Here is a 72,089-nt window from a genome sequence, read left to right on the forward strand (position 1 = left end):
AATCAACTAAACACACATTCTATATCTATATGATATGCTAACTTAATGATTTAAAACCCGGAAACACGATAAACACCATAAAAATGGATATACGCCGTCGTAGTAAAACCGGGGGATGTTTTGGTTGGGATAATTAAAAGCTAAGAAGAACTTTGATTTAAAAGCTATACTTCTGGAAAAATTATTTTTCTTATGAACATGAAACTATATCCAAAAATCATGGTTAAACTCAAAGTGAAAGTATGTTTTTCAAAATGGTCATCAAGATGTCGTTCTTTCGACGGAAATGACTACCTCTTTCAAAAACGACTTGTAACTTATATTTCTGACTATAAACTTATACTTTTTCTGTTTAGATTCATAAATTTAAGTTCAATACGAAACCGTGGCCACTGGAATCACTCAAAACGGATTAGAAACGAAGAAATGGCGAGTAAAACAAGATTGATAAAAACTACTCATTTTACCTACATGAAAGTTAGTAATAAATCTATTCCAACCATAACCTAATCAGCTTATATTGTATATTATATAATCTTGAGATACCATAGACACATATACAATGTTTCGACCTATCATGTCGACCCATCTATATATATATTGCGGAACAACCATAGACACTCTATATGTGAATGTTGGAGTTAGCTATACAGGGTTGAGGTTGATTCCAAAATATATATATAGTTTGAGTTGTGATCAATACTGAGATACATATACACTGGGTCGTGGATTGATTCAAGATAATATTTATCGATTTATTTCTGTACATCTAACTGTGGACAACTAGTTGTAGGTTACTAACGAGGACAGCTGACTTAATAAACTTAAAACATCAAAATGTATTAAAAGTTTTGTAAATATATTTTGAACATACTTTGATATATATGTATATATTGTTATAGGTTTGTGAATCAACCAGTGGCCAAGTCTTACTTCCCGACGAAGTAAAAATCTGTGAAAGTGAGTTATAGTCCCACTTTTAAAATCTAATATTTTTAGGATGAGAATACATGCAGGTTTTATAAATGATTTACAAAATAGACACAAGTACGTGAAACTACATTCTATGGTTGAATTATCGAAATCGAATATGCCCCTTTTTATTAAGTCTGGTAATCTAAGAATTAGGGAATAGACATCCTAATTGACGCGATTCCTAAAGATAGATCTATTGGGCCTAACAAACCCCATCCAAAGTACCCGATGCTTTAGTACTTCGAAATTTATATCATATCTGAAGGGTGTCCCTGAATGATGGGGATATTCTTATATATGCATCTTGTTAATGTCGGTTACCAGGTGTTCACCATATGAATGATTTTTATCTCTATGTATGGGATGTATATTGAAATATGAAATCTTGTGGTCTATTGTTACGATTTGATATATATAGGTTAAACCTATAACTCACCAACATTTTTTGTTGACGTTTTAAGCATGTTTATTCTCAGGTGATTATTAAGAGCTTCCACTATTGCATACTAAAATAAGGACAAGATTTGGAGTCCATGTTTGTATGATATTGTGTAAAAACTGCATTCAAGAAACTGATTTCGATATAACATATTTGTATTGTAAACCATTATATAATGGTCGTGTGTAAACAGGATATTTTAGATTATCATTATTTGATAATCTACGTAAAGCTTTTTAAACCTTTATTTATGAAATAAAGGTTATGGTTTTTTTTAAAAAAATGAATGCAGTCTTTGAAAAACGTCTCATATAGAGGTCAAAACCTCGCAACGAAATCAATTAATATGGAACGTTTTTAATCAATAAGAACGGGACATTTCAGTTGGTATCCGAGCGTTGGTCTTAGAGAACCAGAATTTTGCATTAGTGTATCTTATCGAGTTTGTTAGGATGCATTAGTGAGTCTGGACTTCGACCGTGTTTACTTGAAAAATGATTGCTTAACAAATTTTGTTGGAAACTATATATTTTTAACATGTGAATATTATGTGATATATTAATCTCTTAACGTGTTTGATATTATGTGATAGATGTCTACCTCTAGAACAAGTCCCATTGACTCACCTAATAATAATGAAGAGTCAAATGTAAATTGGAATGATTCGTGGACTGATTCAGAAGTTCCCAAAGAGGATCCGGAAGAAGAGTCGGAACCGGAAGAAGAATCAGAACTGGAAGAAGAATCGGAACTGGAAGAAGAAATAGAACCAGTGGGGGAAATAATAAAACGGTTAAGTAGGAGAAAATCCTCAACCAACCGACCAAAGTTAATTATGGTCAATGGTGTTTTCACCAAGGAAGCAAAGTATTGGGAGGATTACAAATTCTCTGATGAATCGGATCCCGACAAGGATTCCGATGATTTAGAGAAATTACCCCAACATAATTTAATAAGGCAAAAGAGAACAATAAGGGAAAGGGCATAAAAATAGAGAAATTTGATTCCAAACCCGATGAACTTTATATGTATCGTCAACACCCGTATTTCTTAAGTTGTGACAATAATCCGGGAACCTCTAAACCACCAGGTTTTTCTAAACCAATGTGGAAAACGACGGCTCGTATTAGGGGAACATCATATATCCCTAGAAACTTGGCAAAACGAACCAAAACCGAAGAAGAAGAAACGAGCGAGTCGGAATAAGATAGTTGTATTCGTATGGTGTAATATATGTAATATAGTGTGCTTATGCTTTATGATATATGTAAAAATTTCTTGTATTAATAAGTATTTTTTTTATGAATCTAACTCTTGTCTATTTTACAGTATAAAAACACAAAATGGATAGACAACCCAATATTTTAAGAGACCTACCCGGAGACATGATTGATAAAATCTGGTCTAGAGTCGGTCAGAATTCCTCGGCACAACTATTTAAGGCAAGATCAGTTTGTAAGACATTCGAAGAACGTTTCAAGAATGCCTTGGTTTATAAACGGTTTTCGTTCGAAAGATGGGGGATATCACATTGGGAAATCCATAAGTTACGATGTGTTTACTTTGACGCATATATTGCGGGGAACCCAAATGCTATTTTACGCAACGGGTTAAGAAATTATTTTGACACAATATATCCGAATATAGGACTTCGTGATTTACAAAAAGGGGCTAACATGCAACATAAAGAAGCATGTTATGCTTACAGATTAGTAATGTTCGCTTCTCACCAAAGTGAGAATAAGAACATCGGGCTACAACAATTAAACAAAACCTTCCCACAGGTGACGGAGTCGGTAATTGGGGTAAGAAATGAGGTTTTTAGATTTTTACGGGACTGTTGGACATTACATAACCCTCGTCCCTTTGACGACGTTACAACATGCTGTCTTATCAACGGCCATAACGGTTATGTTCCACAAGATCAAGAATGGGAAGTAGTCCTAGTAAAACCAGAATGCATGACTTGTTTCTGGACTTATGAATTACGTGTCTTTATTGCCTTTGCTGAACGACTTGTGTACTAGCTAGAATTATCTTCACAACTATCTTGTATCAAAGTTATTGTGTGCTATATTTCATGCTATATGTAAAATAACCGGTATTGTAACTTTGTAAAATATTGTGTAAAAGTTTGAACGCGAAATATTATTATAATCAGTTTTTCATATAGAATTGTAGTAGTTGAATTGTATATTAGCTACTAAGTATGAACTTAACGGGTAGGTACTACCCGAATTTAAACTTATAAAATTCTAATAAGGAGAAAAAGCTTTTATAAATGAGTTCATATTATGCTACGAGATACTATCGACTACTCTTGATATTCTATATGATTAACTCGTTTCATTTGACTATTTTGAAGGAAATGGCACCGACTACTCGGCACACCTTGAATATGAGCGAAGAGGAATTTCGTGCCTTTCTTGCTTCAAACATAGCCGCAGTACAGGCTGCGCTACATACCAACAATAACCTTGGATCTAGCAGTACAGGAAATCATGTAGGATGCACCTACAAAGAATTCACTGCCTGCAAACCTTTGGAATTTGATGGAACCGAAGGACCGATCGGATTGAAACGGTGGACCGAGAAGGTCGAATCGGTGTTTTCCATAAGTAAGTGTACTGAAGAGGACAAAGTGAAGTACGCTACGCATACCTTCACAGGTTCTGCGTTAAAATGGTGGAATACCTATCTAGAGTAAGTGGGACAAGATGATGCTTACGTACTACCGGGGTCAGCATTCAAGCACTTGATGAACGAGAAGTACCGTCCCAGAACCGAGGTCAATAAGCTCAAGACAGAACTTAGAGGGTTACGAACCCAAGGATTTGATATTACCATGTACGAAAGACGATTCACAGAATTGTGCCTATTGTGTCCGGGAGCATTCGAAGATGAGGAAGAGAAGATCGACGCGTTTGTGAAAGGATTACCGAAAATAATCCAAGAAGATATAAGTTCACACGAGCCCGCCTCCATACAACAGGCATGTAGAATGGCTCACAAACTAGTGAACCAGATTGAAGAAAGAATTAAAGAACAGACTGCTGAAGAGGCCAATGTGAAGCAAGTCAAAAGAAAGTGGGAGGAAAACGGTGATAAGAATCACCAATACAACAACAACAGCAATTACAACAATAATCGCAACAACTATCCCAACAATCGCAACATCAATCGCAAGTACAACAAACGGCCCAACAACAACAACAACAACAACAACAACAGCAACTACAACAATCATCCCAACAACAATAATAACCGCAACAACAACAACAATCAGAAGCAGCTATGCCAAAGGTGTGAAAAGTATCACTCGGGGTTCTGCACCAAATTTTGCAACAAGTGTGAAAGAAATGGTCATAGCGCGGTGAAGTGTGAGGTCTACGGACCAGGGGTTAACAGAACGAAAGGAACAAATGGTGTCGGAACGAGTAATGGCGGAGCAAGTAGTGTCGGAGCAAGTTATGCCAATGTAGTTTGTTATAAATGTGGAAAACCGGGCCACATTATTAGAAATTGCCCAAACTAGGAGAACACGAATGGACAAGGCCGTGGAAGAGTTTTCAATATTAATGCGGCAGAGGCACAGGAAGACCCGGAGCTTGTTACGGGTACGTTTCTTATTGACAATAAATCTGCTTACGTTTTATTTGATTCGGGTGCGGATAGAAGCTATATGAGTAGAGATTTTTGTGCTAAATTAAGTTGTCCATTGACACCTTTGGATAGTAAATTTTTACTTGAATTAGCAAATGGTAAATTAATTTCAGCAGATAATATATGTCGGAATCGAGAAATTAAACTGGTTAGCGAAACATTTAAGATTGACTTGATACCAGTAGAGTTAGGGAGTTTTGATGTGATAATCGGTATGGACTGGTTGAAAGAAGTAAAAGCAGAGATCATTTGTTACAAAAATGCAATTCGCATTATACGAGAAAAAGGAAAACCCTTAATGGTGTACGGAGAAAAGGGCAACACGAAGCTACATCTTATTAGTAATTTGAAGGCACAAAAACTAATAAGAAAAGGTTTCTATGCTATTCTAGCACACGTCGAGAAAGTACAAACTGAAGAAAAGAGCATCAATGATGTTCCCGTCGCAAAAGAATTTCCCGATGTATTTCCGAAAGAATTACCGGGATTACCCCCACATCGATCCGTTGAATTTCAAATAGATCTTGTACCAGGAGCTGAACCAATAGCTCGTGCTCCTTACAGACTCGCACCCAGTGAGATGAAAGAACTGCAAAGCCAATTACAAGAACTTTTAGAGCGTGGTTTCATTCGACCAAGCACATCACCGTGGGGAGCTCCTGTTTTGTTTGTCAAGAAGAAAGATGGTACATTCAGGTTGTGTATCGACTACCGAGAGTTGAACAATCTTACCATCAAGAACCGCTACCCACTACCGAGAATCGATGACTTATTTGATCAACTACAAGGCTCGTCTGTTTATTCAAAGATTGACTTACGCTCCGGGTATCATCAAATGCGGGTGAAAGAAGATGATATTTCAAAGACTGCTTTCAGAACACGTTACGGTCATTACGAGTTTATGGTCATGCCGTTTGGTTTAACTAATGCACCAGCTGTGTTCATGGACCTTATGAACCGAGTGTGTGGACCATACCTTGACAAGTTTGTCATTGTTTTCATTGATGACATACTTATTTACTCAAAGAATGACCAAGAACATGGTGAATATTTGAGAAAGGTGTTATAAGTATTGAGGAAGGAAGAATTGTACGCTAAGTTTTCAAAGTGTGCATTTTGGTTGGAAGAAGTTCAATTCCTCGGTCACATAGTGAACAAAGAAGGTATTAAGGTGGATCCGGCAAAGATAGAAACTGTTAAAAAGTGGGAAACCTCGAAAACTCCGAAACACATACGCCAGTTTTTAGGACTAGCTGGTTACTACAGAAGGTTCATCCAAGACTTTTCCAGAATAGCAAAACACTTGATTGCATTAACGCATAAAGGGAAGAAATTTGAATGGAAGGATGAACAAGAGAAAGCGTTCCAGTTATTGAAGAAAAAGCTAACTACTGCACCTATATTGTCATTACCTTAAGGGAATGATGATTTTTTGATTTATTGTGACGCATCAAAGCAAGGTCTCGGTTGTGTATTAATGCAATGAACGAAGGTGATTGCTTATGCGTCTAGACAATTGAAGATTCACGAACAAAATTATACGACGCATGATTTGGAATTAGGCGCGGTTGTTTTTGCATTAAAGACTTGGAGGCACTATTTATATGAGGTCAAAAGTATTATATATACCGACCACAAAAGTCTTCAACACATATTTAATCAGAAACAACTGAATATGAGGCAGCGTAGGTGGATTGAATTGTTGAATGATTACGACTTTGAGATTCGTTACCACCCGGGGAAGGCAAATGTGGTAGCCGACGCCTTGAGCAGGAAGGACAGAGAACCCATTCGAGTAAAATCTATGAATATAATGATTCACAATAACCTTACTACTCAGATAAAGGAGGCGCAACAAGAAGTTTTAAAAGAGGGAAATTTAAAGGATGAAATACCCAAAGGATCGGAGAAGCATCTTAATATTCGAGAAGACGGAACCCGGTATAGGGCTGAAAGGATTTGGGTACCAAAATTTGGAGATATGAGAGAAATGGTACTTAGAGAAGCTCATAAAACCAGATACTCAATACATCCTGGAATGGGGAAGATGTACAAGGATCTCAAGAAACATTTTTGGTGGCCGGGTATGAAAGCCGATGTTACTAAATACGTAGAAGAATGTTTGACATGTTCTAAGGTCAAAGCTGAGCATCAGAAACCATCAGGTCTACTTCAACAACCCGAAATCCCGGAATGGAAATGGGAAAACATTACCATGGATTTCATCACTAAATTGCCGAGGACTGCAAGTGGTTTTGATACTATTTGGGTAATAGTTGATCGTCTCACCAAATCAGCACACTTCCTGCCAATAAGAGAAGATGACAAGATGGAGAAGTTAGCACGACTGTATTTGAAGGAAGTCGTCTCCAGACATGGAATACCAATCTCTATTATCTCTGATAGGGATGGCAGATTTATTTCAAGATTCTGGCAGACATTACAGCAGGCATTAGGAACTCGTCTAGACAAGAGTACTGCCTATCATCCACAAACTGATGGGCAGAGTGAAAGGACGATATAAACGCTTGAAGACATGCTACGAGCATATGTTATTGATTTCGGAAACAGTTGGGATCGACATCTACCGTTAGCAGAATTTTCCTACAGCAACAGCTACCATTCAAGCATTGAGATGGTGCCATTTGAAGCACTTTATGGTAGAAAGTGTAGGTCTCCAATTTGTTGGAGTGAAGTGGGGGATAGACAGATTACGGGTCCGGAGATAATACAAGAAACTACAGAGAAGATCATCCAAATTCAAGAACGGTTGAAAACCGCCCAAAGTCGACAAAAGAGCTACGCTGACATTAAAAGAAAAGATATAGAATTTGAAATTGGAGAGATGGTCATGCTTAAAGTTGCACCTTGGAAAGGCGTTGTTCGATTTGGTAAACGAGGGAAATTAAATCCAAGGTATATTGGACTATTCAAGATTATTGATCATGTCGGACCAGTAGCTTACTGACTTGAGTTACCTCAACAACTAGCGGCTGTACATAACACTTTCCACGTCTCAAATTTGAAGAAATGTTTTGCTAAAGAAGATCTCACTATTCCGTTAGATGAAATCCAAATCAACGAAAAACTTCAATTTATCGAAGAACCCGTCGAAATAATGGATCGTGAGGTTAAAAGACTTAAGCAAAACAAGATACCAATTGTTAAGGTTCGATGGAATGCTCGTAGAGGACCCGAGTTCACCTGGCAACGAGAAGATCAGATGAAGAAGAAATACCCGCATTTATTTCCAGAAGATACGTTAACACCTCCAACTGCTTAAAATTTCGGGACGAAATATATTTAACGGGTAGGTACTGTAGTGACCCGAACTTTTTCATGTTTATATATATATTAAATGAAATTGTTATTTTACATGATTAAGTGTTTCCAACATATTAAGCAATCAAACTTGTTAAGACTTGATTAATTGAAATAGGTTTCATATAGACAATTGACCACCCAAGTTGACCGGTGATTCACGAACGTTAAAACTTGTAAAAACTATATGATGACATATATATGGATATATATATATAGTTAACATGATATTATGATAAGTAAACATATCATTAAGTATATTAACAATGAACTACATATGTAAAAGCAAGACTACTAACTTAATGATTTTGAAACGAGACATATATGTAACGATTATAGTTGTAACGACATTTAATGTATATATATCATATTAAGAGATATTCATACATCATATTATCATGATAATATAATAATTTAAAATCTCATTTGATATTATAAACATTGGGTTAACAACATTTAACAAGATCGTTAACCTAAAGGTTTCAAAAAAACACGTACATGTAACGACTAACGATGACTTAACGACTCAGTTAAAATGTATATACATGTAGTGTTTTAATATGTGTTCATACACTTTTGAAAGACTTAAATACATTTATCAAAATACTTCTACTTAACAAAAATGCTTACAATTACATCCTCGTTCAGTTTCATCAACAATTCTACTCGTATGTACCCGTATTCATACTCGTACAATACACAGCTTTTAGATGTATGTACTATTGATATATACACTCCAATGATCAGCTCTTAGCAGCCCATGTGAGTCACCTAACACATGTGGGAACCATCATTTGGCAACTAGCATGAAATATCTCATAAAATTACAAAAATATGAGTAATCATTCATGACTTATTTACATGAAAACAAAATTACATATCCTTTATATCTAATCCATACACCAACGACCAAAAACACCTACAAACACTTTTATTCTTCAAATTTCTTCATCTAATTGATCTCTCTCAAGTTCTATCTTCAAGTTCTAAGTGTTCTTCATAAATTCCAAAAGTTCTAGTTTCATAAAATCAAGAATATTTCCAAGATTGCAAGTTTACTTCCAAGTTTTCTAAATCCATTCCAAGTAATTATCCAAGATCAAGAAACCTTTGTTACTTACAGTAGGTTATCTTTCTAATACAAGGTAATAATCATATTCAAACTTTAATTCAATTTCTATAACTATAACAATCTTATTTCGAGTGGAAATCTTACTTGAAATTGTTTTCGTGTCATGATTCTGCTTCAAGAACTTTCAAGCCATCCAAGGATCCTTTGAAGCTAGATCCATTTTTCTAATTTCCAGTAGGTTTATCCAAGGAACTTGAGGTAGTAATGATGTTCATAACATCATTAAATTCATACATAAAAAGCTGTCTTATTCAACGTTATAAACTTGTAATCACTAGAACATAGTTTAGTTAATTCTAAACTTGTTCGCAAATAAAGTTAATCCTTCTAACTAGACTTTTAAAATCAACTAAACACATGTTCTATATCTATATGATATGCTAACTTAATGATTTAAAACCCGGAAACACGATAAACACCATAAAACTGGATATACGCCGTCGTAGTAAAACCGGGGGCTGTTTTGGTTGGGATAATTAAAAGCTAAGAAGAACTTTGATTTAAAAGCGATACTTCTGAAAAAATGATTTTTCTTATGAACATGAAACTATATCCAAAAATCATGGTTAAACTCAAAGTGAAAGTATGTTTTTCAAAATGGTCATCAAGATGTCGTTCATTCGACGGAAATGACTACCTCTTTCAAAAACAACTTGTAATTTGTATTTCTGACTATAAACTTATACTTTTTCTCTTTGGATTCATAAAGTTAAGTTCAATACGAAACCGTGGCCACTGGAATCACTCAAAACGGATTAGAAACGAAGAAATGGCGAGTAAAACAAGATTGATAAAAACTACTCATTTTACCTACGTGAAAGTTAGTAATAAATCTATTCCAACCATAACTTAATCAACTTATATTGTATATTATGTAATCTTGAGATACCATAGACACGTATACAATGTTTCGACCTATCATGTCGACCCATCTATATATATATATTGCGGAACAACCATAGACACTCTATATGTGAATGTTGGAGTTAGCTATACATGGTTGAGGTTGATTCCAAAATATATATATATAGTTTGAGTTGTGATCAATACTGAGATACGTATACACTGGGTCATGGATTGATTCAAGATAATATTTATCGATTTATTTCTGTACATCTAACTGTGGACAACTAGTTGTAGGTTACTAACGAGGACAGCCGACTTAATAAACTTAAAACATCAAAATGTATTAAAAGTTTTATAAATATATTTTGAACATACTTTGATATATATGTATATATTGTTATAGGTTTGTGAATCAACTAGTGGCCAAGTCTTACTTCCCGACGAAGTAAAAATCTGTGAAAGTGAGTTATAGTCCTACTTTTAAAATCTAATATTTTTGGGATGAGAATACATGCAGGTTTTATAAATGATTTACAAAATAGACACAAGTACGTGAAACTACATTCTATGGTTGAATTATCGAAATCGAATATGCCCCTTTTTATTAAGTCTGGTAATCTAAGAATTAGGGAACAGACACCCTAATTGACGCGAATCCTAAAGATAGATCTATTGGGCCTAACAAACCCCATCCAAAGTACCGAATGCTTTAGTACTTCAAAATTTATATCATATCCGAAGGGTGTCCCGGAATGATGGGGATATTCTTATATATGCATCTTGTTAATGTCGGTTACCAGGTGTTCACCATATGAATGATTTTTATCTCTATGTATGGGATGTATATGAAAGGACCCGTCCTAATCCATCTGGACGAAGTCACCAACAACTGGTTCTATTGCGATGATCGACTCCAAATACTGTCTTTAAAATGAGCAAAGGCAAAGCGGAATGTTTCTTTCATACATGAGAATAAACATGCTTTCAAGTGTCAACCAAAAGGTTGGTGAGTTCATAAGTTTATCATAAAACAATAAAATTCATCATTTTGATAGACCACAAGATTTAAATCCGGCATGGTACAAATGGGCCCGAATCCTATACCCACCTATAATGTACATGCGATATCTTTTAAATACAGTACACTTTTCTCGTGTACGAAATCATCTTTCATAAATCTTAGTAACCGTACACATATCTCGTGCACAAAAATAACATACACATAACCTGTGTATAAAAATCATTCTCTCGATACATAACATTCATATCAATTGGTGGCAATTATCATGTCCACATAATTCAATGGTGGCAATTATCATGTCCACATAATTCAATGGTGACAATTATCATAACCACATAATTCAACGGTGGCAATTATCATGTCCACATAATTCAATAATAATCTGCAGAACTTCTGTCTGCATAATAATTCATTCGAGGAATGTTTTACTTGTGTCTATCTCGTCAAACATTTATAAAAGCATTTCATGTATTCGCAGTTCAAAATATATTTCAAAAACATTTAATAAAGCAGTTATAAAAAAACGCATGTATTCTCAGTCCCAAAAATGTAAAGAGTAAAAGGGAGCAAATGAACTCACCATAATGTATTTTGTAATAAAAATACATATGACGACATTGAATAATGCAGGGTTGACCTCGGATTCACGAACCTATAACAAGTATGTATATTAACACATATAATATTCAATTAAATATATATTTTGATATTAGTAATATACTTATGATTTAATATTAATAATAATATATTTATTTTATATGTTTTATTAATTTATCATTATAATATATTATATACTTTATTAAAATATTTTGAATAAATACTTAGTATTAATATTTTTAAGTACTCATACTTTTTAATATGATAATACTTTTAATAAATTTGAGTTATATTAAAACGTAAATGAACAAAAAATATTTTATTAGTAAAAGTAGTATACTTATTATATATAGTTCTATATATTTAATGTTTGTATCTAACTTATAATATTTATCTTTTTAGTTTAAGATCATAAAAATATAGTTATATTTTACCTACAAAAATACATTTAAAATTAAAGTTATAATTAGTAATGTTAATGTTAATAATAATAATAATAATAATAATAATGATATTAGTAGTAAAAATAATGATAATGATAATAATATTGATATTAGTAATAATAATACTTATTTTAATAATAATAATAATAATAATAATAATAATAATAATAATAATAATAATAATAATAATAATAATAATAATAATAATAATAATAATAATAATAATAATAATAATAATAATAATAATAATGAGAATAATGAGTATACTACCTTAAAGCTTTTCCCCAAAAATAAATGCCTTAGACAAGGCTCGAACCCACGACCTCCCATTTGCACAAAACACCTCCAACCATTCGACCATTTATGTTTTTCAGTAATTGTATCTATCGAATAACTATTTAACTCGTTCCTAATCTGGCTCAGACTTGATTCGGCCCAACAGGGAACAGGAATATTCGGCCCAGCTTCTTCTGATTGAAGAAAAAAAAGAACCGTAGTAGCCTGGGTTCGAACCCAGGACCTGTCGGTTAACACAAGGCTCCTAATCCATTGCTCTATCTGTTTCTTCTTGAATTATTTGGTACTAATTTTCCATTAATTCATGTAACTGTCTTTTTCAAACTCAATTAACAATATCATACTAAATTCTTTTACAGGATCATCAACATCATTATCCTTAACGTTATCATCATCATACCATTAAACATCATTCATCATTATGGATTTAACTCATCATCTTAATTACACATTCACGTTCATCATCATCATTCTCGATCTAGTTCACTGTACCATCTCATAACCTAATCATCATCTAAAATCGTAACCATCTTATTACCTAACCTCATCATAACTATCATTGGAATCATCTTTGATCATAATCATTTTTGTTACGATAACTCATCACCATGATTGTGTTTCATCATCATTCTTGTATAATCATGATTACAATCGTGATCATCATAATCTTTATCATAATATAATCATGATCATAACATAATCATAATCGATATATTCTTATTCAATTAATAACGATGACTAGATCATTCACCTGTTAATATGTTCCATCTTCTTCATTCGTTGATTACAGTCCAGCGAATTAATGAATAAATGACCCAAATCATGCAATGAAGTTCATGACCCAATTATATTTAGAATTACAGCCCAACACAAATAATAGAGTTCGGCCCAACGTGAGGAAAGATGTCGGCTAAATCACACAGCCCGTTTCCTAGGTATTTTCTAATCGTAAAGGTGGTAGGGTTATTGGGTAGGTAGCCATTGTAACAGCAATTAAAGTATGCGCAATAAAAAAATAGCACAAGTGGGTGTTTGCTTTTGAAGAATGTCGGCCACAGGAATAAAGAAAAGAGAACGTAATATCCTTTATTTATTATCAATCTTCACCACTTTACCAACTCTTATACTATCTATCATTGGTTACTACTGTGTACTAGTTTCATTCACGTTTTTAATTTTCATAGAAACATCACCTAGTTGTTAGTCATGAAGGAGAAAAGAAAAGAAAAAAAAAATTGGGGTGTTGTACAGCTGCTACAGCAGCAACTTTCGGTGGTGGTGATGAGTTTCCATGGTGATTATTGAGGCTCGGTTTTACCAGAAAAACAAATGCAGAAACTTGTAACTTTTATGGTAATTATTGGTTTATTGAAATGGTAGAAGTGGGTTTCACGATATAGTAAAGCAAGAAGGAAGGTGGCGGTGTAGGGTGGTGAAGATGGTTGTTTTCAAGATGTTGATGGTAAACGAATTAAGGTGATGACCGGTTTAAGATGGTTACGGTCTACATTAAAGAATTGTAGAGAAAGAGAGATGAAGGTGTTCTTGGGTGGTGATCGAAACCAAGAAACAAGTGGGTTTTGATTTAGCGAGTGTGATGACTGATTACCATGAAGGTGGTGGTTGTTTTTAAATTCCATTTGTAATTGAAGATAACCTCATATGTAGTTGGTTATCGAATATTTGCTGTCCATAAAGGTGATTTGATAAATTTTGGTTTGTAATGTGAGTTGATATGGACTGGTAACAAAACTTAGACAAATGACAAAAATAACTACAGCCAGATGTTGAATTTAAATCAGAAATTGATTTGTACTATCAATTATCAATAAAGTTGATGAAATAATTTAACAGACATTTTAAAAAGCCAGATAACGATGTAAAACTGATTTTGTATTTATTAGTGTTTTAATTTGTATATAATAAATTTTAATATTAAATACGTTAATTAATAATATTAATAATAATAACTGATAATAGTAATTATAATAATAATAGATAATAATAATAATGATATTAACTATAAAAATGATAATAATACAAATCATGATATTAATAATAATAACTAACATAACAATAATAACAATAATTAATAATACTTATACTAATAATTAATAGTGATAATAAAAATGATAATAATAATAATATTATTAACAATAGTAATACTAAATATAATAATATTAATGTTATAAATGATAATAAAAATCATAATAATATAACAATTTATACATATCGAATTTCATATATATATATATATATATATATATATATATATATATATATATATATATATATATATACTATATATTAAACTAATCTATTAATAATACAGATATCAAAATTGATAATGAAAGTAATATAATAACATTAATATAACAATTATATTCAACTTGTAATTAAATTTAATATAATAATATTACATATGTCCTCTTTAAGATATATATATATATACACATATATACATAACAACATATTCTGAGCATTTAATTTATATCTTACAACAATATAATAATAATTATCCATAGAATTTATATTTGATTTGTCAATATTAATATATTTTATATTTATTACTATATACATACAATATCAGCTATGTATAAAAAGTCCTATATACATATATAGAATTTGTTTAATTATTTTATATCTTATTTTACATATTTAACTTTAATGTTTATATTATATTTTATTCTTTCCAATTATTATTATATATATACTTACATTTATATTTACATATTTATTTACACACAATTGTTCGTGAATCGTCAGGAATCGACAAAGGTTTAAATAATTACATGAACAAAGTTCAAAAGTTTTTTTTTTTTTTGAGACTCAACATTACAAACTTTGCTTATCGTATCGAAACCATATAAGATTCAAGTTTAAAGTTGGTCAGAAATTCCCGGGTCATCATAGTACCTACCCGTTAAAGAAATTTCATCCCGAAATTTGAGTGAGGTCGTCATGGCTAACAATAAATATGTTTTTCTGACGAATGTGAGTTGATAAATAGAGTGTTATCATTATTGACTAATATAGATAAAACAATTCGATTATTAGAAGTGTACGAGTGAAGCTATCATAAAAGAGTGAAATGAGTAAATGTAAATTCGTCTTTACCGGTGACGTAGTCATGGTTGAATTCCGGAATTCAAGGGATTTTAAAAGAAAATCTTGGAAATCTATAAGATCTGATTCTTCGGGATTTATGAAAATTAATATCTCTTTAATTAAATGCGATCATCTGTCTCGATTGCTTTGTCTGGTATCTCCACTATAAATGAACTTCTTCCGTTCCATTATTTTCACCACTTCAATACTTTCTTTCTCGATCCATACTTTTAATGATTGTGAATATGCTTGATCCAACTCTGGTTCTTAACCTCATTCTGACTATCGCAACAATCATTCTTCTATTCCAACTCCCACCAGAGGAATCTGTTTACTTCTACTTCGCTCTTGGGGTGATTGTGTTTATCATACTCCCGTGTCTTTATGTTGCTATTCGTATTAATGTACACGGTTGGTAATCTCCGTGTTGTTATTGGGCTTTATATTTTCTCTTATATTTTGGAGTTTCATACTTTTATTTTCTCTTCCCGACTTTAAGTCAAGCGATTAATGGTCCAGAATTCGTAGATATAGAGTTTTGAATAATTATAATGTTCTCAGCAGGAAGGAACGTGATAGCACGATTTGATTTTCAAATTTATCAACATCACGGAAGATAGAACCATCAAGAATACATTTTCTTGATATGTTCAGAAGTTAAGTAGAATGAAAGAGTTATGTAACATTCCACGTGATAACGTTATAATCTGTGAATCATCACGTTCCATTAGAAACTCAGCATGACTTACTGTAATATAATTACGTTGGCCAAGCGTCATTATATTATACTAACTCATGCTTCAATTCCCTACACTTCTCCAGAATTCATTCATAATCATACTTAGATTTTACAAAAGTTTCCAATATAATGGAATACAGAAAACACGAAGAGATAGATAATTTCGGACAAGATTATTTATGAGAATATCATCAGAAATATCGAAGATATTTATGATGATATTTTAGAATTTCTAAGTTCGAAAGTTGATAAGGAAAAATTTTCCGAAAGATTTTAACATGACTTAGGAGCAGGATATTCTCTAAAGATTTCATCGGATCTAGAATTACCAGGATTCTTTGAATATAGGGTTTGGTCCTTGTATTTATCCTTGGTCTCCTTCATGGTTAGCTCAATCCGTTTTTCAGTACCAAATTTTCTATAGAGTGTTCCCAACACTCCTTTCATTATTATCAAACTTTTGGCCGTTTAGACCATCTACCATTTTTCTGTTTCCTCTGCATTTAATGCTACGATATCTGAATCATTGGTTATCAATCAGAGGTGATTTCAGCAGAATTGTGTTTTTAGATGATTAAACGCTGATGGTAGTATGGTGGAATATAAAAAGTTCTCTGGTAACAATAAATGAGCACGCATATATATCAAGGTTATGATATGGTTGTTTCGAAGGAAAGGTCGAAATTGTCTCGCTGAAGCTGTGACAAAATTGGCTATTTTGAAGAAGAACTGCAAAGTGATTTTGGGTAATAATAATACTAATGGAATTAGCACAACTATGTGTTAAACGTTTACTCAGTTTCTGAGAGTTTTTTTTTTTTAGGTGTATAACTATATGTATCAACCTTTTCTTTCGTAGATAAAGTGCGGTTGGTTCATCCTACCGATTGAGGTGTTTTCAAGAATCATGAAAGATTTGAACGCAGACTGGAATTGTCAAGATACAAATGAAGTTTAAGATGGGATCAAGTTATAAAGGATGTTTAAGATTAAATCAAGTGGCAACTCGAGGAAATATTTAACTGTAGTAGATGTAATTTATTTAAGATCTTTTAAATCAAAATGTGTTGTAATTAAAATTTCCTACTCTTTTAATACTTTTTAATTGTCCATGATAGTAGTCCAATAGTCCAATAGTTCAACCAAAACTAGTATATTATAAGGATATAGTCATATAGGAACAGTTAGCTAGGAACAGTCAGCTAGGATTTGATTAGCATAGGTTTAAAATTTTACGTAGTTAATTAATTGGTTACTAATAAATTTTATTTTGTTCATTATTTTCTTCATTATGCCACTTGTCAAATCTTGACTTGGATTTTTGATTGGCAGAAACTCGTACATGAAATTGAATTGGAATGAAATTGGTTATTCTTTGGTGAACGGATACGTATATGTGTGGATTTGAGTAGTATTATTAATGACTGCTGATTCTAAATTGAAGAATGTACAGTGTAAGTTATTAATGTGAAATATAAATATTCCTCGGGTATTACCTACCCGTTAAAATATTTTCACCATTAACAGTTTGTACAAGAGAATCTTTTAATTACAATCTTTATGAAAATATACATACATATATATTTTCTTCAGATGAAATCATGAATTTAATGAGTTAATATGACATTAAGCTCATTTGATTTTCGGTTAGAACTAGAATACATAATCTTTAAAACGTTTAGAAACCACATATTCTTCATAGAATATTTCTTCAATGAAGTTATGGATTAATACTTCATCGTTCAATGTTGTTGGTACTCCTTGGTATCTATGGTGCGTATGATGTTGATGTTCGTGGGACAGATTGTGAAATTTAGGCTTGGGATGTGGACGTTGAGGCTTGTGTTGTTGGTGGTATTGGTGCTGATGCTGGTGGCGCTGTTGATGTCGGTGATGTTGCTGAAGCTGGTAATTTTTGCACCATAATTTCCAAAGCCACTACTCGAGCGCGAAGTTCGTTGACTTCTTCTACTAACCCTGGCTGGTTATCAGTGTGAGGTGGAGGTTGGATATCTTCTCTAGTTCCGTTAATGGTAGTCTCAAGACGAAAAATTCTCGCAAAGAGGATATAAACAGTGTTGCGAACAGGTTCACCAGTAAGCGGGTCGAGTACTCCGATGTTAGGCGGTAGATTTGGCTCATGATATGGAGTACCTTCTTCCCTTCTCCATAGGGTGAGTATGTCGTGAACCCACCCCCATTTTCTCCAGTAATCACGGTAGTTGATCGGTTGGTGTGCTCCCGTCATGCTGTCTTCGGAGCTGGAGGAACTTGGTCTATTCGAAGAGGCCATCTTACGCGATCACAGAAAAGATTTTTGGTATGAAACGTTTAGTGACAGCAAATGATAGTTGGATGGTACTCTCAATGCATAATATGCATAGATATATATAGTACCAGGATCCCTTAAATTACGGAGAAATTTACGGGAGATATCAGACAAAGTTTACCGTAATAGATACGCTAAGATATAAATTAGCAGATACGCTAAGATATGAATTTGTCTATGCACTGTCTATGCAATAGAGGCAATAAGACGTGTCTAGACTTTAAGGATGATAAGCAAATAATTTTCGACACTAAATGATAAACAAAACTTTTGACATGCAGACACGGTCGAAGTCCAGACTCACTAATGCATCTAAACAACTATCAGTTAGTCACACTAATGCAAGACCTGGTTCGCTAAGACCACCACTCTGATACCAACTGAAAGGACCCGTCCTAATCCATCTGGACGAAGTCACCAACAACTGGTTCTATTGTGATGATCGAATCCAAATACTGTCTTTAAAATGAGCAAATGCAAAGCGGAATGTTTCTTTCATACCTGAGAAAAAACATGCTTTCAAGTGTCAACCAAAAGGTTGGTGAGTTCATAAGTTTATCATAAAACAATAAAATTCATCATTTTGATAGACCACAAGATTTAAATCCAGCATGGTACAAATGGGCCCGAATCCTATACCCACCTGTAATGTACATGCGATATCTTTTAAATACAGTACACTTTTCTCGTATACGAAATCATCTTTCATAAATCTTAGTAACCGTACACATATCTTGTACACAAAAATAACATACACATAACCTGTGTATAAAAATCATTCTCTCGATACATAACATTCATATCAATTGGTGGCAATTATCATGTCCACATAATTCAATGGTGGCAATTATCATGTCCACATAATTCAATGGTGGCAATTATCATAACCACATAATTCAACGGTGGCAATTATCATGTCCACATAATTCAATAATAATCCGCAGAACTTCTGTCTGCATAATAATTCATTCGAGGAATGTTTTACTTGTGTCTATCTCGTCAAACATTTATAAAAGCATTTCATGTATTCGCAGTTCAAAATATATTTCAAAAACATTTAATAAAGCAGTTATAAAAAAAACGCATGTATTCTCAGTCCCAAAAATGTAAAGAGTAAAAGGGAGCAAATGAACTCACCATAATGTATTTTGTAGTAAAAATACATATGACGACATTGAACAATGCAGGGTTGACCTCGGATTCACGAATCTATAACAAGTATGTATATTAACACATATAATATTCAATTAAATATATATTTTAATATTAGTAATATACTTATGATTTAATATTAATAATTATTTAAATATATTTATTTTATATGTTTTATTAATTTATCATTATAATATATTATATACTTTATTAAAATATTTTGAATAAATACTTAGTATTAATATTTTTAAGTAAAAAAGTATGATAATACTTTTAATAAATTTGAGTTATATTAAAACGTAAATGAACAAAAAATATTTTATTAGTAAAAGTAGTATACTTATTATATATAGTTCTATATATTTAATGTTTGTATCTAACTTATAATATTTATCTTTTTAGTTTAAGATCATAAAAATATAGTTATATTTTACCTACAAAAATACATTTAAAATTAAAGTTATAATTAGTAATGTTAATGTTAATAATAATAATAATAATAATGATATTAGTAGTAAAAATAATGATAATGATAATAATATTGATATTAGTAATATTAATACTTATTTTAATAATAATAATAATAATAATAATAATAATAATAATAATAATAATAATAATAATAATAATAATAATAATAATAATAATAATAATAATAATAATAATAATAATAATATTGAGAATAATGAGTATACTACCTTAAAGCTTTTCCCCAAAAACAAATGCCTTAGACAAGGCTCGAACCCACGACCTCCCATTTGCACAAAACACCTCCAACCATTCGACCATTTATGTTTTTCAGTAATTGTATCTATCGAATAACTATTTAACTCGTTCCTAATCTGGCTCAGACTTGATTCGGCCCAACAGGGAACAGGAGTATTCGGCCCAGCTTCTTCTGATTGAAGAAAAAAAAGAACCGTAGTAGCCTGGGTTCGAACCCAGGACCTGTCGGTTAACACAAGGCTCCTAATCCATTGCTCTATCTGTTTCTTCTTGAATTATTTGGTACTAATTTTCCATTAATTCATGTAACTGTCTTTTTCAAACTCAATTAACAATATCATACTAAATTCTTTTACAGGATCATCAACATCATTATCCTTAACGTTATCATCATCATACTATTAAACATCATTCATCATTATGGATTTAACTCATCATCTTAATTACACATTCACGTTCATCATCATCATTCTCGATCTAGTTCACTGTACCATCTCATAACCTAATCATCATCTAAAATCGTAACCATCTTATTACCTAACCTCATCATAACTATCATTGGAATCATCTTTGATCATAATCATTTTTGTTACGATAACTCATCACCATGATCGTGTTCCATCATCATTCTTGTATAATCATGATTACAATCGTGATCATCATAATCTTTATCATAATATAATCATGATCATAACATAATCATAATCGATATATTCTTATTCAATTAATAACGATGACTAGATCATTCACCTGTTAATATGTTCCATCTTCTTCATTCGTTGATTACAGTCCAGCGAATTAATGAATAAATGACCCAAATCATGCAATGAAGTTCATGACCCAATTATATTCAGAATTACAGCCCAACAAAAATAATAGAGTTCGGCCCAACGTGAGGAAAGATGTCGGCCAAATCATACGGCCCATTTCCTAGGTGTTTTCTAATCGTAAAGGTGGTAGGGTTATTGGGTAGCTAGCCATTGTAACAGCAATTAAAGTATGCGCAATAAAAAAAAATAGCACAAGTGGGTGTTTGCTTTTGAAGAATGTCGACCACAGGAACAAAGAAAAGAGAACGTGATATCCTTTATTTATTATCAATCTTCACCACTTTACCAACTCTTATACTATCTATCATTGGTTACTACTGTGTACTAGTTTCATTCACGTTTTTAATTTTCATAGAAACAGCACCTAGTTGTTAGTCACGAAGGAGAAAAGAAAAGAAAAAAAAATTGGGGTGTTGTACAGCTGCTACAGCAGCAACTTTCGATAGTGGTGATGAGTTTCCATGGTGATTATTGAGGCTCGGTTTTACCAGAAAAACAAATACAGAAACTTGTAACTTTTATGGTAATTATTGGTTTATCGAAATGGTGGAAGTGGGTTTCACGATATAGTAAAGCAAGAAGGAAGGTGGCGGTGTAGGGTGGTGAAGATGGTTGTTTTCAAGATGTTGATGGTAAACGAATTAAGGTGATGACCGGTTTAAGATGGTTACGGTCTACATTAAAGGATTGTAGAGAAAGAGAGATGAAGGTGTTCTTGGGTGGTGATCGAAACCAAGAAACAAGTGGGTTTTGATTTAGCGAGTGTGATGACTGATTACCATGAAGGTGGTGGTTGTTTTTAAATTCCATTTGTAATTGAAGATAACCTCATATGTAGTTGGTTATCGAATATTTGCTGTCCATAAAGGTGATTTGATAAATTTTGGTTTGTAATGTGAGTTGATATGGACTGGTAACAAAACTTAGACAAATGACAAAAATAACTACAGCCAGATGTTGAATTTAAATTAGAAATTGATTTGTACTATCAATTATCAATAAAGTTGATGAAATAATTTAACAGACATTTTAAAAAGTCAGATAACGATGTAAAACTGATTTTGTATTTATTAGTATTTTAATTCGTATATAATAAATTTTAATATTAAATACGTTAATTAATAATATTAATAATAATAACTGATAATAGTAATTATAATAATAATAGATAATAATAATAATAATGATATTAACTATAAAAATGATAATAATACAAATCATGATATTAATAATAATAACTAACATAACAATAATAACAATAATTAATAATACTTATACTAATAATTAATAGTGATAATAAAAATGATAATAATAATAATATTATTATTAATAATAGTAATACTAATTATAATAATATTAATGTTATAAATGATAATAAAAATCATAATAATATAACAATTTATACATATCGAATTTCATATATATATATACTATATATTAAACTAATCTATTAATAATACGCATATCAAAATTGATAATGAAAGTAATATAATAACATTAATATAACAATTATATTCAACTTGTAATTAAATTTAATATAATAATATTACATATGTCCTCTTTAAGATATATATATATATATATATATATATATATATATATATATATATATATATATATATATATATATATATACACACACACATATATACATAACAACATATTCTGAGCATTTAATTTATATCTTACAACAATATAATAATAATTATCCATAGAATTTATATTTGATTTGTCAATATTAATATATTTTATATTTATTACTATATACATACAATATCAGCTATGTATAAAAAGTCCTATATACATATATAGAATTTGTTTAATTATTTTATATCTTATTTTACATATTTAACTTTAATGTTTATATTATATTTTATTCTTTCCAATTATTATTATATATATACTTACATTTATATTTACATATTTATTTACACACAATTGTTCGTGAATCGTCAGTAATCGACAAAGGTTTAAATAATTACATGAACAAAGTTCAAAATTTTTTTTTTTTTTTTGAGACTCAACATTACAGACTTTGCTTATCGTATCGAAACCATATAAGATTCAATTTTAAATTTGGTCGGAAATTCCCGGGTCATCACAGTATATTGAAATATGAAATCTTGTGGTCTATTGTTACGATTTGATATATATAGGTTAAACCTTAACTCACCAACATTTTTTGTTGACGTTTTAAGCATGTTTATTCTCAGGTGATTATTAAGAGCTTCCGCTATTGCATACTAAAATAAGGACAATATGAAACCGTGGCCACTGGAATCACTCAAAACGGATTAGAAACGAAGAAATGGCGAGTAAAACAAGATTGATAAAAACTACTCATTTTACCTACATAAAAGTTAGTAATAAATCTATTCCAACCATAACCTAATCAGCTTATATTGTATATTATATAATCTTGAGATACCATAGACACGTATACAATGTTTCGACCTATCATGTCGACCCATCTATATATATATTGCGGAACAACCATAGACACTCTATATGTGAATGTTGGAGTTAGCTATACAGGGTTGAGGTTGATTCCAAAATATATATATAGTTTGAGTTGTGATCAATACTGAGATACGTATACACTGGGTCGTGGATTGATTCAAGATAATATTTATCGATTTATTTCTGTACATCTAACTGTGGACAACTAGTTGTAGGTTACTAACGAGGACAGCTGACTTAATAAACTTAAAACATCAAAATGTATTAAAAGTTTTGTAAATATATTTTGAACATACTTTGATATATATGTATATATTGTTATAGGTTTGTGAATCAACCAGTGGCCAAGTCTTACTTCCCGACGAAGTAAAAATCTGTGAAAGTGAGTTATAGTCCCACTTTTAAAATCTAATATTTTTGGGATGAGAATACATGTAGGTTTTATAAATGATTTACAAAATAGACACAAGTACATGAAACTACATTCTATGGTTGAATTATTGAAATCAAATATGTCCCTTTTTATTAAGTCTGGTAATCTAAGAATTAGGGAATAGACATCCTAATTGACGCGAATCCTAAAGATAGATCTATTGGGCCTAACAAACCCCATCCAAAGTACCGGATGCTTTAGTACTTCGAAATTTATATCATATCTGAAGGGTGTCCCTGAATGATGGGGATATTCTTATATATGCATCTTGTTAATGTCGGTTACCAGGTGTTCACCATATGAATGATTTTTATCTCTATGTATGGGATGTATATTGAAATATGAAATCTTGTGGTCTATTGTTACGATTTGATATATATAGGTTAAACCTATAACTCACCAACATTTTTTGTTGACGTTTAAAGCATGTTTATTCTCAGGTGATTATTAAGAGCTTCCGCTATTGCATACTAAAATAAGGACAAGATTTGGAGTCCATGTTTGTATGATATTGTGTAAAAACTGCATTCAAGAAACTGATTTCGATGTAACATATTTGTATTGTAAACCATTATGTAATGGTCGTGTGTAAACAGGATATTTTAGATTATCATTATTTGATAATCTACGTAGAGCTTTTTAAACCTTTATTTATGAAATAAAGGTTATGATTTTTTTTTTAAAATGAATGCAGTCTTTGAAAAACGTCTCATATAGAGGTCAAAACCTCGCAACAAAATCAATTAATATGGAACGTTTTTAATCATAAGAACGGGACATTTCATAAACTCTATAAATTCCATGTTTTTGTGATAATTACCAATATTTTACCTAATGCAATTTTGTTGATTTCTAGTGTAATTAGTGTTAAACTGTTAGTATTTTATGCATGTATAACTTAGATTGATGCTATTTAACATGATTTGAAGCCAAAAACTTCAAAAATTTTAGAAATCTAGGGTTTGTGTTCTTGAGCAATTTGGGGCTTTTTGATATAAACAGGTTATGGCCGATTTTTATCATGAATTATTGCTTAATTGAGTAGTGTAACATGTTTAGGTAGTTAAATGATCCAAACATTGATCCTAAACATGATTTTTGAAGATTAAAGTGGACTTTTTAAGTCCAAAATTCATGAACTTGATTAATTTGATATATTTGCCATTTGAGACTTGTTTAATTGCTAGTAATGACTATTTTGACATGTTATTTGAGTTAAATGCTTATGAACTTTGTCTACATTTTCATATATGCTTATTTGAAAAAGTGTAGAATTGTAAAAATTATGAAAATGCGTATAAGTTTAAGTTTGATTTAACATGTTATTGTGATTGTTTTAAATTGTTATTTTGCTAACACTAATGCATATTTGGATGCACAAATTTTGTGTTTAATGTGTTTTACAGAAAGCCGATACTGGAGGTTCAGGATCATCATCATCTAGACAGCCTGCTCCAGCTCCAGAACCAGAACCAGAAATGCAATATGCACCTGAACAACAACCACAACAGGAACCACAACATCAGCCTGATTAGCACGTACCTTATTATGATTTGCTACAGTTACCTAATGAATTCATAGTATTTCCGCCACATCCACCTGTAGAATACCCAACGATTCCTGAACACACATTGCATCCTAATCTGAGATTCGATAGATGATGGAGAGATTACCCGGCATATCAAAGTAATAAATTTAAATTGGTAACAAAAGAGGTAGAGGTGCCGAGAGTAATTGATTGGAATCCTTTGGAAACGGTCCATCTAGCTGACCGTGTTAGACATCATTTGATTCAAAGGTATGGCAGTTCTTCTTTTACAGATTGGGAACGTCTTTTCACCATTCGTAGACCTGTTTATAAGGAATGGTGTGTTGAGCTAATGAGTACTATAGCGTTAAATGTAGATGTAGATAGGTTAGATGATAGAAGTTTTCTTAGATTTATCCTTGGCGGTAGGATGTACAGAATGTCCATGATGGACATGGCCAGGGCATTACAGATTTACACTCCTAGTGAATTACTACTACCCGATTGTATGAGTTTGATTTATCGTGGTGAAAGGGTAGATAGGAACTTTGACGCGAACGCCGTTTGGAGGCGTATGTCAAACTATAATGTTTTTACACTGGGAGGAAAACACTCCTACTTACATATTAACAAATCCAAGCTTCGTGTAATTCATAGATTTTTGGCTAACTCGATTACACAGAGAGGTCACAATAAGGAAAAAATGACCTTACATGATTTATTTTACCTAAAGTGTATTCGAGACCCGAGAAGCTTTGTTAATATCCCTTACTGTGTTGGTTTTTATTTATCTAAAATGGTAGAAGGAATGCAGGATGGGAGTATAATAGGAGGAGGTATTTTTGTTACTCTCATTGGAGAGTATTTAGGTGTTGATAGGAACCAAGGGGGTCCATTACAGGTTTGTAGAGAACAGGATGAGACCATAGGATTGCGAGTTTATACGGGTGCTAAGGTATTGAAGAGTAGACGCAACCAGGCAATTCCCTATGAAGGTAATCATTCTCAGGTAGAGAGAGGCTCAGACGAGGAAATGGAGGAAGCGGAAGACATTAGGGATGTCTTTCGAGATGCTATTCTTGACGTCCACGTTCGTATAGATGAGGAAGCAATGACGAGCGCGACCAGACATAGTATGTACGAGCAGTGGAACTCCGAGCGAGTATACGAGGACTATAGGTGATGCCAACACAATAGCTGGTTAGTTCATCAGCACCAAATCATGAGCCAACTATCATATCAGGTACCAAATAATTACGTGCCTACTCGATCTGCTCATTTTCCGCCACACAACCCCGATATCCGACCACCCTTTAACCGGTATGACTATAACCAAGCCTATCAGAACACCTATAACCAACAATGGAACCCACCTGACGAGATGAACTGGAACCCCTATCCAGACTGATTTGGTTCCATTGGTTATTTTTATGATTTTTATGTTTTTATCTTTTTACTTATTCATGTTTAAACTTATGTTATTGGATATATTTATGTAATTTTTATCATTTTTATTATTATTGTGTGCTAATATTTCACATTTAGGATTTGAAAGTGGGATATTAAGTCTCATTTCAAATTGCCATGCATGTTTATATTTGTATGTATGTATATTGTCGATTGTACAAAACAGGGTAAAACAGCGCATTTTCAAAGACTGGCATTAAGTTCAGCAAAATCTACTAATTTTGACGACAAGATGAAAAATAAATGTGATGTAACAACAAGACGGAATGAACAAATGATGTGCACCATTTATCATTCAGCAAACAAACGTCAATATGTTTAGAAACTTTGGTAAAATTTAATCATTTTTCTACGCTAATCACCCTCAATAATTTAAATTGTTACTGATTTCTTGCAAATGAGGGCATTGCAAGATCTTAAGTGTGGGAAGGGGTTAAATTCTTTCGGATTTTAAAATTTTTAACTTAAACACTTGGTTACCATTAAAAATACTAGTAACGCAGTAGTTGTATTAGAATCTAGTGCTCTCTGATAATAAAGAACAGCCCTAGTCTTATATACTGACTACCCAATTCTAGTAAAAATTTTCAAAATTTTCAATTAAATGAATTCAAAATCATGTTTATACATATTTATGAACGATAAAACTAGGTGTTAACACCGAAATTATTGTTACCTCGGAAAGGACATAAATTGAGAAACAAACCAAAATGTTAGAATTCATTTAAAATGGAATAGAGGACAATAAAAAGGCAAATAAAAGAAAATAAAAGCCAAGTGTGGAAAAATTTACCAAGTTATTTAAAACATATATCACATATTTTTGTACAAATAATTAAAGATACTTTTGCTTTGGACTAATCTAATCAGTTTTACCCGATTTACTGTAATATATTTGAAAGAAAGATGGATCTACACGATGAATCAATTCCATCGTTAAAAGGAAGTAAAGTCTTCCGAAAAAGAAACGCGCTTCTTGATTTAGGTCATGAAGTTGTCATCCAGACCAGCTGTAGGTTGACGAAAAATCTAGAAAAAGTCATCTCTAAAATCAGCAGGAAATCCACGGACCTCAGCATAAAACAGGGTCGCCAAGTGGTCAGACTTATCCTAGCCATGAGAGGATCTGTCTTGTAAAATGGGGAGGACGACGTGCAAATTAGCTGGATAAGACGAATGAATCAGATCCCCAGAAAGGATAATCTCCTTTAAAGATCAAAAATCAGCTTTTAAGACTGATATTACTCAATCCTTGAGATTGACCTTAAAGATTGAGAATTACAAACTCATGGAATTCGATGATATCTAAACTCGAGCTTGAACGAGAAAATATTTTGATCAAAATTACAAACTGATTTATTTTCTGAAAACCTATTTTCAATGCGTTCATTACCATTGAACGTAAAATCTTAGGAATTCACCTAGAATTCATTAGGTCACCTGAACCAAATCGGGTGTCAACCGTAAGAACGGTGGTTGCATAGCATGGTCAAAGACAAGACCTTGTGCCATTCCGAAAAATTATAAGGGTAAGTTTTACTATTGCTCCTACAAAGGATAGTAATTGCGTCCGACACGTTATAGACCATAATTAAAAGTATGTCAGGGGACATTGCCTTAACAGTTGCTTGTTCAACGCTTTCCTTTACAACCGGACGGTAGTTTACCGAAAGGTAATATACGGAACAAGTATACTGGACGTGTTGCTTTCCCAATACAAGGTTAGCAAGTGGGTGACACAAAACCCCAAGTTTTGAGCTAAAATTTTCAAATCTGAAACCCACCAAACCCACAAAAATATTTTGCAAACATCGGTGAAGGGTTATTCCGGAAAACTTATCTAGGGTAAAAAAAAAAAAACTAGATTGAATTTTCCAAAAAGATCAAATGTTTTCATAAAGATCCAATTTTCTTAAAGGATCTAAATTTTATAGTCATGTGGGACTGTAAACCACATCGTTACTACCATTGTTTATACCGCCGTATAGAAATCACTGATGTACAAAGTGTGAAGAATAAAGAAGTGATTCTAGTATATTTCAAGACTATATTGCTTGAGGACAAGCAACGCTCAAGTGTGGGAATATTTGATAATGCTAAAAACGAACATATATTTCATCGCATTATCCCTCAAGAAAGACAAGCTTTTAGTTGCAATTGTCCTATTTACAAGTGATATTCGTTTAAATAATAAAAGGTGAAGACAAAAGACAGATTCGACGAATTGAAGACGCAAACGACCAAAAAGCTCAAAAGTACAAAGTACAATCAAAGAGGTTTCAATTATTGATAAGAAACGTCTCAAAATTACAAGAGTACAAGACACGAAACGCAAAGTACAAGATATTAAATTGTACGCAAGGACGTTCGAAAATCCGAAACCGGGACCAGAGTCAACTCTCAACGCTCGACGCAACGGACTAAAAATTACAAGTCAACTATGCACATGAATATAATATAATATATAATTTATTCTTAAAATTAATATATATATTATATTATATTATAAAACCGTCGGCAGAAGAAAACAACCACATGTGAGCCTCCCCAGCTGGCCATGCGATCGCATAGCCTTGAAGGGCAAAGCTCATGCGATCGCATGAGCCCCTTTTTCTGGCCACAGCCCTATAAATTCACGTGTTTGGTTCAGTGTAAAACATATATCAATCCATCTCTCTATCTCACATACGATATATTTATATTTATATTATAATTTTAATTTTAATTTTAATTTTAATTTCTAATAATAAGGGTATGTTAGCGAATGTTGTAAGGGTGTAAGTCGAAATTCTGTCCGTGTAACGCTACGCTATTTTTAATCATTATAAGTTATGTTCAACCTTTTTAATTTAGTGTCTCGTAGCTAAGTTATTATTATGCTTATTTAAAACGAAGTAATCATGATGTTGGGCTAAATACTAAAATTGGGTAATTGGGCTTTGTACCATAATTGGGGTTTGGACAAAAGAACGACACTTATAGAAATTAGACTATGGGCTATTAATGGGCTTTATATTTGTTTAACTAAATGATAGTTTGTTAATTTTAATATAAAGATTTATAATTGGACGTACCTATAAATAACCATATACACTCAATCGGACACGATGGGCGGGGTATTTATATGTCCGAATAATCGTTCATTTAACGGACACGGGAATGGATTAATAGTCTATGGAATTATTAAAATAGGTGTGAAATTATGTACAAGGACACTTGGCATAATTGATAACAAAGTATTAAAACCTTGTTACAGTTTAAGTCCCCAATTAGTTGGAATATTTAACTTCGGATATAAGGATAATTTGACGAGGACACTCGCACTTTAAATTTATGACCGATGGACTGTTATGGACAAAAACCAGACGGACAAATTGAATAATCCAGGACAAAGAACAATTAACCCATGGGCATAAAATAAAATCAACACATCAAACATCATGATTATGGAAGTTTAAATAAGCATAATTCCTTTATTTTCATATTTAATTGCACTTCTAATTATCACATTTTTATTTATTGTCATTGTATTTAATTGCACTTTTAATTATCGTACTCTTTAATTATCGCAATTTTATTTTATCGCACTTTTATTTATTGCAATTTCATTATCGTTATTTACTTTACGCTTTAAATTAAGTCTTTTATTTATTTAATATTTTACATTAGGTTTTAACTGCGACTAAAGTTTTAAAAATCGACAAACCGGTCATTAAACGGTAAAAACCCCCCTTTATAATAATAATATTACTTATATATATTTGTATTTTTATAAATTAAAACTAATATAGCGTTAAGTTTTGTTTAAAAGATTTCCCTGTGGAACGAACCGGACTTACTAAAAACTACACTACTGTACGATTAGATACACTGCCTATAAGTGTTGTAGCAAGGTTTAGGTATATCCATTCTATAAATAAATAAATATCTTGTGTAAAATTGTATCATATTTAATAGTATTTCCTAGTAAAATATAAGCTATTTCATATACACCTCGCATAACATCAGTCACCAGTACAACAACAATAACAATTACAACCACAATCGCAACAACTATCCCAACAACCGCAACAACAATCGCAACAATAACCACAATCCTAACAATAACTACAACAAACATCCCAACAACTACAACAACCGTTTCAACAATAATAACAATCCCAACAACAACCTCAATAACAACAACGGCAACAAAAACCAAAAACAGCCATGTCATAGGTGTGAAGAAAATCACCAGGGGTTTTGCACGACATTTTACAACAGGTGTAAAAGAAATAGTCATAGCGCGACAAAGTGTGAGGTCTACAGACCAAAGTTTAACAGAACTAAGGGAGCAAATAATGCCGGAACAAGTAATGCCGAAACGAATAGTGTCGGAGCAAGTAATACCAATGCTGTTTGTTATAAATGTGGAAAACCGGGCCACATTATTAGAAATTTCCCGAATCAGGGGAATACTATTGGGCAGGGCCGTGGAAGAATTTTCAATATTAATGCGGCAGAAGCACAGGAAGACCCGGAGCTTGTTACGGGTACGTTTCTTATTGACGATAAATCTTCTTATGTTTTATTTGATTCGGGTGCGGATAGAAGCTATATGAGTAGAGAATTTTGTGCTAATTTAAGTTGCCCATTGACGCCTTTGGATAGTAAATTTTTACTCAAATTAGCAAATGGTAAATTAATTTCAGCAGATAATATATGTCGGAATCGAGAAATTAAACTGGTTAGTGAAACATTTAAGATTGACTTGATACCAGTAGAGTTAGGGAGTTTTGATGTGATAATCGGTATGGACTGGTTGAAAGAAGTGAAAGCAGAGATCATTTGTTACAAAAATGCAATTCGCATTATACGAGATAAAGGAAAACCCTTAATGGTGTACGAAGAAAAGAGCAACGCAAAGTTAAATCTTATTAGTAACCTGAAGACACAAAAACTAATAAGAAAAGGTTGCTATGTTGTGCTAGCACACGTCGAGAAAGTCAATTTCGAAGAAAAGAACATCAATGATATTCCCGTCGCAAAAGAATTTTCCGATGTATTTCCGAAAGAATTACCGGGACTACCTCCACACCGATCCGTTGAATTTCAAATAGACCTTGTACCGGGAGCTACACCAATAGCTCGTGCTCCATACAGACTCGCACCTAGCGAAATGAAGAAACTTCAGAGCCAATTACAAGAACTTTTAGAGCATGGTTTCATTCGACCAAGCACATCACCGTGGGGAGCTCCTGTTTTGTTTGTCAAGAAGAAAGATGGTACATTCAGGTTGTGTATCGACTACCGATGTAACGACCCGGAAATTTCCGACCGAATTTAAACTCTAATCTCCGTATGTTTCCGACACGATAAGCAAAATCTGTAATGTAGAGTCTAGAAAGTTTGAAAATCTATATTCGGATAATCAATTACCCTTTGTCCATGCCAGACGATTCACGAACCTCTAATTGTAAACAGAAATATATGTATAGATAATTATACATGTAAATAATTATAAATAATAAATTAATTATAAAACTATTATGGGATTTAATTTGAATATTTAGAGTATATTGAGCGTAAGTGATTTCGAACATGATACGTCAACATTAACTATGCATTAAATGTATAATGTTGTACTTTAGGTTTATTTGCTTCAATAGATAAATATATAAAGTTTGTTATTTAAAACATAATTATATATAGTATATATATTTAAGAAATCTATACTTAATTATTAATATATGTATATTAATATATAAAAATTTAATACCCAATATAAAATATTATAGAATGTGTTATATGATATAATTAATAAAATATAATATAAGTTGTTATATTGTTAGTATTACTTTTATTATTATTAAAATAAGTATTAATGTCAATATTAATATTAATGAATATCATTATTTTTAAATAAACTTATTATTACTTTTATTAGTTTTTATATTAAAAATTAGTTTTATTTTGATTAATATTATTATTATTATTAGTATTATTCTTTTTCTTTACTATTTATTAATGAAATTATCCATATAATTATTATTAATATAATTATTAGTTAATAATATAAAAAAAAAATAATAAATAAATAAATAAACGAGCCAGCTGTTACCTGTCCTAATCTTCTATATTTTTTTATTATTTCATTTGTTTGTATACCTTTTAATCGACTCATCTTATTGTTAAATTCTCAATACGAACAAAAATCAATCACTTCGACATATTGGATCAATTATTCGAATACCCTTCTTTTATAACAGCAATCCACACCTGCAACTGTGGAATCAAAACAGAAACCAGATAAAATAATATCAAAACCTCGACCTCTGTTTCTTCATAATTTTTTTTTAAAACTTCGAACTCGGAATCTATTCCAAAAAGTAATAATGGGGTCTTGTTAGGAATCCATAGGTTAATCTTTCTGCAAACTTTCAGTTTCCAATTCTTAATATTGTGTTTTAATTTCGAAGTCACAGTTAAGTTTCAAAAACTCAAAACTTTGTGTTCATCATTAGATTCGAATCTGTTTTGAGCCTTTTAAGATCGATTAATGAATCCATTAGTTTTTATATATGATTAGAAAAACTTTTCGTGTTATAACCTTTTTCTAAAACGCTACAAAAAAATCGAATTTTGATATTTTTCTTTGTTTTTTTTTTTCTGCGACAGCAGCTTTGTTGCTGAATAATTTTTATATTTTTTTTTTGTGTTTTCAAGTAACATAAACATTTAATATTAGCTTGTTACTATTTTGAAGTAGTTAAGATCCCTGTTTGAGAAGCCTAAAAACCGTTTAGTTAATTGTGGTGTGATGAGTGGATCTTTTGGGTCGATATGTGAAAGAGATGAAGGAATTATAGACAGAATGATAACAGATATATAAATATAGACTGGGTAAATCTCAGAAAAACAGAAACGGTTGAATGGTTAGGAGTTGCGTTGAGGAACGGGTGGTCTTAGGTTCAATTCCAGGCAGAGACATATTTTTTTTAAAAAAGGCTGCTAAGGTAGTTTTATAATTCCTTTATTATTATTATTATTATTATTATTATTATTATTATTATTATTATTATTATTATTATTATTATTATTATTATTATTATCATTATTATTATGATTTTAATTACAATTAGGATTACTACTACTATTATTGTTAAGATTATTTATTATTATCACTATCATCATGCAAATTAAACATTAATATTATTATTATTATTATTATTATTAAAACTATTATGATTAGTAGTAATAAAATTATAGTTATTATTATTATTATTATCCTCATTAACAAAGGTATTATTATCAAGATTGCCGATAGTAATAAGGTTGTTAAAATAATTATTATTATTAAGTATTATGTAATATTCTCAAAATTATTATTTTCATTATCATTAATATTAAACTTTTCAATCTATTTAAAACTACTGTTATTATTATTATTAAAAGACTTATCATTAAAATTAACATTAATATTATTATCATTTTTTTTATTAATACTAGTATTATCATTATCATCCCTACTAATATTATCTTACTATTAATATAATTACTAATTTTAACAAACAAATGATATATATATATACATAAAAATACATTTAATACCCATAACATAACGAAAAGTAATATTTTATATAGCAAGTGAATATATGAAATATATATATATATATTATTGATATAAAACGTATATAATTAATAAATTTATACATATATTATTCGGTTACAACTATAAATATTAATAAATATACGAATGATATAGGTTCGTGAATTCGAGGCCAACCCTACACTTGTTCAATGATGTTATATGTATTTTTACTACAAAATACAGTATGGTGAGTATATAGTCCCTTTTAAACTCTAAATATTTTTGGGCTGAGAATACATGCGCTATTTTTTTTATAAATGATTTACGGTATGGACACAAGTGACTAAAATTACGTTCTACATGGGTTTGAATCAAAAATCCCCTAGCTTGGTAACTTTAACTATTGGTTTATGAACTGGTAGGCGCGAATCCTAAAGATAGATCTATCGGGTTTTACACCCCCACCCAGATGTTGTTCTAGTCACTACTAAACTAGAAGAACGGGTGTTTAGTACTTCGAGGTTAACGGAACGCACTTGATTCGGTGCACATATTATTATAACTCAGGGGTACACACTCTTGTTAAGGCTAGTTACCGGGTGCCCACTACTTAGAATGCTTTTCATACACTTGCGAGTGTATTATGTTTATAAACTTTAAATCTTGTGGTCCATAGTTATAACGCTGCTAGCATCAAACCTATATATCTCACCAACTTTATGTTGACTTTTTAAAGCATGTTATTCTCAGGTACAAATTAAGTCTTCCGCTGTGCATTAGCTCATATTAAGGACATTACTTGGAGTCGATCATCGCAATGGGACCAACTGTTGAAGACTTCGTCCGGGAGGATTAGGACCAGGTCTTTACAGGTGGTATCAGAGCGTTGGTCTTAGCGAACCAGGTCTTGCATTAGTGTGTCTGACTAGTAGATGTTAGGATACATTAGTGAGTCTGGACTTTGACCGTGTCTACATGTCAAAAAGTTTTGCTTATCATTTCTAGTCGGAAACCATCTGCTTATCATCCTTAGGGAATTGCCTGCTTATCATTCAAAAGTCTAGACACGTCTTACTGCATTTACTGCATTGATAGTGTATAGACAAAATTCATATCTTAGCGTATCTGATAATTCATATTTTAGCGCATCTGTAGACATGCCTGTCATATGCCGTAGGTTCCTCTGTAGTCTACGAAATCTTTAGTATTATATATATAGATATTCTATATAGCTAGAATATCATCAGATATCTGAAAATCTTTTCACATCAAAGATTCCTTCCATCCACCAAATTGCCCTCCTGGTGATGAACCTGAAGCATTTACCGGCGAACCTGTTCGAGAAACCATTTTCTATCTCATTTCCAGAGTGTCTCGTCACGATTATATACTATTCCATATTTCGAATCTTGTTCATTTGCTCGCTCCAACCGTCAATCATCCCGGTGTACTAGCAGAAGTTAACGAACTCCGCGCTCGCGTGACGGCTTTAGAAAACATGGTGCGAAGGTTACAAACACCAGCAGCAGCACCAGCAGCATAATTAGCATCACCATCATCAACGCCGACAGTACCCTTATCACCCCAACCACAACCGCGTCATAAACCTCAACATCATAATCTGTGCCTCGGATATCAACATCACACGCCTCAATAACCCCATCTGTACCTCGAGTATGAATTTCGTTCTACCTATCGTTTTACATCGATTATCTTCGCTTTACGTATCATTCAACCTCATTTACCTTCGCTCGACATGGAGATTACGTAATTTCTAAAGTTTTAGAAATTATGTAATCTAGTATTACCAATAAATCAAATGAGTTTAATATCCTATTGACTCATTAAATCCATAATTACATCCGATGAAAATATATATGCAAGTATATTTTCATAAAGATTGTAATTAAAAATTCTTTTGTACAAACTGTTAATGATGAAAATATTTTAACAGGTGGGTAGTACCCGAGGAATATTTAGAATTCACATTAATAAGTTACATTGTACATTCTTCGAATCTGATTAAACGATCATTTACTATCCTACTTACAACTACCGATATACGTATCCGTTCACCACAGAATAACCATTTCTATTCAAATTTCATATTTGGATTTTGACCTATCAGAATCCAACAAGTGGCATAACGAAGAAAACATTGGACAAAAATAAAAAGTGTTAGAAACAAACGAATTAATTAATTGAAATTGGGATAGGATTTCACGCTAACTGTTCCGGCTAACTGTTCCCAGCTAACTGATTAACATTTAATTTATCGCAATTTACCTTCTCGCAATTTTAATTTCTGCACTGTACATACTGTCGGGACACATGTACAACAATACGTCGGATTAATTCTGAGACAACACGTTGTATAATGGGTCATGATATATATTTATTTATTTTATGCATTTTAAATAACGGGACACGTATGCAAGGTTTCAACTTATCATATTGACCCATCTATATATATATTTTGGAACAACCATAGACACTCTATATGTGAAGGTGGGAGTTGGCTATACAGGGTCGGAGTTGATTCCAAAATATATATATACTTTGAGTTATGATTGACACTGAGACCGGTACACGGGTCACGATACGTATTAATTATGTATATTAAATTATATATGAATATATTGAACTGTTGAACTATTGGACTATCGGACTATTGAATTGCTAACTTTGGACAATTAAAATAAATTAAAATATTGATTATAACATATGAAACTAAATAATTCTTCAAGTTTGCCACTTGATTCCATCCTAAACCTCATTTGTACTTCGACAGTTACAATTCGCGTTCAAATCTTTCATGATTCTTGAAAATATCTCGATCGGGAAGGTGAACCAGCCGCACTTCATCTACGGAAGAAAAGATTTATGCACCTGAAAAACTCTCGAACCCAAATTCATAGATTAACACTTACGTGTGTCGAATCCTTTACCATTTATTAGCAAAAACAACCTTACGATTCCTTTTCAAAGTAGCCAATTTTATCACAGCTCCAGCAAGTTAACTTCGACTTCTCAGAAAACCTAGTCTTATTATAACCTCGATATATACATTATCCTTCGGCCGTCATTACCGAAGAACCTTTTATATTCCACCATATTACCATCAATATTTAATCATCTAAAAACACAATTCTCCTGAAATCACCTCAGATTGATAACCGATTACCCAGATCCATTAACTTTGAAAATGCTGACGAAGCAGCATGTTGTAGATGGTCTTAATGGCCAAGAGTTTGATGAGAAAGAATGGAGTGATGGAAACATTCAGTAGAAAATGAATTATGTGAAACTGGGAAAGAAGCCGTGGATAGATCACAAAGAATAAGTTTGACTTCAAAGGATCCAAATGATTCAGTGTCTACTGAGATCGTCAGCAAACACCTTATTCCTCATTCTAAACCTTCACAGACAAATCTTTCTCGATAATAGAAAATCTAAGATATCATCGTGCCTTTCATTATAAATATCCTCAATATTCTAAGGATATTTTCATAGGTATTCTTATCTGAGAATATTTATCCCTCCGTAATATCTGCGTTATAAAATAAAAGAAAACTGTGTTAGTTTCTAAGTTCTAAAACCTTCGAGTTTAAAATAGGAATGTTTTGAAGTAGTGTTGGGAACTGATGTATGAATTAGTATAATATAATGAAACTTGATCAACTTCATTATATTACAGTAAGTCATGTTGAGTTTCTAATGGAATGTGATGATTCACAGTACCATCATCATGTGCCATGTTACACGGCTCTTACATTCTATCCAATCTCCAAACATATCAAGAACATATCATCTTGATAGTTCTATCTTCCTGGATATTCTGGTAATTTGACAAATCAAAATCGTGCTATTACCATTTCTTTCTAAGAGCATTAGCTATGTTCATTCCAAATTTCATACCTACGAATTCTAGACCATTGCTCGCTTAACTCGGGGACGGGAAGATATAAAACTCAACAACCACCCAGAAACTACAAACCGTGTATATCAATACATATTGCAATGTAAAGACACGGGAGAATTAGAAACATTATAATTCCAAGGAAATCATAAAAGTGAATAGATTCTTCTGGCGGCAAATGAAAAAGAAAAATGAAAGATATGGAAGTTAGAAGTATAATGAGAATCAGGATTGGATGGAGCATATTAAGAATGAGTAGAGGAAGAAAGAAAGGTGTGGAGAATAAGGAAACGAAGGGGATGGATTTATAGCAATATATCTGACAGAGAAATCAGAACAGATTATTGCATAAATCAAAGAAGATTTTGATTTCTTAAATCACCGCAGAACTAGATTCTATTACCAAGATTTTTTTTCCTTCCGTAAATTTCAGAAATCAATCATAACTACGTCATCGGTTAAAACAATTTCATATTAACCCATTTCACTCTTTTGTGATAGCTTCACTCGTACGCTTCACATGATCGAATCGTTTTATCTATATCCTCCAATAATGATAAAACTCTATTATTACCTCATATTCGTCATGAAAACATTCCTATTGTTATTTATGACAACCTCTACCAAATTTCGGGGACGAAATTTCTTTAACATGTGGGTACTGTAACGACCCGGAAATTTCCGACCGAATTTAAACTCTAATCTCCGTATGTTTCAGACACGATAAGCAAAATCTGTAATGTAGAGTCTAGAAAGTTTGAAAATCTATATTCGGATAATCAATTACCCTTTGTCCATGCCAGACGATTCACGAACCTCTAATTGTAAACAGAAATAAATGTATAGATAATTATACCTGTAAATAATTATAAATAATAAATTAATTATAAAACTATTATGGGATTTAATTTGAATATTTAGAGTATATTGAGCGTAAGTGATTTCGAACATGATACGTCAACATTAACTATGCATTAAATGTATAATGTTGTACTTTAGGTTTATTTGCTTCAATAGATAAATATATAAAGTTTGTTATTTAAAACATAATTATATATAGTATATATATTTAAGAAATCTATACTTAATTATTAATATATGTATATTAATATATAAAAATTTAATACCCAATATAAAATATTATAGAATGTGTTATATGATATAATTAATAAAATATAATATAAGTTGTTATATTGTTAGTATTACTTTTATTATTATTAAAATAAGTATTAATGTCAATATTAATATTAATGAATATCATTATTTTTAAATAAACTTATTATTACTTTTATTAGTTTTTATATTAAAAATTAGTTTTATTTTGATTAATATTATTATTATTATTAGTATTATTCTTTTTCTTTACTATTTATTAATGAAATTATCCATATAATTATTATTAATATAATTATTAGTTAATAATATAAAAAAAAAATAATAATAAATAAATAAATAAACGAGCCAGCTGTTACCTGTCCTAATCTTCTATATTTTTTTATTATTTCATTTGTTTGTATACCTTTTAATCGACTCATCTTATTGTTAAATTCTCAATACGAACAAAAATCAATCACTTCGACATATTGGATCAATTATTCGAATACCCTTCTTTTATAACAGCAATCCACACCTGCAACTGTGGAATCAAAACAGAAACCAGATAAAATAATATCAAAACCTCGACCTCTGTTTCTTCATAATTTTTTTTTAAAACTTCGAACTCGGAAATTATTCCAAAAAGTAATAATGGGGTCTTGTTAGGAATCCATAGGTTAATCTTTCTGCAAACTTTCAGTTTCCAATTCTTAATATTGTGTTTTAATTTCGAAGTCACAGTTAAGTTTCAAAAACTCAAAACTTTGTGTTCATCATTAGATTCGAATCTGTTTTGAGCCTTTTAAGATCGATTAATGAATCCATTAGTTTTTATATATGATTAGAAAAACTTTTCGTGTTATAACCTTTTTCTAAAACGCTACAAAAAAATCGAATTTTGATATTTTTCTTTGTTTTTTTTTTTTCTGCGACAGCAGCTTTGTTGCTGAATAATTTTTATATTTTTTTTTGTGTTTTCAAGTAACATAAACATTTAATATTAGCTTGTTACTATTTTGAAGTAGTTAAGATCCCTGTTTGAGAAGCCTAAAAACCGTTTAGTTAATTGTGGTGTGATGAGTGGATCTTTTGGGTCGATATGTGAAAGAGATGAAGGAATTATAGACAGAATGATAACAGATATATAAATATAGACTGGGTAAATCTCAGAAAAACAGAAACGCTTGAATGGTTAGGAGTTGCGTTGAGGAACGGGTGGTCTTAGGTTCAATTCCAGGCAGAGACATATTTTTTTAAAAAAAGGCTGCTAAGGTAGTTTTATAATTCCTTTATTATTATTATTATTATTATTATTATTATTATTATTATTATTATTATTATTATTATTATCATTATTATTATGATTTTAATTACAATTAGGATTACTACTACTATTATTGTTAAGATTATTTATTATTATCACTATCATCATGCAAATTAAACATTAATATTATTATTATTATTATTATTATTAAAACTATTATGATTAGTAGTAATAAAATTATAGTTATTATTATTATTATTATCCTCATTAACAAAGGTATTATTATCAAGATTGCCGATAGTAATAAGGTTGTTAAAATAATTATTATTATTAAGTATTATGTAATATTCTCAAAATTATTATTTTCATTATCATTAATATTAAACTTTTCAATCTATTTAAAACTACTGTTATTATTATTATTAAAAGACTTATCATTAAAATTAACATTAATATTATTATCATTTTTTTTATTAATACTAGTATTATCATTATCATCCCTACTAATATTATCTTACTATTAATATAATTACTAATTTTAACAAACAAATGATATATATATACATAAAAATACATTTAATACCCATAACATAACGAAAAGTAATATTTTATATAGCAAGTGAATATATGAAATATATATATATATTATTGATATAAAACGTATATAATTAATAAATTTATACATATATTATTCGGTTACAACTATAAATATTAATAAATATACGAATGATATAGGTTCGTGAATTCGAGGCCAACCCTACACTTGTTCAATGATGTTATATGTATTTTTACTACAAAATACAGTATGGTGAGTATATAGTCCCTTTTAAACTCTAAATATTTTTGGGCTGAGAATACATGGCTATTTTTTTTATAAATGATTTACGGTATGGACACAAGTGACTAAAATTACGTTCTACATGGGTTTGAATCAAAAATCCCCTAGCTTGGTAACTTTAACTATTGGTTTATGAACTGGTAGGCGCGAATCCTAAAGATAGATCTATCGGGTTTTACACCCCCACCCAGATGTTGTTCTAGTCACTACTAAACTAGAAGAACGGGTGTTTAGTACTTCGAGGTTAACGGAACGCACTTGATTCGGTGCACATATTATTATAACTCAGGGGTACACACTCTTGTTAAGGCTAGTTACCGGGTGCCCACTACTTAGAATGCTTTTCATACACTTGCGAGTGTATTATGTTTATAAACTTTAAATCTTGTGGTCCATAGTTATAACGCTGCTAGCATCAAACCTATATATCTCACCAACTTTATGTTGACTTTTTAAAGCATGTTATTCTCAGGTACAAATTAAGTCTTCCGCTGTGCATTAGCTCATATTAAGGACATTACTTGGAGTCGATCATCGCAATGGGACCAACTGTTGAAGACTTCGTCCGGGAGGATTAGGACCAGGTCTTTACAACCGAGAGTTGAAAAAACTTACCATTAAGAACCGCTACCCACTACCGAGAATCGACGACTTATTTGATCAACTACAAGGCTCGTCTGTTTATTCAAAGATTGACTTACGTTCCGGGTAACATCAAATACGGGTGAAAGAAGATGATATTCCAAAGACTGCTTTCAGAACACGTTACGGTCATTATGAGTTTATGGTCATGCCGTTTGGTTTAACTAATGCACCAGCTGTGTTCATGGACCTTATGAACCGAGTGTGTGGACCATACCTTGACAAGTTTGTTATTGTTTTCATTGATGACATACTTATTTACTCAAAGAATGACCAAGAACACGGTGAACATTTGAGAAAGGTGTTAGAAGTATTGAGGAAGGAAGAATTGTCCGCTAAGTTTTCAAAGTGTGCATTTTGGTTGGAAGAAGTTTAATTCCTCGGTCACATAGTGAACAAAGAAGGTATTAAGGTGGATCCGGCAAAGATAGAAACTGTTGAAAAGTGGGAAACCCTGAAAACTCTAAAACACGTACGCCAGTTTTTAGGACTAGCTGGTTACTACAGAAGGTTCATCCAAGACTTTTCCAGAATAGCAAAATCCTTGACTGCATTAACGCATAAAGGGAAGAAATTTGAATGGAAGGATGAACAAGAGAAAGCATTTCAGTTATTGAAGAAAAAGTTCACCTAGACTAAGATTTAGGTGCTTTAGAATTTTGCGACGCTGTATTTTATATTTTAGTACCTTTTTAAGTTATTGTCGTTTTGAGATATAGAATTCCTTGTAAGCTTTAATATTTTTAGACGCAACTTTTAATTCTTAGTTTTTAGTTCCTTTTTAAGTTTTGATGCGCTACTTTCTTATTTTTATTTTTCGACGTTTTTCGACTCGCTCTTTTTCTTTCTTATTTCTCGACATTCTAGTTTTAGGACTTAGATTTTATTTTCTACTTCTTCTCTAAATTTCTTTAATTTACGAAAATTTATTTTAAGCGGTTAAATTGATAGACATCAAAATTTTCTGGTTCGTAGTAATAGTTGGATTTGTACGTGGACCGGGTTATTGGAGCCAAATAGTACTCAATTATATTGAGACCAAATGAATCCTACCCCTCTGCTGCATCTTTTGGCTATTCGAAACGTGGGCAAAATCAGAAAAGTCTATTAATTTGATAACTTATATAATTTTTCTTCCTTTTTAAAAACTAATAGGATATTCAGTGAATGCACCGAGCAAAACGTTCACCACCTTTTGTACGTTCACCACCTGTAACTCGATCAAGACATCTAGCAAATATTATCGCCGTTGATTTTTCTTTAGAATCGTCATCCAGTCAACCAAGTACTCCAATTCAAATTTCCGATAATCCATTTTTTGAACCCGACCTCACAATTGAGAATCCAGAAAATATTCAGGGACGATTCCGAGATCCTGAACCATTAATCTTTTCTCTGGAACCACCAATCATTCAAACAGAGATTGTTGAGGAACCAACCATTAGATCAGAATCCTATAGTGATTCAGATTCAACAAATTCAATTATGGAGAATCTGGAACCTCTAAGTATGGAAGACCGAATGAGAGCTAAACGCACTGGCCAAGGTCACGCAATTACTCAACCTGACATTAATGCGCCAGATTATGAAATCAAAGGACAAATTCTACACATGGTGACTAATCAATGCCAATTTAGTGGTGCACCGAAGGAAGATCCAAATGAACATCTTCGTACCTTTAATAGGATCTGCACACTATTTAAAATCTGAGAAGTTGAGGATGAACAGATATATCTCATGTTATTTCCCTGGACTTTAAAGGAAGAAGCCAAAGATTGGTTAGAATCGTTACCTGAAGGGGCGATTGATACATGGGACGTTTTAGTTGAAAATTTTCTTAAACAATTCTTTCCGGCATCTAAAGCCGTAAGACTTCAAGGAGAAATTGTTACGTTCACACAGAAGCCAAATGAAACTCTATATGAGGCATGGACAAGATTTGGTAAGTTATTAAGAGGATGTCCGCAACATGGTTTAGACACCTGTCAAATAGTACAAATATTCTACCAAGGATGCGACATCACTACAAGGAAAGACATAGGCATAGCAGCTGGTGGTTCCATTATGAAGAAAACAGAAACTGATGCTTATAAAATTATTGATAACACTGCTTCCCACTCACATGAGTGGCACCAAGAAAAAGATATCGTTAGATCATCTAAAGCAGCTAGAGCCGATTCTAGCCATGACTTAGATTCCATTTCTGCAAAGATAGATGCTGTCGAGAGACGAATGGAAAAGATGACTAAAGATATTCACTCAATATGAATTAGTTGTGAGCAGTGTGGAGGACCACATTTGATAAAAGATTGTCTCAGTATTGAACTAACAATGAAACAAAGAGAGAATGTTTCATATCTAAACCAAAGGCCTGGAAATAATTATCAGAATAATTATCAACCGCCAAGACCGATTTACAACCAAAACCAGAATTATAATCGAAATGTTCCATACAACAACCAACAAGGTCCTAGTAATCAACAAGTATCCAATAATACTTACAATCAGCAAAGACCTAATTTTCAAAACAAACCACCACAAACCGATGATAAAAAGCCAAATTTAGAAGATATGATGACGAAGCTAGTTGAATCTCAAACACAGTTTTTCACATCTCAGAAACAAACCAATGAACAAAATGCTCAAGCATTTAGAAATCAACAAGCTTCTATTCAAAATCTGGAACAAGAAGTAAGTAACCTAGCAAGGTTAATAGGTGAAAGAAAACCGGGAAGTCTACCAAGTGATACAAATGCTAACCCCCGGATTGAAACAGCTAAAGCCATTACCACAAGAAGTGGTATTACACTTAAACCACCTGAAATACCTGTAATTTCTGAGGAAGCTATTCCTACTCCACAAGAACCACAACCTGAACAAGATAAGGAAAAAGAACCGGTAGTTGAAAAGGTTAATGAAGATAACACAGTTAAGACAAAATCTTATGTTAAACCATACCAACCACCACTTCCTTACCCAAGTAAAATGAGAAAAGAGAGACTTGAAGCCGAGCAATCCAAATTCTTGGATATGTTTAAACAGATAAATGTAAATCTTCCTTTCATTGATGTGATTTCCGGAATGCCTAGATATGCTAAATTTCTGAAAGATCTAATCTCAAATAGAAAGAAAATGGAAGAACTCTCGACTGTTACTATGAATGCTAATTGTTCAGCAGTGCTGTTGAATAAGATACCAGAAAAATTATCTGATCCAGGAAGTTTCACAATTCCATGTTTTCTGGGTAGTCTTAGTTCAATAGAAACATTGGCAGACTTAGGTGCTAGTATAAATTTAATGCCGTATTCACTATACGCTAAACTAGACCTTGGAGAATTGAAACCAATAAGAATAAGTATACAACTAGCCGATCGATCAATAAAATATCCTAGAGGGATAATGGAGAACATGCTAGTTAAAGTTGGTACTTTAGTATTTCCAGTAGATTTTGTTATTCTGGACATGGAAGAAGATTCTCAAGTTCCTCTCATATTAGGAAGACCATTCTTAAACACGGCTAAAGCAATGATAGACGTGTTTGTTAAGAAACTGACCCTAAGTATAGAGGACGAGAGTGTTACCTTTTCAGTTGATAGAGCAATGCAACAACCGCAATCTGCAGATGATACATGTTATTATATTCAAACTATAGAATCACATGCAGAATTATTAGAAGAATTTCCAGAATTACAAGGAACAGGAGAATGTTCTTTAGGAGAAGGTACTGAACAAATTGATGAAACTGAAATGTTAGATACACTTATAGCTAATGGATATGAACCAACAACAGAAAAAATTCAAATGCTAAAAGAAGAAGACAGATATCGATATAAATCATCGATAGAAGAACCACCGACATTAGAGTTAAAGCCACTTCCAAACCATTTGGAATACGCTTATTTACATGGTGAATCTGAATTACCTGTAATAATATCATCTTCTCTTACTGAAAATGAAAAATCTCAACTCATTTCTGTGTTAAAAGCACATAAACCAGCTATTGCATGGAAAATTCATGATATTAAAGGAATAAGTCCTTCGTATTGCACACATAAAATCCTTATGGAAGAAGGTCATAAAACGTATGTGCAACGCCAACGAAGACTAAATTCTAATATGCAAAATGTTGTTAAAAAAGAAATTATTAAACTGCTAGATGCAGGTTTAATTTATCCAATTTCTGATAGTCCATGGGTATGCCCAGTTCAATGCGTGCCTAAGAAAGGTGGCATGACTGTCATTACAAATGAGAAAAATGAGCTTATTCCTACTAGGACTGTAACAGGATGGCGTGTTTGTATTGATTATAGAAAATTAAATGACGCCACCAGAAAAGATCACTTTCCCTTACCTTTTATTGATCAAATGTTGGAAAGATTAGCCGGAAATAGTTACTATTGTTTTCTTGATGGTTTTTCCGGATATTTTCAGATTCCAATAGCACCCGAGGATCAAGAGAAAACCACATTCACGTGCCCTTATGGTACTTTTGCTTATAAACTCATGCCATTTGGACTTTGCAACGCCCCTGCAACCTTTCAAAGGTGCATGATGGCGATTTTTCACGACATGATAGAAGAATGCATGAAAGTTTTCATGGATGACTTTTCAGTCTTCGGTGATACTTTTGAATCATGTCTAGTTAATCTTGAACGAATGCTTATTAGATGCGAACAATCAAATCTAGTTCTTAATTGGGATCGTTCTTGGACATAAAATTTCAAAGGAAGGAATTGAAGTGGATAGAACTAAAGTAGATGTAATTGCTAAACTTCCACATCCCACCAATGTTAGAGGAGTTAGGAGTTTTCTAGGGCATGCCGGTTTTTACCGACATTTCATAAAAGATTTTTCTAAAATTGCCACTCCTATGAATAAACTCCTAGAAAAGGATGCTCCATTCATCTTTTCAGATGAATGTATCAAATCTTTTAATATTCTTAAAGAAAAACTCACTAATGCGCCGATCATGATAACTCCAAATTGGAATCTACCGTTTGAACTTATGTGCGATGCAAGTGATTTTGCAATAGGAGCCGTTTTAGGACAAAGGATTGAAAAACGATTTTAACCTATATATTATGCTAGTAAGACGTTACAAGGAGCACAAACAAATTACACAACTACTGAAAAAGAACTCCTTGCTATTGTCTTTGCTTTTGACAAATTTCGTTCATATCTCGTTCTAGCTAAAACGGTGGTCTATACCGACCATTCTGCTCTTAGATACCTATTTTCGAAACAAGATGCTAAACCACGATTAATCCGTTGGATCTTACTCTTACAAGAGTTTGATATTGAAATCCGAGATAAAAAGGGAGCAGAAAATCTCGCCGCTGATCATCTTTCTCGTTTTGAAAATCCCGAATTAGAAGTTCTAAATGAATCGGCCATACAAGACAACTTTCCTGATGAATATCTATTGAAGATAGATTATAATGAAATTCCATGGTTTGCAGACTATGCAAACTATTTAGTATGTGGATTCCTTGAAAAAGGATTGTCGTACCAAAAACGAAAGAAATTCTTTAGTGATATAAAACACTATTTCTGGGAAGATCCACATTTGTTTAAAAGTTGTCCCGATGGAATAATACGCCGATGTGTATTCGGAGATGAAGCTAGTAAAATCTTAAACCATTATCACACAGGACCAACAGGAGGGCATTATGGGCCTCAACTAACAGCAAGAAAAGTTTACGATGCTGGATTCTATTGGCCTACAATTTTGAAAGACGCACACCTTCTTTGCAAATCCTGTGATGCATGTCAAAGGGCCGAAAAAATAAGTCAACGTGATGAAATGCCACAAAATGTCATTCAAGTATGTGAAGTATTTGACATTTGGGGTATTGACTTTATGGGTCCATTTCCAAAATCTTATAATAATCTCTACATTCTCGTAGCCATTGATTATGTATATAAATGGGCGGAAGCACAAGCTCTCCCGACTAACGATGCACGAGTTGTAGTCAACTTTTTAAAACGTCTTTTTGCAAGGTTTGGAACACAGAAAGCTTTAATAAGTGATCGGGGTACTCATTTCTGTAATAATCAACTTGAGAAAGTTCTCAAAAGATATGGAGTAACTCATAAAATGTCCACTGCATATCATCCACAAACAAGTGGACAAGTTGAAAATACCAACCGAGCTTTAAAACGTATTCTAGAGAAAACCGTAGGATCAAATCCGAAGGAATGGTCCATGAAATTAGAGGATGCACTCTGGGCTTTTAGAACAGCCTACAAAACTCCAATTGGAACCACACCTTCTAAACTCGTTTACGGAAAAGCATGTCATCTTCCAGTAGAAATTGAACACAAAGCATTCTGGGCTTTGAAGACATGTAATCTTGATTTACATGAAGCTGGACGTCTACGGTTAAGTCAATTAAACGAATTAGAAGAATTGAGGCATGAAGCATACGAAAATTCGTTAATCTATAAAGAAAGAACGAAGAAATGGCATGATAAAAGAATCAGAAGTTCAAAAGAATTTAAAGAAGGAGACAGAGTTCTTCTTTTCAATTCACGATTCAAGCTATTTCCTGGAAAATTGAAATCAAGATGGTCTGGACCATTCATAGTCAAAAGAGTATTCCCATACGGAACAGTAGAATTAATAAATTCAAATGGGATTGAATTTAAGGTTAATGGTCACAGAGTTAAACATTACATAGATAGTCCAATGGAAGTCGACAACGAAGTTAATCACAATTTCGATACCACAGCTAACTAAGTGTGGGGAGAATCAAGTCTTTAAAGGATAATATGTATTTCTGTTAGAGTTAGATTTTCTGTTTTCGTGTAGTTCTCGAAAATGGAACCCGAATGGTCTTTCCCTAGCAGACCCTAAAGAACTAGTCTTCTCCCCCCATTCTGAATTTTTATTTTTTTTAGGTTTTACGAGATGAAGACTTCCTGTGAATTAAACCATGGTCTAATGCTACACGATTTGATCACTAAACGTAATAATGACACACTTCCAAGTGAAATAGTATCATTAATCAGAGGTAAATTAGACGGAGTAAGAAAAGAATCCAGATGCGAAAATAATAAGTTACAATTTGGTAAAGGAAAATCAAAATCCGCAGCGAAAAGAAGAGCACGACACCTTGAAAGATGTCACAAATACGGAAAATGGTCACACGAAGGAAAATGCTCGACGAATCAGACATATTCCAATACCGAATTTGTTACGCTATGCAGAGATGGACCGTTCATATGTTTAGAAGAAAAAACGTTGAATGCTCGAGGTTACGCCTATGTAGCCATGAAAAACTAATTAGTCCGACTATCTTATGAGTGGGCTAGAGCATATCATTAAGAAATCTTTCTCACAGGTAAGTATGTACAGTTTTCATTTTTATTTTTATTTTTATTTTTAACCTTTTGATAATAAACGCTAATTTGTTCGCTATAAAGTATTAAATTGGTATTCGATAAAATTAGGTCTTGCAACCGAAATTATTGATATCATACAAAAATTTATTACATCATTGCGAAATTTACCGTTTATTCTTAAGGTATAAATATCTTTAATCATTCAACCAAAATATTTCAAAAATTCGTCATGAGTTAAATTAGGTCGTTGAACCGAAATTACTTTACCGAAAAGAGGGGCGTATATTTTTGATAATATTTGATTGATTAAAGTGGGATAAAAGAACAAAAAGATTTTTAATTTTATTTTTACTTTGTTTTTAAAATTAATATATTAATATTAAAATAATATTGTAAACTTGTTAAAATTAATATATATATTTAAAATTGTAAATATTTGAAAAATTAATATTTTAATATAAGTTTGTATAAAAACAAAAATATAATTTAAGTTTGGTGTGAATTTTTAATATGAATTTTTAATTTTATGCATCTTAAATTTAAGTTTGGTGTGATTATAAAAACAAAAAAATTTACTTTATTTCGTTAAGTTAAAAATATGATTTTTAAAATTCGTCGTAAGTTGAAGACTAGGTCGTTGAACCGAAATTGCTTTACCCGAGGGAGGGAAGAGAACTTTTATTATCATTATTTTTAATCTTATTGAATTAAAGTATGTCAAAAACATTAAAAAATCCAAAAATCTTTACTTTTAAAACCGCGATTAAAAAGTGACAAATTTTAAAATTTTGTCGAGGGACGGACTAGGACATCGATCCGAAACGCCATCATCCTAAAAAGAAACAAATTTTTAAAATTTTATTAATTTTATGTTTTATAAAGTGTAAGGTTTTATTTAAAAAAAAAAAAGAAGCTGAAAACACTGTAGCCGGCACCCCATGCGATCGCATGGGGTTTACACTTCAACTCCATGCGATCGCATGGAGCTGAAATCCAGGCCAGATACAAGCAGTTCCAGCGAGTCTGTCTTTCTCCACAAAAAACACACACATACACGAACCTACTCTCAAATCCTCTCTAAAATTCGCAAATTTTCACCGTAATTCGTCAAATTTCTTACTCTAATCATGCCTAGATTCGCATTCTTCAGCAAAAAGGTAAAAATTACACCCTAAACTGTAGTGACCTGAACTTTTCCATGTTTATATATATATTAAATGAAATTGTTATTTTACATGATTAAGTGTTTCCAACATGTTAAGCAATCAAACTTGTTAAGACTTGATTAATTGAAATAGGTTTCATATAGACAATTGACCACCCAAGTTGACCGGTGATTCACGAATGTTAAAGCTTGTAAAAACTATATGATGACATATATATGGATATATGTATAGTTAACATGATATTATGATAAGTAAACATATCATTAAGTATATTAACAATGAACTACATATGTAAAAGCAAGACTACTAACTTAATGATTTTGAAACGAGACATATATGTAACGATTATCGTTGTAACGACATTTAATGTATATATATATCATATTAAGAGATATTCATACATCATATTATCATGATAATATAATAATTTAAAATCTCATTTGATATTATAAACATTGGGTTAACAACATTTAACAAGATCGTTAACCTAAAGGTTTCAAAACAACACTTACATGTAACGACTAACGATGACTTAACGACTCAGTTAAAATGTATATACATGTAGTGTTTTAATAGGTGTTCATACACTTTTGAAAGACTTCAATACATTTATCAAAATACTTCTACTTAACAAAAATGCTTACAATTACATCCTCGTTCAGTTTCATCAACAATTCTACTCGTATGTACCCGTATTCATACTCGTACAATACACAACTTTTAGATGTATGTACTATTGGTATATACACTTCAATGATCAGCTCTTAGCAGCCCATGTGAGTCACCTAACACATGTGGGAACCATCATTTGGCAACTAGCATGAAATATCTCATAAAATTACAAAAATATGAGTAATCATTCATGACTTATTTACATGAAAACAAAATTACATATCCTTTATATCTAATCCATACACCAACAACCAAAAACACCTACAAACACTTTCATTCTTCAATTTTATTCATCTAATTGATCTCTCTCAAGTTCTATCTTCAAGTTCTAAGTGTTCTTCATAAATTCCAAAAGTTCTAGTTTCATAAAATCAAGAATACTTACAAGATTGCAAGTTTACTTCCACGTTTTCTAAATCCATTCCAAGTAATCATCCAAGATCAAGAAACCTTTGTTACTTATAGTAGGTTATCTTTCTAATACAAGGTAATAATCATATTCAAACTTTAATTCAATTTCTATAACTATAACAATCTTATTTCGAGTGGAAATCTTACTTGAAATTATTTTCGTGTCATGATTCTGCTTCAAGAACTTTCAAGCCATCCAAGGATCCTTTGAAGCTAGATCCATTTTTCTCATTTTCAGTAGGTTTATCCAAGGAACTTGAGGTAGTAATTACGTTCATAACATCATTCAATTCATACATAAAAAGCTGTCTTATTCAACGTTATAAACTTGTAATCACTAGAACATAGTTTAGTAAATTCTAAACTTGTTCGAAAATAAAGTTAATCCTTCTAACTAGACATTTAAAATCAACTAAACACATGTTCTATATCTATATTATATGCTAACTTAATGATTTAAAATCCGGAAACATGATAAACACCATAAAACTGGATATACGCCGTCGTAGTAAAACCGGGGGCTGTTTTGGTTGGGATAATTAAAAGCTAAGAAGAACTTTGATTTAAAAGCTATACTTCTGTAAAAATGATTTTTCTTATGAACATGAAACTATATCCAAAAATCATGGTTAAACTCAAAGTGAAAGTATGTTTTTCAAAATGGTCATCAAGATGTCGTTCTTTCGACGGAAATGACTACCTCTTTCAAAAACGATTTTTAACTTGTATTTCCGACTATAAACTTATACTTTTTCTGTTTAGATTCATAAAGTTAAGTTCAATACGAAACCGTGGCCACTGGAATCACTCAAAACGGATTAGAAACGAAGAAATGGCGAGTAAAACAAGATTGATAAAAACTACTCATTTTACCTACATAAAAGTTAGTAATAAATCTATTCCAACCATAACCTAATCAGCTTATATTGTATATTATATAATCTTGAGATACCATAGACACGTATACAATGTTTCGACCTATCATGTCGACCCATCTATATATATATATTGCGGAACAACCATAGACACTCTATATGTGAATGTTGGAGTTAGCTATACAGGGTTGAGGTTGATTCCAAAATATATATATAGTTTGAGTTGTGATCAATACTGAGATACGTATACACTGGGTCGTGGATTGATTCAAGATAATATTTATCGATTTATTTCTGTACATCTAATTGTGGACAACTAGTTGTAGGTTACTAACGAGGACAGCTGACTTAATAAACTTAAAACATCAAAATGTATTAAAAGTTTTGTAAATATATTTTGAACATACTTTGATATATATGTATATATTGTTATAGGTTTGTGAATCAACCAGTGGCCAAGTCTTACTTCCCGACGAAGTAAAAAATCTGTGAAAGTGAGTTATAGTCTCACTTTTAAAATCTAATATTTTTGGGATGAGAATACATGCAGGTTTTATAAATGATTTACAAAATAGACACAAGTACGTGAAACTACATTCTATGGTTAAATTATCGAAATCAAATATGCCCCTTTTTATTAAGTCTGGTAATCTAAGAATTAGGGAACAGACACCCTAATTGACGCGAATCCTAAAGATAGATCTATTGGGCCTAACAAACCCCATCCAAAGTACCAGATGCTTTAGTACTTCGAAATTTATATCATATCCGAAGGGTGTCCCGGAATGATGGGGATATTCTTATATATGCATCTTGTTAATGTCGGTTACCAGGTGTTCACCATATGAATGATTTTTATCTCTATGTATGGGATGTATATTGAAATATGAAATCTTGATGTCTATTGTTACGATTTGATATATATAGGTTAAACCTATAACTCACCAACATTTTTTGTTGACGTTTTAAGCATGTTTATTCTCAGGTGATTATTAAGAGCTTCCGCTATTGCATACTAAAATAAGGACAAGATTTGGAGTCCATGTTTGTATGATATTGTGTAAAAACTGCATTCAAGAAACTGATTTCGATGTAACATATTTGTATTGTAAACCATTATGTAATGGTCGTGTGTAAACAGGATATTTTAGATTATCATTATTTGATAATCTACGTAAAGCTTTTTAAACCTTTATTTATGAAATAAAGGTTATGGTTTTTCTTTTTAAAATGAATGCAGTCTTTGAAAAACGTCTCATATAGAGGTCAAAACCTCGCAACGAAATCAATTAATATGGAACGTTTTTAATCAATAAGAACGGGACATTTTAGTTGGTATCCGAGCGTTGGTCTTAGAGAACTAGAATTTTGTATTAGTGTGTCTTATCGAGTTTGTTAGGATGCATTAGTGAGTCTGGACTTCGACCGTGTTTACTTGAAAAATGATTGCTTAACAAATTTTGTTGAAAACTATATATTTTTAACATGTGAATATTATGTGATATATTAATCTCTTAACGTGTTTGATATTATGTGATAGATGTCTACCTCTAGAACAAGTCCCATTGACTCACCTAATAATAATGAAGAGTCAAATGTAAATTGGAATGATTTGTGGACTGATTCACAAGTTCCCGAAGAGGATCCGGAAGAAGAGTCGGAACCGGAAGAAGAATCAGAACCGGAAGAAGAATCGGAACCGAAAGAAGAAATAGAACTAGTGGGGGAAATAATAAAATGGTTAAGTAGGAGAAAATCCTCAACCAACCGACCAAAGTTAATTATGGTCAATGGTGTTTCCGCCAAGGAAGCAAAGTATTGGGAGGATTACAAATTCTCTGATGAATCGGATCCCGACAAGGATTCCGATGATGTTATAGAAATTACCCCAACACAATTTAATAAGGCAAAAGAGAACAATAAGGGAAAGGGCATAAAAATAGAGAAATTTGATTCCAAACCCGATGAACTTTATATGTATCGTCAACACCCGTATTTCTTAAGTTGTGACAATAACCCGGGAACCTCTAAACCACCAGGTTTTTCTAAACCAATGTGGAAAACGACGGCTCGTATTAGGGGAACATCATATATCCCTAGAAACTAGGCAAAACGAACCAAAACCGAAGAAGAAGAAACGAGCGAGTCGGAATAAGATAGTTGTATTCGTGTGGTGTAATATATGTAATATAGTGTGCTTATGCTTTATGATATATGTAAAAATTTCTTGTATTAATAAGTATTTTTTTTATGAATCTAACTCTTGTCTATTTTACAGTATAAAAACACAAAATGGATAGACAACCCAATATTTTAAGAGACCTACCCGGAGACATGATTGATGAAATCTTGTCTAGAGTCAGTCAAAATTCCTCGGCACAACTATTTAAGGCAAGATCATTTTGTAAGACATTCGAAGAACGTTCCAAGAATGCCTTGGTTTACAAAAGGCTTTCGTTCGAAAGATGGGGGATATCACATTGGGAAATCCATAAGTTACGATGTGTTTACTTTGACGCATATATTGCGGGGAACCCAAATGCTATTTTACGCAACGGGTTAAGAAATTATTTTGACTCAATATATCCGAATATAGGACTTCATGATTTAGAAAAAGTGGCTAACATGCAACATAAAGAAGCATGTTATGCTTACGGATTAGTAATGTTCGCTTCTCACCAAAGTGAGAACAAGAACATCGGGCTACAGCTATTAAACAAAACGTTCCCACAAGTGACGGAGTCGGTAATTGGGGTAAGAAATGAGGTTTTTAGATTGTTACGGGATTGTTGGACATTACGTAACCCTCGTCCCTTTGACGACGTTACAACACGCTGTCTTATCAACGGCCATAACGGTTATGTTCCACAAGACAAAGGATGGGAAGTAGTCCTAGTAAAACCAGAATGCATGACTTGTTTCTAGACATATGAATTACGTGTCTTTATTGCCTTTGCTGAACGACTTGTGTACTAGCTAGAATTATCTTCACAACTATCTTGTATCAAAGTTATTGTGTGCTATATTTCATGCTATATGTAAAATAACCGGTATTGTAAGTTTGTAAAATATTGTGTAAAAGTTTGAACGCGAAATATTATTATAATCAGTTTTTCATATAGAATTGTAGTAGTTGAATTGTATATTAGCTACTAAGTATGAACTTAACGGGTAGGTACTACCCGAATTTAAACTTATAAAACGCTAATATGAAGAAAAAGCTTTTATAAATGAGTTCATATTATGCTACGAGATACTATTGACTACTCTTGATATTCTATATGATTAACTCGTTTCATTTGACTATTTTGAAGGAAATGGCACCGACTACTCGACACACCTTGAATATGAGCGAAGAGGAATTTCGTGCCTTTTTTGCTTCAAACATAGCCGCAGTACAGGCTGCGCTACATACCAACAATAACCTTGGATCTAGCAGTACAGGAAATTGTGTAGGATGCACCTACAAAGAATTCACTGCCTACAAACCTTTGGAATTTGATGGAACCGAAGGACCGATCGGATTGAAACGGTGGACCGAGAAGGTCGAATTGGTGTTTGCCATAAGTAAGTGTACTGAAGAGGACAAAGTGAAGTACGCTACGCATACCTTCACAGGTTCTGCGTTAACATGGTGGAATACCTATCTAGAGCAAGTGGGACAAGATGATGCTTACGCACTACCGGGGTCAGCATTCAAGCACTTGATGAACGAGAAGTACCGTCCCAGAACCGAGGTCAATAAGCTCAAGACAGAACTTAGAGGGTTACGAACCCAAGGATTTGATATTACCACGTACGAAAGACGATTCACAGAATTGTACCTATTGTGTCCGGGAGCGTTCGAAGATGAGGAAGAGAAGATCGACGCGTTTGTGAAAGGATTACCGGAAAGAATCCAAGAAGATATAAGTTCACACGAGCCCGCCTCCATACAACAGGCATGTAGAATGGCTAACAAACTAGTAAACCAGATTGAAGAAAGAATTAAAGAACAGACTGCTGAAGAGGCCAATGTGAAGCAATTCAAAAGAAAGTGGGAGGAAAACGGTGATAAGAATCACCAATACAACAACAACAGCAATTACAACAATAATCGCAACAACTATCCCAACAATCGCAACATCAATCGCAAGTACAACAAACGGCCCAACAACAACAACAACAACAACAACAACAACAGAAACTACAACAATCATCCCAACAACAATAATAACCGCAACAACAACAACAACAATCAGAAGCAGCTATGCCAAAGGTGTGAAAAGTATCACTCGGGGTTCTGTACCAAATTTTGCAACAAGTGAAAAAGAAATGGTCATAGCGCGGTGAAGTGTGAGGTCTACGGACCAGGGGTTAATAGAACGAAAGGAACAAATGGTATTGAATGAGTAATGGCGGAGCAAGTAGTGTCGGAGCAAGTTATGCCAATGTAGTTTGTTATAAATGTGGAAAACCGGGCCACATTATTAGAAATTGCCCGAACCAGGAGAACACGAATGGACAAGGCCGTGGAAGAGTTTTCAATATTAATGCGGCAGAGGCACAGGAAGACCCGGAGCTTGTTACGGGTACGTTTCTTATTGACAATAAATCTGCTTACGTTTTATTTGATTCGGGTGCGGATAGAAGCTATATGAGTAGAGATTTTTGTGCTAAATTAAGTTGTCCATTGACGCCTTTGGATAGTAAATTTTTACTCGAATTAGCAAATGGTAAATTAATTTCAGCAGATAATATATGTCGGAATCGAGAAATTAAACTGGTTAGCGAAACATTTAAGATTGACTTGATACCAGTAGAGTTAGGGAGTTTTGATGTGATAATCGGTATGGACTGGTTGAAAGAAGTGAAAGCAGAGATCGTTTGTTACAAAAATGCAATTCGCATTATACGAGAAAAAGGAAAACCCTTAATGGTGTACGGAGAAAAGGGCAACACGAAGCTACATCTTATTAGTAATTTGAAGGCACAAAAACTAATAAGAAAAGGTTGCTATGCTGTTCTAGCACACGTCGAGAAAGTACAAACTGAAGAAAAGAGCATCAATGATGTTCCCATCGCAAAAGAATTTTCCGATGTATTTCCGAAAGAATTACCGGGATTACCCCCACATCGATCCGTTGAATTTCAAATAGATCTTGTACCAGGAGCTGCACCAATAGCTCGTGCTCCTTACAGACTCGCACCCAGCGAGATGAAAGAACTACAAATCCAATTACAAGAACTTTTAGAGCGTGGTTTCATTCGACCAAGCACATCACCGTGGGGAGCTCCTGTTTTGTTTGTCAAGAAGAAAGATGGTACATTCAGGTTGTGTATCGAATACCGAGAGTTGAACAAACTTACCATCAAGAACCGCTACCCACTACCGAAAATCGATGACTTATTTGATCAACTACAAGGCTCGTCTGTTTATTCAAAGATTGACTTACGTTCCGGGTATCATCAAATGCGGGTGAAAGAAGATGATATTCCAAAGACTGCTTTCAGAACACATTACGGTCATTACGAGTTTATGGTCATGCCGTTTGGTTTAACTAATGCACCAGCTATGTTCATGGACCTTAGGAACCGAGTGTGTGGACCATACTTTGACAAGTTTGTCATTGTTTTCATTGATGACATACTTATTTACTCAAAGAATGATCAAGAACACGGTGAACATTTGAGAAAGGTGTTAGAAGTATTGAGAAAAGAAGAATTTTACGCTAAGTTTTCAAAGTGTGCATTTTGGTTGGAAGAAGTTCAATTCCTCGGTCACATAGTGAACAAAGAAGGTATTAAGGTGGATCCGGCAAAGATAGAAATTGTTGAAAAGTGGGAAACCCCAAAAACTCCGAAACACATACGCCAGTTTTTAGGACTAGCTGGTTACTATGGAAGGTTCATCCAAGACTTTTCAATAATAGCAAAACCCTTGACTGCATTAACGCATAAAGGGAAGAAATTTGAATGGAAGGATGAACAAGAGAAAGCGTTCCAGTTATTGAAGAAAAAGCTAACTACGGCACCTATATTGTCATTGCCTGAAGGGAATGATGATTTTGTGATTTATTGTGACGCATCAAAGCAAGGTCTCGGTTGTGTATTAATGCAACGAACGAAGGTGATTGCTTATGCGTCTAGACAATTGAAGATTCACGAACAAAATTATACGACGCATGATTTGGAATTAGGCGCGGTTGTTTTTGCATTAAAGACTTGGAGGCACTACTTATATGGGGTCAAAAGTATTATATATACCGACCACAAAAGTCTTCAACACATATTTAATCAGAAACAACTGAATATGAGGCAGCGTAGGTGGATTGAATTGTTGAATGATTACAACTTTGAGATTCGTTACCACCCGGGGAAGGCAAATGTGGTAGCCGACGCCTTGATCAGGAAGGACAGAGAACCCGTTCGAGTAAAATCTATGAATATAATGATTCACAATAACCTTACTACTCAAATAAAGGTGGCGCAAGAAGGAGTTTTAAAAGAGGGAAATTTAAAGGATGAAATACCCAAAGGAGCGGAGAAGCATCTTAATATTCGGGAAGACGGAATCAGGTATAGGGCTGAAAGGATTTGGGTACCAAAATTTGGAGATATGAGAGAAATGGTACTTAGAGAAGCTCATAAAACCAGATACTCAATACATCCTGGAACGGGGAAGATGTACAAGGATCTCAAGAAACATTTTTGGTGGCCGGGTATGAAAGTCGATGTTGCTAAATACGTAGGAGAATGTTTGACGTGTTCTAAGGTCAAAGCTGAGCATCAGAAACCATCAGGTCTACTTCAACAACCCGAAATCCCGGAATGGAAATGGGAAAACATTACCATGGATTTCATCACTAAATTGCCGAGGACTGCAAGTGGTTTTGATACTATTTGGGTAATAGTTGATCGTCTCACCAAATCAGCACACTTCCTGCCAATAAGAGAAGATGACAAGATGGAGAAGTTAGCACGACTGTATTTGAAGGAAGTTGTCTCCAGACATGGAATACCAATCTCTATTATCTCTGATAGGGATGGCAGATTTATTTCAAGATTCTGGCAGACATTACAGCAAGCATTAGGAACTCGTCTAGACATGAGTACTGCCTATCATCCACAAACTGATGGGCAGAGCGAAAGGACGATACAAACGCTTGAAGACATGCTACGAACATGTGTTATTGATTTCGAAAACAGTTGGGATCAACATCTTCCGTTAGCAGAATTTTCCTACAACAACAGCTACCATTCAAGCATTGAGATGGTGCCATTTGAAGCAATTTATGGTAGAAAGTGCAGGTCTCCAATTTGTTGGAGTGAAGTGGGGGATAGACAGATTACGGGTCCGGAGATAATACAAGAAACTACCGAGAAGATCATCCAAATTCAACAACGGTTGAAAACTGCCCAAAGTCGACAAAAGAGCTACGCTGACATTAAAAGAAAAGATATAGAATTTGAAATTGGAGAGATGGTCATGCTTAAAGTTTCACCTTGGAAAGGCGTTGTTCGATTTGGTAAACGAGGGAAATTAAATCCAAGGTATATTGGACCATTCAAGATTATTGATCGTGTCGGACCAGTAGCTTACCGACTTGAGTTACCTCAACAACTCGCGGCTGTACATAACACTTTCCACGTCTCGAATTTGAAGAAATGTTTTGCTAAAGAAGATCTCACTATTCCGTTAGATGAAATCCAAATCAACGAAAAACTTCAATTTATCGAAGAAGCCGTCGAAATAATGGATCGTGAGGTTAAAAGACTTAAGCAAAACAAGATACCAATTGTTAAGGTTCGATGGAATGCTCGTAGAGGACCCGAGTTCACCTGGCAATGAGAAGATCAGATGAAGAAGAAATACTCGCATTTATTTCCAGAAGATACGTTAACACCTCCAACTGCTTAAAATTTCGGGACGTAATTTATTTAACGGGTAGGTACTATAGTGACCCGGACTTTTCCATGTTTATATATATATTAAATGAAATTGTTATTTTACATGATTAAGTGTTTCCAACATGTTAAGCAATCAAACTTGTTAAGACTTGATTAATTGAAATAGGTTTCATATAGACAATTGACCACCCAAGTTGACCGGTGATTCACGAATGTTAAAACTTGTAAAAACTATATGATAACATATATATGGATATATATATATAGTTAACATGATATTATGATAAGTAAACATATCATTAAGTATATTAACAATGAACTACATATGTAAAAGCAAGACTACTAACTTAATGATTTTGAAACGAGACATATATGTAACGATTATCGTTGTAACAATATTTAATGTATATATATATCATATTAAGAGATATTCATACATCATATTCTCATGATAATATAATAATTTAAAATCTTATTTGATATTATAAACATTGGGTTAACAACATTTAACAAGATCGTTAACCTAAAGGTTTCAAAACAACACTTACATGTAACGACTAACGATGACTTAAAGACTCAGTTAAAATGTATATACATATAGTGTTTTAATATGTGTTCATACACTTTTGAAAGACTTCAATACATTTATCAAAATACTTCTACTTAACAAAAATTCTTACAATTACATCCTCGTTCAGTTTCATCAACAATTCTACTCGTATGTACCCGTATTCATACTCGTACAATACACAGCTTTTAGATGTATGTACTATTGATATATACACTCCAATGATCAGCTCTTAGCAGCCCATGTGAATCACCTAACACATGTGGAAACCATCATTTGGCAACTAGCATGAAATATCTCATAAAATTACAAAAATATGAGTAATCATTCATGACTTATTTACATGAAAACAAAATTACATATCCTTTATATCTAATCCATACACCAACGACCAAAAACACCTACAAACACTTTCATTCTTCAATTTTCTTCATCTAATTGATCTCTCTCAAGTTCTATCTTCAAGTTCTAAGTGTTCTTCATAAATTCCAAAAGTTCTAGTTTCATAAAATCAAGAATACTTCCAAGATTGCAAGTTTACTTCCAAGTTTTCTAAATCCATTCCAAGTAATCATCCAAGATCAAGAAACCTTTGTTACTTACAGTAGGTTATCTTTCTAATACAAGGTAATAATCATATTCAAACTTTAATTCAATTTCTATAACTATAACAATCTTATTTCGAGTGGAAATCTTACTTGAAATTGTTTTCGTGTCATGATTCTGCTTCAAGAACTTTCAAGCCATCCAAGGATCCTTTGAAGCTAGATCCATTTTTCTAATTTCCAGTAGGTTTATCCAAGGAACTTGAGGTATTAATGATGTTCATAACATCATTCGATTCATACATAAAAAGCTGTCTTATTCAACGTTATAAACTTGTAATCACTAGAACATAGTTTAGTTAATTCTAAACTTGTTCGGAAATAAAGTTAATCCTTCTAACTAGACTTTTAAAATCAACTAAATACATGTTCTATATCTATATGATATGCTAACTTAATGATTTAAAACCCGGAAACACGATAAACACCATAAAACTGGATATACGCCGTCGTAGTAAAACCGGGGGCTGTTTTGGTTGGGATAATTAAAAGCTAAGAAGAACTTTGATTTAAAAGCTATACTTCTGAAAAAAGGATTTTTCTTATGAACATGAAACTATATCCAAAAATCATGGTTAAACTCAAAGTGAAAGTATGTTTTTCAAAATGGTCATCAAGATGTCGTTCTTTCGACGGAAATGACTACCTCTTTCAAAAATGACTTGTAATTTGTATTTATGACTATAAACTTATACTTTTTCTGTTTAGATTCATAAATTTAAGTTCAATACGAAACCGTGGCCACTGGAATCACTCAAAACAGATTAGAAACGAAGAAATGGCGAGTAAAACAAGATTGATAAAAACTACTCATTTTACCTACGTGAAAGTTAGTAATAAATCTATTCCAACCATAACTTAATCAACTTATATTGTATATTATGTAATCTTGAGATACCATAGACACGTATACAATGTTTCGACCTATCATGTCGACCCATCTATATATATATTGCGGAACAACCATAGACACTCTATTTGTGAATGTTGGAGTTAGCTATACAGGGTTGAGGTTGATTCCAAAATATATATAGTTTGAGTTGTGATCAATACTGAGATACGTATACACTGGGTCGTGGATTGATTCAAGATAATATTTATCGATTTATTTCTGTACATCTAACTGTGGACAACTAATTGTAGGTTACTAACGAGGACAGCTGACTTAATAAACTTAAAACATCAAAATGTATTAAAAGTTTTGTAAATATATTTTGAACATACTTTGATATATATGTATATATTGTTATAGGTTTGTGAATCAACCAGTGGCCAAGTCTTACTTCCCGACGAAGTAAAAATCTGTGAGTTATAGTCCCACTTTTAAAATCTAATATTTTTGGGATGAGAATACATGCAGGTTTTATAAATGATTTACAAAATAGACACAAGTACGTGAAACTACATTCTATGGTTGAATTATCGAAATCGAATATGCCCCTTTTTATTAAGTCTGGTAATCTAAGAATTAGGGAACATATACCCTAATTGAAGCGAATCCTAAAGATAAATCTATTGGGCCTAACAAACCCCATCCAAAGTACCGAATGCTTTAGTACTTCGAAATTTATATCATATCCGAAGGGTGTCCCGGAATGATGGGGATATTCTTATATATGCATCTTGTTAATGTCGGTTACCAGGTGTTCACCATATGAATGATTTTTATCTCTATGTATGGGATGTATATTGAAATATGAAATCTTGTGGTCTATTGTTACGATTTAATATATATAGGTTAAACCTATAACTCAACAACATTTTTTGTTGACGTTTTAAGCATGTTTATTCTCAGGTGATTATTAAGAGCTTCCGCTATTGCATACTAAAATAAGGACAAGATTTGGAGTCCATGTTTGTATGATATTGTGTAAAAACTGCATTCAAGAAACTGATTTCGATGTAACATATTTGTATTGTAAACCATTATGTAATGGTCGTGTGTAAACAGGATATTTTAGATTATCATTATTTGATAATCTACGTAAAGCTTTTTAAACCTTTATTTATGAAATAAAGGTTATGGTTTTTTTTTTAAAATGAATGCAGTCTTTGAAAAACGTCTCATATAGAGGTCAAAACCTCACAACGAAATCAATTAATATGGAACGTTTTTAATCAATAAGAACGGGACATTTCATAAACTCTATAAATTCCAAGTTTTTGTGATAATTACCAATATTTTACCTAATGCAATTTTGTTGATTTCTAGTGTAATTAGTGTTAAATTGTTAGTATTTTATGCATGTATAACCTAGATTGATGCTATTTAACATGATTTGAAGCCAAAAACTTCAAAAATTTTAGAAATCTAGGGTTTGTGTTATTGAGCAATTTGGGGCTTTTTGATATAAACAGGTTATGGCCGATTTTTGTCAAGAATTATTGCTTAATTGAGTAGTGTAACATGTTTAGGTAGTTAAATGATCCAAACATTGATCCTAAACATGATTTTTGGAGATTAAAGTGGACTTTTTAAGTCCAAAATTCATGAACTTGATTAATTTGATATATTTGCCATTTGAGACTTGTTTAATTGCTAGTAATGACTATTTTGACATGTTATTTGAGTTAAATGCTTATGAACTTTGTCTACATTTTCATATATGCTTATTTGAAAAAGTGTAGAATTGTAAAAATTGTGAAAATGCGTATAAGTTTAAGTTTGATTTAACATGTTATTGTGATTGTTTTAAATTGTTATTTTGCTAACACTAATGCATATTTGGATGCACAAATTTTGTGTTTAATGTGTTTTACAGAAAGCCGATACTGGAGGTTCAGGATCATCATCATCTAGACAGCCTGCTCCAGCTCCAGAACCAGAACCAGAAATGCAATATGCACCTGAACAACAACCACAACAGGAACCACAACATCAGCCTGATTAGCACGTACCTTATTATGATTTGCTACAGTTACCTAATGAATTCATAGTATTTCCGCCACATCCACCTGTAGAATACCCAACGATTCCTGAACACACATTGCATCCTAATCTGAGATTCGATAGATGATGGAGAGATTACCCGGCATATCAAAGTAATAAATTTAAATTGGTAACAAAAGAGGTAGAGGTGCCGAGAGTAATTGATTGGAATCCTTTGGAAACGGTCCATCTAGCTGACCGTGTTAGACATCATTTGATTCAAAGGTATGGCAGTTCTTCTTTTACAGATTGGGAACGTCTTTTCACCATTCGTAGACCTGTTTATAAGGAATGGTGTGTTGAGCTAATGAGTACTATAGCGTTAAATGTAGATGTAGATAGGTTAGATGATAGAAGTTTTCTTAGATTTATCCTTGGCGGTAGGATGTACAGAATGTCCACGATGGACATGGCCAGGGCATTACAGATTTACACTCCTAGTGAATTACTACTACCCGATTGTATGAGTTTGATTTATCGTGGTGAAAGGGTAGATAGGAACTTTGACGCGAACGCCGTTTGGAGGCGTATGTCAAACTATAATGTTTTTACACTGGGAGGAAAACACTCCTACTTACATATTAACAAAGCCGAGCTTCGTGTAATTCATAGATTTTTGGCTAACTCGATTACACAGAGAGGTCACAATAAGGAAAAAATGACCTTACATGATTTATTTTACCTAAAGTGTATTCGAGACCCGAGAAGCTTTGTTAATATCCCTTACTGTGTTGGTTTTTATTTATCTAAAATGGTAGAAGGAATGCAGGACTGGAGTATAATAGGAGGAGGTATTTTTGTTACTCTCATTGGAGAGTATTTAGGTGTTGATAGGAACCAAGGGGGTCCATTACAGGTTTGTAGAGAACAGGATGAGACCATAGGATTGCGGGTTTATACGGGTGCTAAGGTATTGAAGAGTAGACGCAACCAGGCAATTCCCTATGAAGGTAATCATCCTCAGGTAGAGAGAGGCTCAGACGAGGAAATGGAGGAAGCGGAAGACATTAGGGATGTCTTTCGAGATGATATTCTTGACGTCCACGTTCGTATAGATGAGGAAGCAATGACGAGCGTGGCCAGACATAGTATGTACGAGCAGTGGAACTCCGAGCGAGTATACGAGGACTATAGGCGACGTCAACACGATAGCTGGTTAGTTCATCAGCACCCAATCATGAGCCAGCTATCATATCAGGTACCAAATAATTACGTGCCTACTCGAGCTGCTCATTTTCCGCCACACAACCCCGATATCCGACCACCCTTTAACCGGTATGACTATAACCAAGCCTATCAGAACACCTATAACCAACAATGGAACCCACCTGACGAGATGAACTGGAACCCCTATCCAGACTGATTTGGTTCCATTGGTTATTTTTATGATTTTTATGTTTTTATCTTTTTACTTATTCATGTTTAAACTTATGTTATTGGATATATTTATGTAATTTTTATCATTTTTATTATTATTGTGTACTAATATTTCACATTTAGGATTTGAAAGTGGGATATTAAGTCCCATTTCAAATTGCCATGCATGTTTATATTTGTATGTATGTATATTGTCGATTGTACAAAACAGGGTAAAACATCGCATTTTCAAAGACTGACATTAAGTTCAGCAAAAGCTACTAATTTTGACGACAAGATGAAAAATAAATATGATGTAACAACAAGACGGAATGAACAAATGATGTGCACCATTTATCATTCAGCAAACAAACGCCAATATGTTTGGAAACTTTGGTAACATTTAATCATTTTTCTACGCTAATCACCCTCAATAATTTAAATTGTTACTGATTTCTTGCAAATGAGGGCATTGCAAGATCTTAAGTGTGGGAAGGGGTTAAATTCTTTCGGATTTTAAAATTTTTAACTTAAACACTTGGTTACCATTAAAAATACTAGTAACGCAGTAGTTGTATTAGAATCTAGTGCTCTCTGATAATAAAGAACAGCCCTAGTCTTATATACTGACTACCCAATTCTAGTAAAAAATTTCAAAATTTTCAATTAAATGAATTTAAAATCATGTTTATACATATTTATGAACGATAAAACTAGGTGTTAACACCGAAATTATTGTTACCTCGGAAAGGACATAAATTGAGAAACAAACCAAAATGTTAGAATTCATTTAAAATGGAATAGAGGACAATAAAAAGGCAAATAAAAGAAAATAAAAGCCAAGTGTGGAAAAATTTACCAAGTTATTTAAAACATATATCACATATTTTTGTACAAATAATTGAAGATACTTTTGCTTTGGACTAATCTAATCAGTTTTACCCGATTTACTGTAATATATTTGAAAGAAAGATGGATCTACACGATGAATCAATTCCATCGTTAAAAGGAAGTAAAGTCTTCCGAAAAAGAAACGCGCTTCTTGATTTAGGTCATGAAGTTGTCGTCCAGACCAGCTGTAGGTTGACGAAAAATCTAGAAAAGTCATCTCTAAAATCAGCAGGAAATCCACGGACCTCAGCATAAACCAGGGTCGCCAAGTGGTCAGACTTATCCTAGCCATGAGAGGATCTGTCTTGTAAAATGGGGAGGACGCCGTGCAAATTTGCTGGATAAGACTAATGAATCAGATCCCCAGAAAGGATAATCTCCTTTAAAGATCAAAAATCAGCTTTTAAGACTGATATTACTCAATCCTTGAGATTGACCTTAAAGATTGAGAATTACAAACTCATGGAATTCGATGATATCTAAACTCGAGCTTGAACGAGAAAATATTTTGATCAAAATTACAAACCGATTTGTTTTCTGAAAACCTATTTTCAATGCGTTCATTACCATTGAACGTAAAATCCTAGGAATTCACCTAGAATTCATTAGGTCACCTGAACCAAATCGGGTGTCAACCGTAAGAACGGTGGTTGCATAGCATGGTCAAAGACAAGACCTTGTGCCATTCCGAAAAATTATAAGGGTGAGTTTTACTATTGATCCTACAAAGGATAGTAATTGCGTCCGACATGTTATAGACCATAATTAAAAGCATGTCAGGGGACATTGCCTTAACAGTTGCTTGTTCAACGCTTTCCTTTACAACCGGACGGTAGTTTAACGAAAGGTAATATACAGAACAAGTATACCGGATGTGTTGCTTTCCCAATACAAGGTTAGCAAGTGGGTGACACAAAACCACAAGTTTTGAGCTAAAATTTTCAAATCTGAAACCCACCAAACCCACAAAAATATTTTGCAAACATCGGTGAAGGGTTATTCCGGAAAACTTATCTAGGGTAAAAAAAAAAAAAAAAAAAAACTAGATTGAATTTTCCAAAAAGATCAAATGTTTTCATAAAGATCCAATTTCCTTAAAGGATCTAAATTTTATAGTCATGTGGGACTGTAAACCACATCGTTACTACCATTGTTTATACCGCCGTATAGAAATCACTGATGTACAAAGTGTGAAGAATAAAGAAGTGATTCTAGTATATTTCAAGACTATATTGCTTGAGGACAAGCAACGCTCAAGTGTGGGAATATTTGATAATGCTAAAAACGAACATATATTTCATCGCATTATCCCTCAAGAAAGACAAGCTTTTAGTTGCAATTGTCCTATTTACAAGTGATATTCGTTTAAATAATAAAAGGTGAAGACAAAAGACAGATTCGACGAATTGAAGATGCAAACGACCAAAAAGCTCAAAAGTACAAAGTACAATCAAAGAGGTTCCAATTATTGATAAGAAACGTCTCAAAATTACAAGAGTACAAGACACGAAACGCAAAGTACAAGATATTAAATTGTACGCAAGGACGTTCGAAAATCCGGAACCGGGACCAGAGTCAACTCTCAACGCTCGACGCAACGGACTAAAAATTACAAGTCAACTATGCACATGAATATAATATAATATATAATTAATTCTTAAAATTAATATATATATTATATTTTATTATAAAACCGTCGGCAGAAGAAAACAACCACATGTGAGCCTCCCCAGCTGGCCATGCGATCGCATGGCCTTGAAGGGCAAAGCTCATGCGATTGCATGAGCCCCTTTTTCTGGCCACAGCCCTATAAATTCACGTGTTTGGTTCAGTGTAAAACATATATCAATCCATCTCTCTATCTCACATACGATATATATATATATATATATATATATATATATATATATATATATATATATATATATATATATATATATATATATATATATTTATATTATAATTTTAATTTTAATTTTAATTTCTAATAATAAGGGTATGTTAGCGAATGTTTTAAGGGTGTAAGTCGAAATTCTGTCCGTGTAACGCTACGCTATTTTTAATCATTGTAAGTTATGTTCAACCTTTTTAATTTAATGTCTCGTAGCTAAGTTATTATTATGCTTATTTAAAACGAAGTAATCATGATGTTGGGCTAAATACTAAAATTGGGTAATTGGGCTTTGTACCATAATTGGGGTTTGGATAAAAGAACGACACTTGTGGAAATTAGACTATGGGCTATTAATGGGCTTTATATTTGTTTAACTAAATGATAGTTTGTTAATTTTAATATAAAGATTTACAATTGGACGTACCTATAAATAACCATATACACTCAATCGGACACGATGGGCGGGGTATTTATATGTACGAATAATCGTTCATTTAACCGGACACGGGAATGGATTAATAGTCTATGGAATTATTAAAACAGGAGTGAAATTATGTACAAGGACACTTGGCATAATTGATAGCAAAGTATTAAAACCTTGTTACAGTTTAAGTCCCCAATTAGTTGGAATATTTAACTTCGGATATAAGGATAATTTGACGAGGACACTCGCACTTTAAATTTATGACCGATGGACTGTTATGGACAAAAATCAGACGGACAAATTGAATAATCCAGGACAAAGAACAATTAACCCATGGGCATAAACTAAAATCAACACGTCAAACATCATGATAATGGAAGTTTAAATAAGCATAATTCCTTTATTTTCATATTTAATTGCACTTCTAATTATCACATTTTTATTTATTGTCATTGTATTTAATTGCACTTTTAATTATCGTACTCTTTAATTATCGCAATTTTATTTTATCGCACTTTTATTTATTGCAATTTCATTATCGTTATTTACTTTACGCTTTAAATTAAGTCTTTTATTTATTTAATATTTTACATTAAGTTTTAACTGCGACTAAAGTTTTAAAAATCGACAAACCGGTCATTAAAAGGTAAAAACCCCCCTTTATAATAATAATATTACTTATATATATTTGTATTTTTATAAATTAAAACTAATATAGCGTTAAGCTTTGTTTAAAAGATTTCCCTGTGGAACGAACCGGACTTACTAAAAACTACACTACTGTACGATTAGGTACACTGTCTATAAGTGTTGTAGCAAGGTTTAGGTATATCCATTCTATAAATAAATAAATATCTTGTGTAAAATTGTATCATATTTAATAGTATTTCCTAGTAAAATATAAGCTATTTCATATACACCTCGCATAACATCAGTCACCAGTACAACAACAATAACAATTACAACCACAATCGCAACAACTATCCCAACAACCGCAACAACAATCGCAACAATAACCGCAATCCTAACAATAACTACAACAAACATCCCAACAACTACAACAACCGTTTCAACAACAATAACAATCCCAACAACAACCTCAATAACAACAACGGCAACAAAAACCAAAAACAGCCATGTCATAGGTGTGAAGAAAATCACCAGGGATTTTGCACGACATTTTGCAACAGGTGTAAAAGAAATGATCATAGCGCGACAAAGTGTGAGATCTACGGACCAAAGTTTAATAGAACTAAGGGAGCAAATAATGCCGGAACAAGTAATGCCGAAACGAATAGTGTCGGAGCAAGTAATACCAACGCTGTTTGTTATAAATGTGGAAAACCGGGCCACATTATTAGAAATTGCCCGAATCAGGGGAATACTATTGGGCAGGGCCGTGGAAGAGTTTTCAATATTAATGCGGTAGAAGCACAGGAAGACCCGGAGCTTGTTACGGGTACGTTTCTTATTGACGATAAATCTGCTTATGTTTTATTTGATTCGGGTGCGGATAGAAGCTATATGAGTAGAGAATTTTGTGCTAAATTAAGTTGCCCATTGACGCCTTTGGATAGTAAATTTTTACTCGAATTAGCAAATGGTAAATTAATTTCAGCAGATAATATATGTCGGAATCGAGAAATTAAACTGGTTAGCGAAACATTTAAGATTGACTTGATACCAGTAGAGTTAGGGAGTTTTGATGTGATAATCGGTATGGACTGGTTGAAAGAAGTGAAAGCAGAGATCGTTTGTTATAAAAATGCAATTCGCATTATACGAGATAAAGGAAAACCCTTAATGGTGTACGGAGAAAAGAGCAATGCAAAGTTAAATCTTATTAGTAACCTGAAGACACAAAAACTAATAAGAAAAGGTTACTATGCTGTGCTAGCACACGTCGAGAAAGTCAATTCCGAAGAAAAGAACATCAATGATATTCCCGTCGCAAAAGAATTTCCCGATGTATTTTCGAAAGAATTACCGGGACTACCTCCACACCGATCCGTTGAATTTCAAATAGACCTTGTACCGGGAGCTGCACCAATAGCTCGTGCTCCATACAGACTCGCACCTAGCAAAATGAAGGAACTTCAGAGCCAATTACAAGAACTTTTAGAGCGTGGTTTCATTCGACCAAGCACATCACCGTGGGGAGCTCCTGTTTTGTTTGTCAAGAAGAAAGATGGTACATTCAGGTTGTGTATCGACTACCGAGAGTTGAACA

Source organism: Rutidosis leptorrhynchoides, chromosome 10 (assembly GCF_046630445.1).
Source record: "Rutidosis leptorrhynchoides isolate AG116_Rl617_1_P2 chromosome 10, CSIRO_AGI_Rlap_v1, whole genome shotgun sequence".
Classification (NCBI taxonomy): Eukaryota; Viridiplantae; Streptophyta; class Magnoliopsida; order Asterales; family Asteraceae; genus Rutidosis; species Rutidosis leptorrhynchoides.